We start from the raw sequence: 72,089 nt of genomic DNA, 5'->3' as shown, positions 1-72,089 counted from the left end.
AACCTGTCTTGGCTCTCATCTATGATTCTACATAAATCTCTTAACCTACCTAAGTCTCATTTTTTCTCAATGTAATATAGTTAACGCCTGTCTTTCCAGGGAAATGTTCTCAAAAATTGGTAAGAATCTAGTAATTACTTCTGCTCCCGCCCAACTTTTTAAAAAAGATTTTATTTATTTATTTGACAGAGAGAGAGAGAGATATCACAACTAGGCAGAGAGGCAAGCAGAGAGAGAGAGGGGGGAAGCAGGCTCCCTGCTGAGCAGAGAGCCCAATGCAGGGTTCCATCTCAGGACCCTGAGATCAAGACCTGAGCCGTAGGCAGAGCTTTAACCCAATGAAGCACCCAGGTGCCCCACTTCTTTACCCCTTGTTAATAAAGAACAGAAAACTAAATGCATTATCTAAGAAGAATACATTTCTAGGAAGGCATAATTAAATTGGAGTTGACAAGATTTCCAGAGGTATTTCATTACTCAGAGAAATAGGATGACAGTAGAAGGTAAATGGCTATTTAGATCATGTATGTTTATGACATATCAAGCCAGGTGATCAAACAAAAATTGGTGTCTGGGTGCAAGTTAGTCAACTCCTCTGTGCCTGTCCTTCAACTACTAAATGAGAAAGTGGAATATGAGTGTACTTTTCAGTGATTCAATTATTTGCTTATAGTTAATTTTAATAAAATATAATTCTCTTATGTGACTAAACAAGACTTTCCCTTCACTGACCTAATTGCATTTGGCATGGAGGAGGACAGAATGTAGAAGGGATGGAGATACAAGGGGAGAGATGAAATAAAATCTTTCAATAGTTTGTTTTTTTTAAGATTTATTTATTTCAGAGATAGAGAGAGAGCATACATAGATGCAGGCCAGAGGGAGAGAGAGAGAGAGAGAATCCTCAAGCCACTCCCTGCCCAGCAAGGAACCCCATGCAGGGCCTGATGGGGGGATGGGGGGTGGGGAGGGCTGGATACTGGGACACTGAGATCATTACCTGAAGTGAACCCAAGAGTTGGATGCCCAACTGATTCCAGTCACCCTGGAAATCTTTCATAATTTTTTACTGACTACAGCTTATTATGTGTTAGGGTACAATCTCAAAAAGGACATTATATTTTTCAAAGAAAAGGGAAAAGTTGAAGTCCTCTAAAAGTACTTAGATTTTTAAAAGTTTCGTATTTTATGGGAAGAGAAATAAATCATGAATAATATGCTATGCAGAAAACAGTTTATTTAAAAATAATATTAAACATGTTAAATTTTAGGTTTTCTCTAACATAGAAAAGACTGTAAACCAATGGTTCTCACAGCAAGATCTGCAGACAGCACCATCACCTGGGAAATTATTGGGCCTTATCCAGACTTACTGACTCAGAAACTCAGGTGAACCTATGAGTTTATATTTTAACAAGTCTTCCACAAGATTCGAACGCATGCTAAAATTTGGCAATCACAGCTATAGGCTTGAACAAAGGATTCTGTACTATGGCCTCAAGAATCCTTGCACTTTTCCTCTCTCTTGATACCTGGGCACTGCCAGGTAAACAGTAGCAAAGAAGCCTATGAAAACATAAGAGATCATATAAAGGAGAGCCCAGGTGTCCCACTGGAGGCCATCCAGACCAGCCTACAGTCATCAGCAGCTGGACACATAAGAGAGCCTGGCCAAAGTCAGGAGAGCTTTCTCCAGGACCCACAGCTCATGTGTGAGTAATGCCAGCAATTACTTAATTCCAATAAGAGTGGAAGAACTGCCCAGCTGAACCATAGACTCATAAGCAATAATAAGCGCTTATTGTTTTAAGCTGCTGAGTTTTTAAGTGCTTTGTTATGCAGCAGTCTGTGAACTGATACATCTTACCAAATGTGTAGAATACATACTTTTTCAGCCCTTCCTTGAGAACCTTTACAATGATAACATTTTAATGAGGTTAAGGCATCCTTTATTTGGGAGGTGATATTTGTAAAGATCATTTTAAAGATTGCCAAGTAATTTGTGTATACCGTTGCTAATTTGTACATGAACCCTGTGAAGTGGGTATTGTTATTAATCCCATCTTACAGATGAAGAAATTGAGAATAATACAGATTAAATATTCGCTCCGTGTCACGTTGTAAGTGGTGGCGTTGACAGTGGAACTCATGTATTTTCAGCATCAAAGACCCTATCTCTCCACTCTGGTACACTGTAGGAACTGGAAGGACTATAAATACCTTCCAGGCCAAACCTCTTATTTTGTAGGTTAAAAAAAAAAAAAACCTAAAGAAGTGCAATCATTTGGCTAAAGCGATTCACAATACAAACCTTTCAGTCTTTATGATGCCAAATATTCACCCCTGATTGCAAAAATGGAGACACTAAGCAACAACCTCAGAGTTGTTTTGACCTGGGCAGAGGCATCATTTTTAAATGAGCCTAACAGGCGATTCTGTAAGTAGGCCGTGCATTGTTTGAGAAAGGCTGAGTCAATTCGTCATGGAGCCAGGACTCAAATTCTGGTGTGATTCCCAGTAAGGTCAGCTTTAAACGACACCAGTGATTTTTGAGAGAGTAGGGAGAAGGATTCTGCCTGGTGATGCAGAATGGGCAGGAGGTGGTATATAACAGAATCACCTTACAGAGCTTTCTCAGACCACCCTGGTCAGATAAGTCCTCTCTTGCTCACTACAAGTGGGAAAACTTGCTATAGTAAACTACTGTTATTGGTGGGCTTATGTTATCCCCCAGGTGTATGGGGTTAACAATAACAATAAAGATTGAGAAGTTCCACTGTACTGGGTTACACTGCCTCAATTATTTTATCTGGTTAAATTTACCCTCATGCAATAAAATCTAATGAATAAAGGCTTCAGTGAGAATGGGAACCAGAAGTATTATATTTTGAACACAGTAAGTATATAATGGCAAGGTTGAGTCTGCTCATGTAGTTTTTTTTTTTTTTTTTTTAATTTATTTGACAGAGAGAAATCGCAACTAGGCAGAGAGGCAGGCAGAGAGAGAGGAGGAAGCAGGCTCCCTGCTGAGCAGAGAGCCCGATGCGGGGCTCGATCCCAGAACCCTGGGATCACAACTTGAGCCGAAGGCAGAGGCTTTAACCCACTGAGCCACCCAGGCGCCCCTGCTCATGTAGTTTTATACCATTCCCTAGTGGGGGCATGTAACTTCAACCCCACACTCAGGTGACACTAACCTCAGGGTAAGGGCAATACATAGATCTCTGAGGGGCTGAGACAATCTAAAGGTTTTACTACTTTGACAGTAATTTTCTAGTTCAGAAATATGCTTTGTTCTCCATTTTCTTTGTCAACGGGTATTATTAGATCCTTAAACAATTAACTGGCTGTCATGCCCTTTTTACAGGTCTTGTTCATCATCTGTCCTAGGGCTCACTTACCTGCCTTTCAACTTCTCTGAAATCATCATCTACCTGCCTGGCTATCTGTCCTTTTATTTGCTATAGCACTGACCTGCCAATTCTTTCTTTTTTTTTCCTTTCTTTTCTTTCTTTATTTTTTTTAAGTACTATAGGGTCAGTCACTGCAGCAGTGTCCCAGGTCTTAGAAATGAACTGCAGGAAAAAGAAGGTGAAATGTGAGTTATTTGCCCAGTCCTAGAAAGGCAGTGTAGTATAGGCATCCAGAGGTCAGTGAGTTTTTCACTTTACAGATTTATTATTTTTATTATTGAGAGCATGTGGGGGGAGAGGAAGCAGAGAGGGAGAGAACCTCAAGCAGACTCCCCACTGAATGGGGAGGAGTCTGACATGGGGCTCAATCTCTTGACCCTGAGATCATGACCTGAGCTCAAATCAAGAGATGGATGCTAACAAACTTTTCCATTTTTTAAAAAAAAAATTTATGGTTTCTATGGGGCAAAGTTACCCCAAAGGAGCAGTAAGATGCTGATATGGAGCAAGCTGCCCGAAACAGCTGCTTTATTTGCCTAAGGACAGTCCTATATCAATGGACATTCAGAATCATGGTCCAGGAAGAAAAGTTATGTGATATTTTTACCTTCTATTTACTGTGTTAATCATGTATTGCTCTTGTAACAAATTATCACTAACTTAGTACCTTATAACAACACAAAACTTTGCAGGTCACAAGTCTGAAGTGGGTCTCACTGGGCTAAAATCACCATGTTTGGAGGGGTGTGTTCCTTCTGGAGGCTTTAGAGAAAACCCTGTTTCCTTGGCTGATGACCCTTTTCCATCTCAAAGCCCACTATGATGAGTGGAGTCTGTCTCACATTATATCACTCTGGCACTCACTCTCCTGTCTCCCTCTTTCCCTTATAAGGACTGTTACGATTACACTGGGTTCACCTGGATAGTTCAGGACCCTCTCTCTATCTTGAGGTCACCTGGTTAACAACCTTAAGTCCATCTGTAACCTTAATTCCCCTTTGCCATATATTGACAAATCCTGGGGGTTAGGTCATAGATATCTTGGGTGGGGGAGCATTATTCTGACTACCAAAACTACATGGTGAAGAAAAAAGTTTCTCATGGCAAACAAGCATCTAATGTTGTCTATTCTCTAGGATTCATAAAGACAAAATACAAAAAAAAATTTTGCCAGGCTCTAAGGGAATTTATGTAATGTACTAAAACTTCTAAGGTGATTAAAAAGTAATTGTTATGCAGTAGGCTGTATGAATGTATCTTTTTATTTTTAAATTTTTTTTAAAGATTTTAAAATTATTTAACAGAGGCACAGTGAGAGAGGGAACACAAGCAGGGGGAGTGGGAGAGGGAGAAGCAGGCTCCCCACCAAGCAGGGAGCCCGATGTGGGGCTTAATCCCAGGACCCTGGGATCATGACCTGAGCCGAAGGCAGATGCTTAACAACTGAGCCACCCAGGTGCCCCTATTTTTTAATTTTTTAAAAAGATTTACTTATTTATTTGAGAGAGAGAGGGAGGGGGCACAGGGAGAGAGAGAATCTCAAGCAGACTCCTAAAGGGGTTCGATCTCATGTCCCTGAGATCATGAAGTGAGCTGAAACCAAGAGTTGAATGCTTAACCTACTGAACCATCCAGGCATCCCTGAATGTATCTTTTTTTTTTAATAAAGATTTTATTTATTTATTTATTTATTTATTTGACAGACAGAGATCACAAGTAAGCAGAGAGACAGGCAGAGAGAGAGGGGAAAGCAGGCTCCCTGCCGAGCAGAAAGCCCCATGTGGGTCATCATCCCAGGACCCTGGCATCATGACCTCAGCCGAAGGCAGAGGCTTTAACCCACTGAGCCATCCAGGCGCCCCTGAATGTATCTTTTTAAAAGTGTATCTAGTTCTATGGTTCATCTTCTGTAAGTATTGTTTTATTTTTATTTATTTATTTGGGGAGAGAGAGAGAGAGAGAGAGAGAGAAAATAAGTGGGGCTAAGGGCAGAGGGAAGAGCAGACTCCCTATGAGCAAGGAGCCCAACATGGGGATCCCAGGACCCTGGGATCATGACTTGAGCCCAAGGCAGACACTTAATTAATTGAGCCATCCAGACACCCCTTTAAGTATTGTTTTTAACCTGAAAGCATCACACCTATGTCTATAAGGAAAACATTTGTAAAAGCCAGCCTCCACCAAATAATGGAGATCAATTCAACTGAAATGGGTGCAGGTATAAGAAGAAGGAACAGAACAAACAATGGCTTTGTAAAAGTAGAAGCCTTTTTTTTTTTTTTTTTGCATTCTTATTATAATGTAATAATTACAGCCTCAAACCTTCATCATTTCCTTTGGCTCCAACCCTGGATCCCATCTATGCTGTTGATTTAGCAGCCAAGTCAGTGATTTAAGTGCAAGGACTTACTCTGCATGCTAAATTCTGTTTACAGAATCAAAAGATTTTCAAATGGAAGTGCTTATCTGGAATCTGGAGATGAGATCTATCCAAGTGCACAGAAAATCTTAAGTCTGAGAAGTAACTAAATTACAACACTGTTTTTATTGAGTTCAACATCAGTTTGTTAAAAAAAAAATAAACATTTCCCTCTTTTTATCTTTCTTGTTCATTTTTAAAAGAAAAATTACTTTATTGATTTTGTAAATACAACACTTGCTCATTTTAATGAGTTCAAGTCATGCAGAAAAGTAAAAAGAGGTTTTTAAAAAAATCACTGCAAATCCCTTTTTACCATTATTAACACATAATACTTGCTATTTTTTTTTTAAGATTTTATTTATTTATTTGACAGAGAGACAGAGATCACAAGTAGGCAGAGAGACAGGCAGAGGGAGAGGAAGGGAAGCAGGCTCCCTGCCGAGCAGAGAGCCCGATGTGGGACTCGATCCCAGAACCCTGAGATCACGACCTGAGCCGAAGGCAGCGGCCTAACCCGCTGAGCCACCCAGGCACCCCAATACTTGCTATTTTTGTAAGCAGAATGAATTAGAATGAAGCTGAAATGAATTAGAATGGATTGTTAAGCTTCAAATAAATATTGTATAGAGTACAGCGCATGTTCATTCTTAAGAGATTCCTGTAAGTTAGGAAGCGATTATCAAAAACACTAAAATGTTGAAAAGATAGCTTTAAAACCTGCACATTTCAACTGTAGATGGCATCAACTGTTTCCCTACTCTAAAAGATGAAGACATTAGCTTTTTTACCTTCTCCCACCTCTTGATCTTGTTATTTATATTATTATTATACATTGCCAAGGTTTATATATTTGCACTATATTCTTAAATGATTTAGGTATATTTTAGATTGTTTCAATGCTCACCCAGGACCTTTTTTTTTTTTAAGATTTTATTTATTTGACAGAGAGACAGTGAGAGAGGGAACACAAGCAGTGGGAGTGGGAGAGGAAGAAGCAGGCTTCCCACTGAGCAGGGAGCCCGATGCAGGACTCGATCCTGGGACCCTGGGATCATGACCTGGGCTGAAGGCAGACACTTTATCACTGAGCCACCCAGGATCTTTTACTCCTTTCCTCTTTATTTTTTAGTCTGCTTGTAAATAGCTGGGTTTTATTATCAAGTAATGCATGTTGTCTGGATTTTCTTTTTGGGGGGGGTTGTTTTGTTTTCATTTTGGTGAAGGGTGCATAGTGTTCTATTCCTCAGACATCTTTCGTGCTTGAAAACATCTGTTCTACCTTCTGCTGTTGTATACCAAGTGGACGTGTACTTTGTCTATTTTGGATGTTTATATTATTGTTTGATTCTATTTCTTTCCTTCAAAATTTATTATATATTTTCCAGTGGCTTCTATTAGTGAATGTTACTGTGAAATCGTGAGACCAGCATGAATATTTTTCTTTGACAGTAATTTGCTTTGCTTTTTGGGGTGTTAAAAGCATCTCATGCTTTAGTGAAGAGTTTTCCCAATCAAATTATCTTGGAATATATGTTACTTTTCAATCTGTAGATCAAATTGTTGCTTCATTTCAGATAAGTTTCTCCTTCATTAAATATATATATATATATATATATATTTGGGCACATTGCTGTGTTCTTCTGGGTTTTCTACCTGAGACATAGGAATGTCGCTTAGAATTTGTTAGCCCTCCACTTCGACGAGCTTCGTGCCAATTCCTTAATTTCTTCTTCTTTCATGCATTTACTATGATCATCTCAGGTCTTTTTTTCTTACTTTTGAAATGTTGTTATTATGGGGGTGCCTGGGTGGTGCAGTCAGTTGGGTGTCAGACTCTTGGATTTGTCTCAAGTTGTAACATCATGGTCATGAGGTTGAGCCAGGGGTTGGGCTCCACACTCAGCATGGAGTTTGCTTGAGATTCTCTCTCCCTCTCCCTCTGCCCCTCCTGCTTGTGCCCCTCTCTCTGAAATAAATCTTAAAAAAGAAAAAAAGAAATTTATTATTATTTAATAATTCTGGTTCAGTCTTCTATTTCCTTAGATTTGTAACCCCTCTTTTCTTTATTCTGCTGTTATTAAACTAATTTTTGGAATTTTTGTTTTTTTCTTCTTAAGCTATAAATAGCAAAGCATTTGCAGGGAATTAATTCATTTTCTTGCATTATGTTTCTTCTAGGCTTTGTTCAATACTGGTCTTTCATACACTCTTCCTGCCTTCCTAATTTGTTTGCATTATTGCCTTGCTATTTCTTTTCATGGTGTGTGTTCATGGAGATCTGTCCAGACCTGCATTTCTTTTCTTATAATTAAGGAATGTTTTGAAAACAATGCCATCCTAACTAAGATCAGTTTGTTTTCTCCTCTTATATAGAGTTTGGTGGCTAAGAATGTATTGTTCTAGATTTTCTCTCCCCTGGATCATGAAGGCAAAGGGGGACAACTCAAGATTCTATGAATATCTGGGCTCTGCTACTACTTTGCACACACACCTGTGAAAGGTCTTCTACCAGGGTTCATTATTTCTACTTGGAGGTGATGGGATATCTTATTCTCATTGAAGAGTATATACTTGGAATTTGGGGGTAATTCTGAGTGTAGATCTTAATTCTGATTGTAAACCTCACTTCTTTCAAAGAGAGAGCCCACACCATTGTTCACTTCCTTGTTTCATCTCCCCCTTGGCAATCATTTCTAACCACTCCCAAGTCAGAAGAAGAAAAAAACAGTTGTGTACTCCTAATGGTACCTTTCCTGTTGGACAAGATCCATTAGCACTGTATTCTGGTCTTTCCTTAATCAAAAGAGTGCCAAAGAAGATGGAGTGACTTCCCTGATGGGTAATGATATCTCTGATTTGGTGGATAAATCGGTCTAATTCTGGGTGTTGGCTGGCCATGCATTTTGCTCTTACCCTAAACTATGTGATCAACTTAGCCTCTTTGTATTATAAATATACATGTCGGGCACCTGGGTGGCTCAGTTGGTTAAGAGGCTGCCTTCAGCTCAGGTCATGATCCTGGAGTCTTGGGACTGACTCCCACATAGAGCTCCCTGCTTGGCAGGGAGTCTGCTTCTCCCTCTGACCCTCCCCCTTCTCATGTTCTCTTTCTTACTCTCTCTCTCTCTTTCTCAAATAAACAAAATGTTAAAAAATTCCTTTAAAAATAAATAAATATATATATTATATACATATAATATTATGTGTGTGTGTGTGTGTGTGTATATATATATTTCTTCCCTTCTGCCAATACCTTGTGTTTTCATTTTTTCCCCATTCATGCCAGAAAGACCTCCTCAGAGACCTCAACAGGTGAGGTGGGAGTGGGGCAGGTGAGAAGTTAATGTTGGCAGACTAATCATGCATGTTGTCTTCCAGAATCCTATACTTACTTCATTTGCCACTCCACTTTTTTTTAAATAATCTTGGGCTATGTCCCTTCCCTTGTATATGTGATTTGGGTTTTTTTTTGGCCTGGGTTTTACTATTACTATTCTGTAATTTATTTTCATTTGGTCATCTTTATGTACAAGTTTGAAGTCATTTTTTCCTTTTAATTAATTTATTTAATTATTTTTTCAAGTAGGCAATACACAGTACAAAATCCAAAAGACACAAATGTGCATATGGTGTAAAGTAAGTATCCTACCTATTCCTATCTCCCATCTGTATGGATCCTTTCCCCAGAGGAAATCACTGTTATCAATTTCTAGTGTAACTCTCCAGAAATGGCATTTGTGTATACTTTTAATTTTTTTGAAGCTTTTATTTATTTATTTGACACAGAGAGAGAGATCACAAGTAGGCAGAGAGGCAGGCAGAGAGAAAGGGGGAAGCAGCCTCCCTGCTGAGCAGAGAGCCCAACGCAGGGCTGGATCCCAGGACCCTGAGATCATGACCTGAGCCAAAAGAAGAGGCTTAACCCACCAAGCCACCCAGGTGCCCCTACTTTTTAATTTTTTAATAAAAATAGTAACATACAGCATATGCAACTTTATACTTTTAAAAAACCTTATATCTCGAAAGTAGTTCCATATAAAAAACATACAACTGCTGCATTATTTTAAATTGTGCATAATATTTAATTTTGTACCCATACACAATTATGTAACTCAGACTCAAGATGTAATAACAGGAAGCTTTTGTTTCCCCATCAGCTCCTTTAAAATTTATTTAGTAAGTGTAATCCTGTCTTCCCCGCCCCACCGCCAGATGGAAATATGGGGAGATTCCTAGGAAACTTTGCTTCCTCTTAGCAAACAGTAGTTTCCTTTGCCATAAATACAGACTGAATTCAGATATCCGAGTGCATTGTCTCAGAGATTATTCAAATCTTCTGGGAGGATGGGGAATGACAAGAAATTTAGTTTGATCCCTTTTAGGCTGTATTTATTCATGCTCCCCAGACGGGGCATATGTTTAACGTTGACGACCCCTGGTGGGTTTTTCAGTGGTTCTCTGCTGGGTCCCACAAAATATGAGATCCTTTTGACAATGGGGTAGGTACTTTTTCCTTCAGCAGGCCCTTCCTAGCCTGCCTCAACTTATATTTCTCTAGTAGTTCACCCTCCACAGTCATTCAATGACAGGTCCTCTCACATCTGCCAGTTTCTGGAAGCCCTCTAAGGCCAAACTAAAGATGGCCCTGGCCTGGCTCTTTCTCTTCTGTCCATAGCCTGTCAATAGGGAATCATATCTTTTCACCCTGACAATCTTAGGACTGTGGGTCACTCTTACCACAGAAGAACTTTCTTGGTTTTACCATCAAGTGGTTAGTTAACCTTTTATTTACCCTTTGAACTGCTTACTCCTGTGGGGTATCCTGCAGGGAACACATCTCAAGCTTTCTCACTGGCCCCGACAAAAGCTCCATTCTAGTACTCTGCTGAACTACAGTGGCTTGGAGGCAAAAAGAAAATGTGTACCCCTATATACCTAATCAAAATATCTTCCCACATTTTGGGGGCACCTGGATGGCTCAGTAGGTTAAAGCCTCTGCCTTCAGCTCGGGTCATGATCCCAGGGTCCTGGGATCGAGCCCCGCATCGGGCTCTCTGCTTAGCTGGGAGCCTGCTTCCTTCTCTCTCTCTCTCTGCCTGCCTCTCTGCCTACTTGTGATCTCTGTCAAATAAATAAATCTTTTAAAAAAAAAAATCTTCCCACATTTTGAACCAAGCGGAAGGAAGTTAAAAGCTTTTTCCCCTTGCCACCCACCCAAATGACTATTATACATAGAAAGCATCACTGCGGTCCAGTGTGTCTGCATATCTTTTGTCAATCCGTATAAACACGGGAAGGACACAATAGCTGTGCTGCCCAAAGGACTCTTCTGTTGCACAATAATGCAAAGTCATAAAGCAAAAACAGCCTACCTCAATTTAAAATTTTGTTATTTTGTTCAATGTGGATTGGTTTTGCATTAATTTTGATTTTAAAAAATCTAGTACTGAACAATTATTTATCTTGATAACTGTGTTTTTGGCATCCCCTTAAATTTTTTTTAATAATAGCTTTATTGAGATATAGTTCACATATTAGAGAATTTGTATATTTAAAGTATACAACTAGTTTTTAGTATATTTTCTGAGTTTTCAACCATGACTATTTTAGAACATTTTAGAACATTTTAATTACTCCCTTGGCGGGAAATTATCCCTCATTCCTCCTCCTAGAATCGAGCCCCACATGGGGCTCCCTGCTCAGTGTGAAGTCTGCTTCTCCCACTCCTACTCCTCCTGTGTGTGTTCCCTCTCTCACTGTCTCTCTCAGTCAGATAAATAAATTTAAAAATCTTTTAAAAAAATTACCTCAGTATGAGGTATGTAGGCTGGATCCAAGGTTGTGTTTTCCAGGTATTTATTTCCACACTATTTCCTGTATAATCCAATCTTTTTTTCTCATCTTTGATGTCTCCTTTATCATTTATTTATTTATTTTTTTAAAAGGCAAAGGAAACAGTTTCTCCCCTAGAAACTCCAGAAGGAGCCACCTTGACTGCTTTATTTTTAAGATTTTATTTTATTTATTTGACAGAGAGAGATCACAAGTAGGCAGAGAGGCAGGCAGAGAGAGAGGGGGAAGTAGGCTCCCTGCTGATCAGAGAGCCCGATGTGGGGCTCGATCCCAGGACCCCGAGACCATGACCTGAGCCGAAGGCAGAGGCTCAACCCACTGAGCCACCCAGGTGCCCCTCCTTTATCATTTATTAAATTTCCATATGTATTTGGATCTATTATTGTTTCATGATACACCCCCCCAAACACATATTCATTCTATAATCTTTTTTTTTAAATAGTTTATTTATTTGAGAGAGAGAGAGAGAACATGAGCTGGGGAAGAGGCAGAGGGAGAAGAAGGGTCCCTGCCAAACAAGGAGTTGGATGTGGGGCAATCCTAGGACCCCGGGATCATGACCTGAGCCAAAGGCAGCCACTTAACCAACTGAGTCACCCAGATGCCCTTATAGTCTTTTAATTAATATAGTTTTTTGATACCTGTCTTAATACCTAGGGCTCTTTACCTTGTACACCTTAATACTTGAAGTGAGTAGGATTCTTTAGTACCTTTATTTTTCAGACTTATCTAGCAGTTCTTGCTTGATTATTTTTCATATGAACTTTAGAAGCAGCATGTCAAGTTCCAAAAATATTATCCAACTATTCTTATTGGGAAAAATTAAAGCTTAAAAAATAAATTAAAGGATATTAAAGTATTTATGAACTTCAGTGTTACTAAGAACATGGTATGCCTTTCTATATATTTACCTCCTCTTTTGTATCCATTAGTGGCATTTTAATATTTTTCTCATATAGAGCTAATACTTTACTTGTTAATTTTATTCCTGGTGTTTTATCTTTTTTGTTATTTTTATTTGGATCTTTTTCTTTTTTAAAATATTTTATTTATTTATGTCAGAGAGAGAGGTAGAGGGAGAAGCAGGCTCCCTACTGAGCAGTGCAGAAAACCTGATGTGGGTAGGGCTCATGACCTGAGCTGAAGGCAGCCACTTAAGGGCTTGAGCCATTCAGGAGCCCCTATTTGGATCTTTTTCTTCATGATCTCTTCTAAGTTGTTGTTAGAATGTGTGTAGGTTATTGATTAAATGTCAATATTTTACCTAGTATTTGGAAGGGGTTTTTAGCTCATTCTCTTGGGTTTTCTAGGTACATGATTTTACTCGCCTAGTAATAATGATAATTCACTTTTTACACTTCAATTTTTAGATCTCTTACTCTTTCTGATATCTACTTGCATTGACTAATGCCTCTACGATTCCCCTCTGCATGTCATCATGATTTGCTCTCACTTCCTTCCTCTTCTTGAATGTCACCTTAACAGAGAAAATGTTCCTGACCACTCTATGTAAAATAGCAATGCCTCACCCATCATTACAATTTACCTCAATATCTCTCTTACTCTGCTTTGGTTTTTGCCCATGGCAGTTATCCCTATATGATATTTGTTTGCTTATTTATTGGTTTTCCCCTAATACTATAATAGTTATGTAGGCAGGGTATTTAGCTCTTCTGTATAAAGATTTGCCTCAGCTGCCTAGAATAGTCTCAAGCGCCAGTTGGCTTTAAATGAATGAATGAATGAATAATGGTGGTAAAGAATATCTTTAATTTATCTCTGAGTTACTGGGAATGCTTTGATGGTTTCCCCCATTAAGCCCAATGCTGTGTAACTGGTATTTGAAGTTTATATAAAATCTGTCTTGTTTATTTATTTTTAAAAGATTTGAATCTTTTACTCTACTTCCAACATGGGGCTTGAACTTACAACCCCAGGATCAAGAGTCTCATGCTTTACTGACTGAGTCAGATGGACCCCCAAATCTGTCTCATTTTACTTAATACAAGAATTTTTAAAAATTGAACTTAAAAAATTTTTTTAGTTCGCTGGTTTAATTATTTTTTTGGGAGGGGCAGTTAGGTCCAAGTGGATGGAACAGTATTAACCTTTGAGCCTCAAAAATTGTATGACTGAAATTTAGTGTTTGGCTTTGTGTCTTGTCAACATTCATTGCTTTTTTTCCCCAATACTTTTTTGTTTTGTTCCACTTGGAATGTAACACCTTCACAGAAAAGTACACAAAATACAAATGGGTAGCTCAATGACTTTACACCAAGTAAAACCCCTGAAAGCACTGTCTATGTAAAAAAATGGAACATTGCCCAAACTCAAGAAGTATGGATTATACTCCTCTCTCAATCCCCTGCTCTGACTTGTAGCACTATAATTTAGTTGCATATTTTTTTCTTTATATGAATGAAATCACACAATGAGTATTCTTTTGCCTATATTCTTTTGTTCAACATTATAAAATTCATTCATGTTGTTATTTATACACGCAGTCCATCCATTTTTACTGTTACATTATGGTATTTTATTGTGGGAATACACTACTACTTCGAGAATTCCTTTTCTGTTTTTTTAAGATTTTATTTATTTATTTATTTATTTGAGAGGCAGTTGGCAGACGCAGAGGAAGAGGGACAGGCAGACTCTCCACTGAGCATGGAGCCCAACATGGATCTTTTCTTTTCTTTTTTAAATTCTATTTATTTATTTGACAGAGATCACAAGTAGGCAGAGAGAGAGGAAGAGAAGCAGGCTTCTCGCTGAGCGGAGAAAGCCCAATACGGGGCTCGATCCCAGGACCCTGGGATCATGACCCAAGCCAAAGGCAGAGGCTTTAACCCACTGAGCCACCCAGGCGCCCCCCATCATGGATCTTGATTTTATAACCCAAAGATCACAACCTGAGCTGAAATGAAAAGCCCCCCCGCCTTAACCAACTGAGCTGCCCTGGCGCACCACTACTTCTAGAATGCCTAATCCCCTGTCCCCCAACCCCAGACAGGGACAATTGTAAAATGCTGTTTGCTCCTTTTTTCCTTCCCCTATTGAGAGTGTTCTGGCTCCTTTTCCATAACTAAACACAATTATTACCTCTTACTTTCCTTCTCTTCTTGACTTTCCATGGTTTCTATTTTTCCTTAGTCCTTCTGCTCTTAATCACATCTTTGTTCCATTTTTTCTCCCTCCAGGAGCCCACTCTCATTTCCCCCCCTTCCCTGACCATCTAATGCAGAATATTATGATAAAGAAGAAAATACAGCAATAAGCTAAAACACTATACAAATGAACTATGAATTTTAATGTTTTAAATTTGTTGAAAATAAACTGTTCAGAGAACTACCTTAGATTTGGAATGATACTTCTTTTTCTATGAATTTATGTTTAAGAGACAAGGGTTAGTTCTTTTTAGCTTAATTCCTCAAAGTTCTGATATTTTAAAAAATTATTTCTGATGATGTAACATAATTAAAGCAATTTAGAAAATAAATGCATTTCATGTAAATATAATTAGATATTTAAATACATGATTCACATAAATTAAATTATTCCCTTAGCAAGGTAGCTCACATTATCTGTTCATTGAAACTTAAACTAAAAATAAGTAACGTAAAAAATACTTTTATTTCTGTATGACTGGCATTTACTTAAAATAGTTTCTTAAATTTTGTGACTCGTTTTGGTATTGCTATCTTTTTTTTTTTCAGTTTTTTTTTTTTTTAATAGACAGAGATCACAAGTAGGCAGAGAGGCAGGCAGAGAGAGAGAGAGAGGAGGAGGAGGAGGAAGCAAGCTCTCCACTGACCAAAGAGCCCGATGTGGGGCTAGATCCTAGGACCCTGGGATCATGACCTGGGCCGAAGGCAGAGGCTTTAACCCACTAAGCCACCCAGGCACCTCAGTATTGCTATCTTTTAACAGCAAGAATAATCCAAAGTGTTCATCTAAATTTAAATATTAAGGTTATATTATCCATAACTAATATCTTTATTGACCTCTTGATTCAACTAAGTATTACTCACTTTTGCTTTAAAAATGAGAGTTCTGGGGGTGGCTGGCTGGCTCAGTTGTTTAAGCCTCCAACTCTTGATTTCAGGGCTCAGGTCATGATCTCAGGGTAAGGAGATCAAGTCCCATATTGGGCTCTGTGCCGAAGACAGAGCCTGCTTAAAATTATCTCTCTCCCTCTCTCTCTCTGCCTCCTATCTCCACAGGCTCTCATGCACAAGCACGCACATTCTCTTTCTTTCTCTCTCTTTTAAAAAAACAAAACAAAACAAAACAAAAAACTGAGAGTGGATAAATCACAAGAACCCTTTCTTGAGACCGCTAGAGAGCTGAAAATTTTTAAAGGGCTTCCACTTAAATATACTCATTAAAAACATGTATTTGTGTGTATTCCCTCCTAAAATGACATTAAATCCACAGTCAAGGAGCTAGAGCTATATAATTAAAAGGACAAATAGAATGAGAAGAGAGGCAACATCTATTAATGTTGCAATTGTTATTCTGACAAATTATTTTCAATTCAGTTACCTAACTTAGTGAGACTGGGCAGCAAGCACTATTTTTAGAAGAACTTCAGCAACTGGAACTACTTGGAAAATGGAATCGGTTTCCTCATAAAATAGATTTTCTCATCTTTTTTTGGGAGTTAAGCAGAGTAAGGCTCTCCAATTATAGTAATGCTATATGAAGATACTAAAGCATTTGATGGGTTTGTGTGTTTGTGTGTATATGTAATGGACAGTGTATTGGAGCTGGGGATGATGGTGCAGGAGACCAGATGATTCCTATAGATTTTTACCCAATAGAGTATCTGTCATTCAAATATTATACAATTCCTTCCTTATTTATAAACCTATGATATCTCTATATCATTATTTAAAAATCTGAACTGTCAGGATGTCTTGGTGGCTCAGTCGTTAAGCATCTGCTTTCGGCTCAGGTCATGATCCCAGGGTTCTGGGATCGAGTCTCACATCGGGCTCCCTGCTCAGCGGACAGCTTGCTTCGCCCTCTCCCTCTGCTCCTTCCCCTGCCTGTGTTCCCTCTCCTGCTGTCGCTGTCAAATAAATAAATAAATAAATAAATAAATAAATAAATAAAATCTTAAAGAACAAAACAAAACAAAGACCCTGAACTGTCAACTTATGTTAATAGCAATGAAAAACTTGAATTTAACAAAATAAATTTTGAGTATTACAAATTTTTACTTTTTACTTTACCTCTTGGAGAAACATCACGATTTGGTGATTGTTTCAAATAAAGAAAATAAATCATTTATTTGCAAATAACTTGTATAAATACTTGAATTGTGTTGGAGTTAGTCAGTGCCAAAATTATTTATCTGCAAATCCTGGAGCTTTAGTTTTAGAGAAAAACAGGAGGCATAAAGTAAGAGGAAAAAAAAATAGAAGTCATTATTTTAAAAAGTTATAAAGTTGGCTGAAGTGATTTTCTGTCTAGAGTCCCATGGACTTAATTTGAATCCTGAATTTGTCTTTTTCTAGCTGTATTACTGGTTAACACAATGTTTATCCCTTTGGAGCCTCAGTTTCTCCACCTATAAAATGGGGAAGTATAAGGGGGGAAATAGCAACTAGCATAGGGCTTTTGTGAGCATTTAATGTGATTAAGCATGTGAAGAATTTAGCACATGGCCTTGCAAATGCTTAATAATCATTAGCTATTAATGATAGAATGATGTTAACAGTATAGACTGCTACCCCCATGCATTATGGATATAACCTAAGATAACTTCTATAACACACCTAGTCAGCCTTAGATCTCAGAACAATGTCCTGGAAAATCTCAGCTGGTAGATGTTCCGTGGGTTTCTATGAAAGAATATGGATAACAATCAACTTCTCATTCATCTTGGAAAAATACCACATAGAGAGTCAACATATACAGATAACAATCACTATTTTGACATTGTCCTAGAGAGGGTAGATAGGAGGCAGCATCTGTGCTAGAAAATCTGGCCTTCTATATTCATTTGGTTATGTAAGTAGCTTGTTAGGATATATCACTGTGTCGGGCTTAGCTGGCATAATGAGATGCAGAAGTATTTTAAATGTATAAGCCTGGTATTCCTGTGTGACGAAATGCATTGTTTACTAATGACATTAAGTGTAGGGTAGCTCATTTAAAAAAATTGTTCTATTGTATAAAATGAGCCTGCTTTAAAAATAAGAGCATGTATTTTATTTAATCCGAAAATTAATGCTCCTGAAGAAAATGCAAACCCATTTTAATGGTTACCATGCAATTCTAATAAAAGTATCTGGCAAAAATGATCAGCAATTACTTACTGTTAAGCCTATTTTACTTGTACTGAAGGGAGAGAGATTTTTTTAAATTTTAATTTAAGGAATATATAATAGTAGGACTCCAGAATCATAATGTTCACAGAGAGTAATGGTTTATTAAGCACAATTCATATACCCTGTGACTGGGTGTGAATTCTTTTGAGCTTTAACATAAAAAAAGCAACAAGCAGTGCTAGTTTGCTTAAAAAGAAACTGACTTCTGTTGTAACTGGCTGCTAAAAAACATTTTTCCAAGTTAGGTTAAAAAAAATAAAAAATTAGGAATAACCTAGCAAATGGCTACAAAATGAAAAATAAATCAATCAATACTTAGAATTGTTAATTTCCAGCCTTGCCTCAGACATCAAGTTTTCTGATTATATATAATGTAAAAAGCATATTCAGGAAGGAAAACAAAGAAAAGGGGGAAATCAATTATTTTTTCATGTACCATGAGAATACCTTTTTGGGCTTGCAAAGCTTAACTAATAACACACTCAGAAAGAGCACTCTTCATAGTGGGTATAAAAATGGCCTAATTTGAAAGACAAAGTGTTGGCCATGCATACCCAGTAGGTTCTATTCAGCAAACTCTTGAGGTTTCATGTTGACATAATGAAATATTGTACTATTCCTTGTAGGCTAAATTTTTTCTTTACTTCCTTAAATCAATAGCCTAATAACATTTTGTCCAACTCTGACTGCATCTAAATTTGAAGTTGCTTTGCCGAAAATTGTACTCATACTGCTCTCAAGGTGCTCACCCTTTCTTTTTACTTCCCTTTCAAATATACATTAATAAGAATCACTTAAACATAGCTATTTTCTTTGTATATTAGGGAAGATGTCCATCTTTCTTAGTGTTACCAATTGGTTTAATTTCTTCAGGCTCTTTAATAAAATAAACGTTGATGTCCAATGTGATTATTCTTGCATTAGCTAGCTAATTTCTCTGGGGTGGATGACAATTTAATTCAACAAAAAGCTGTTATGTGTATAGGGAAGGGCATTTTGGGCAGAATCTGGATTAGTTTTCACACAAGATTCAATGTACGATAAATGTATAAACCAAATTCTCTTGAATCTGTATTGTGGAAGGGTTCATGAATTTTTAATTCTCAGGTCCCCACCAATGATATAGTGTTTTGTAGATTACATTTAATTTTTAATATAAAAATTTTCAAACAGACACAAAAGTAGAAAGAAAAGTAAAATGAATCTCTGTGTAAGAATCATCCAAATTCAACAGTTATCAAGACTACCATGATGGATGGCTTCATAATTTTTACTTTGCAGGAGTATTTTATATAAACATTTTCTGAAGAATAACAAACTACAGAAAAGTACACAAACCATACGAACATAACCCTATGAGCATCTGTTTTATGAAGCAGAAAACAGAACCCTAACAGTGTTCTTATGCCCCTGTCTAGTCACTACTCCCAACTTCAAGGGAAACCAGTATTAAGACTTCTATCATCATAGATTAGTTTTGCCAATTTTTGGAATTTTATGTAAATGAAATCAGATAGTATAGACTCTTGTGTCTGTCTTTATGTGCTCAATATTATGTTTATAACATTCACCCATGGTGTAGCAGCCTGTTGGAATTTGTCTATTCTTATCATTGTGTGGTATTGAGTTGTATGGATAGGCCATTATTTACCCCTTTTACTGTTGAACATTTGGATTGTTTCCAGTCTTTGGCATTAAAAATAGTGTTACCATTAACATTTTTTAATGTGCCTTTTGCTGAATATATGCATGCATTTCTTTTATGCATACATGTGCTGAAGTATTATAAGCAAATTTCAGAAATTGTCATTTTTACCTTTACATATTTTAGCATACTTTATATATTTAGCATACTCTGAAAAGTATGGACATTTCCTCACATAATCATGATTGCTTGTTATCATCTGATGCCTTGTCTTTTACTAATTAAAATGCATTTCCAGTACATTTTAAAATGAGAAAACCCTTTTTTCAGGATAGTTTTGGAAGATTATGAGCTGAAAATATTGAAGTTGAAATATACCAAAGTTGATGGTAGTTTTCTTTCATTTTGATGGACAGATCAAATAACCAACAAGCATTTACTAAACTCCTTTTTGCTGGATCATCTAACTCCTGTTTGGCAGTATTCTCACCCATATACTAACTTACTGACTAGAGTTTAAAGGGAGAAAATAATTCCTTTTGATAAATTGTTAGCAATGGAATTGCTTATGTAAGTATCATAAAGTAATAATTCAACTCACAAAATGGACTGTGGAGCACACTTTAAAGAATACTTACTTAAATGACTTTTTCTAAACACAGTAAATGTTACTTCCACAGGATTTCTTTCTTTCTTTTTTTTTTTAATACTTTATTTATTTGACAGACAGAGATCACAAGTAGGCAGAGAGGCAGGCAGAGAGAGAGGGGGGAGCAGGCGGAGCAGAGAGCCTTATGCGGGGCTCGATCCCAGGACTCTGGGATCATGACCTGAGCCGAAGGCAGAGGCTTTAACCCACTGAGCCACCCAGGCGCTCCACTTCCACAGGATTTCTAAGAGATGTTTAGAATAATTAGAATAGTAAGCAATAAATTATATATATAATAATTTTATATATTATATTATAGAAAATACATTATATAAACATATTTAAGAAAAGACACCATTATATATTAATTAAAATTTATTATATTAATATACAATTATTATAGTTAAAATAATCAGTACTTAGTGAAGACATTCTTTCTTTCTTCCTTTCTTTTTCTTTCTTTTCTTTCTTTTGAAAGAAACAGAGAGAGATCATGAGTGGGATGGAGGAGCAGAGGGAGAGGGACAAGCAGACTCTTAGTTGAGCGTGGAATCCGATGTAGGGTTTGATCCTAGGACCGAGATCATGACCTGAGACCAAGGCAGATGTTTCACTGACTGAGCCACCCAGGCACCCATCAAAGAGGTATTTTTTTTTTTTTTAAGGCTTTATTTATTAATTTGACACAGAGAGAGAGAGAGAGAGATCACAAGTAGGCAGAGAGAGAGGGGGAAGCAGGCTCCCCACTGAGTAGAGAACCTGATGTGGGACTCGATCCCAGGACCTGAGATCATGACCTGAGCCGAAGGCAGTGACTTAACCCACTGAGCCACCCAGGTGCCTCTCAAAGAGGTAGCTTAATAAACATTTCCTACATCTGATTTCATTATTTTATGAACATAATGTCATGGAAAGAGGTGATCTTTTTCACTTGTGATACATGATAATGAATAAATAATTTGGAATACCTTTATTTATATAATCTTGGTTCACGTTTTCAGGTTGGACCACTCCTATTTTATAGATTAATTTTTTTGCTCTGATTTTCCTTATTATTTTATCACTCCAAACATTAAAACTTGTTTCAAAACTTGCCTCAAATTCTGATTTTCCAATGCATTAGCTGTGTGATCCTCATTAAGTAATGACCTCTGAGGCCCAATTTTCTTGTCTAAATCATATGGTGATAATTACTACCTCTTTGTGTTTCACATTTATCTAATAAAAATTGTAATATTTATCATGAATATTTTTCTAGAAACTCACACCATATATAAATATTTTTATATTATATGCTATTTCAATAGTTAAAAGTTCTAAAATCAAAAGAATGGAATAAACACAATAGAAACTATTTAGGCTTTCTGCTTTTTTTTTTTTAAGATTTTATTTGTTTATTTGACACAGAGAGAGAGGTCACAAGTCGGAAGAGCAGCAGGCAGAGATAGAGGGGGAAGCGGGCGCCCTGCTGAGCAGAGAGCCTGATGCAGGGCTCGATCCCAGGACCCTAAGACCATGACCTGAGTCAAAGGCAGAGGCTTAACCCACTGAGCCACCCAGGCACCCCCTGCTTTTGTTTTGAATTTTGTTTCTCTTTGACTTTTGGTCAAAGCAAGTAAAAGCAACAATAGCAGACAACAGCTATGATTTACTGAGCCTTACCATCTACCAAGTATTGTGTTTATTATTTCACATAAAATGTATGTAATCTTTTTTTTTTTTTAAGATTTTATTTATTTATTTGACAGAGATCACAAGTAGGCAGAGAGGCAGGCAGAGAGAGAGGGGGAAGCAGGCTCCCTGATGAGCAGAGAGCCCAATGTGGGGCTTGATCCCAGGACCCTGAGACCATGACCTGAGCTGAAGGCAGAGGCTTAACCCACTGAGCCACCCAGGCACCCCCTGCTTTTGTTTTGAATTTTGTTTCCCTTTGACTTTTGGTCAAAGCAAGTAAAAGCAACAATAGCAGACAACAGCTATGATTTACTGAGCCTTACCATCTACCAAGTATTGTGTTTATTATTTCACATAAAATGTATGTAATCTTCACAACAATGCTGTAAGATAGTTTAATACCAATAACAATACTTTATACCTGTTTTGCAAATGAAGAGATTGAAATTCAGAGAAGTTAAATAAGGTTTTCATTGCCACAGAGCTGGTAAGTAGTAGAGACAGAATTCTAATTCATTTTTCTTTTCTTCGGCTGGGTCAAGATTTCCTTTATACAATGGAAACTCACTTTATTCTGCAATGGCATCTGTACAAATAGAATTGTGAGCACTATGATGTAGTTATGTTAACTTTCAGTAAATTTTCAAAGAAATGTCAGCAAATAATGCTATTTTACCAATCTCATGGAGTGTCAGGTTGGAAAAAATAAAATATTAATATCCTTTCCTTTAATATTTGTAAATAGAGCCTTAAACAATTGAATTTTCATATTATATACAAAATTAGCATATTTTAGGAACTCATTTTTACAAGTTGATAACTTTTGTTATAAGTACAAAACTTTTTAAATAATTAAATCTTACCTAGCATTTACTCATCTACTGTGATGTGTTAAGACATTAACTGGATGCACAGAAGGCACTTAGCACCTTGACTAACTGGCAGGCCACGTTTTTTGGTGGGACTAACAATGCACAGGATCTGAGCATTCATTTTTTATTTATTTATTTATTTATTATTTTTTATTTAAATTCAATTTAGTTAAAATACAGTATATTATTAGTTTCAGGGGTAGAATGGAGTGATTTATCAGTTGCATCTAACACCCAGTGCTCATCACATCAAGTGTCCTTCTTAAAAAGTATCATTAAAAGTTCTGTTGCGGGGCGCCTGGGTGGCTCAGTGTGTTAAGTTTCTGCCTTCGGCTCAGGTCATGATCTCAGGGTCATGATCTCAAGATCCTGGGATCGAGCCCCGCATTGGGCTCTCTGCTCAGCGGGGAGCCTGCTTCCCTTCCTCTCTCTCTGCCTGCCTCTCTGCCTACCTGTGATCTCTGTCTGTCAAATAAATAAATAAAAAATCTTTAAAAAAAAAAAGTTCTGTTGCAAAATATTTTCTTCTGTAACAAGGAGCCATGTAATGTGGCTATTGAGAAGTCACATTTCTAGTAATTTATCTACCTCCTCATCAGTCTAATGTCAAATTATATTTCATCCTTCCCACTGTCTTAGAAGTCTTCAACATAAAGAATTTCTGGGGGGATGCCTAGGTGGCTCCCTCAGTTAAATGACCAGCTCTTTATTTTGGCTTCGGTCATGATCTCAGGGTCGTAGGAGGGAGCCTTGAGTGTGTGTGTTGTGGGGGGCAGTCCTTGCACTGAGCCGAGAGTCTGCTTGTCTCTCTTTCCCTCTGCCTCCTCCCTACTCGCGTTCATGTGCTTGCACGTACTCTCTCTCTAAAAATGAATAAATCTTTTTTTAAAAAAATTTTTTTAAAAATGATTTTATTTCTCTATTTGACAGAGAGAGACATGGCGAGAGAGTTGATACAAGCAGGGGGAGAGGGAGAAGCAGGCCTCCTGTCAAGCAGGGAGCCCAACATGGGGCTCTATCCCAGGGCCCTGGGATCATGACCTGAGCTGAAGGCAGAGGCCCAACGACTGAGCCACTCAGCTCCCCTAAAAAAGGAATTTTTGATGGAACAATTCATAATGCCTAAAAACATTTGCCTTGTATAGTTATAGCCCTAGTCTCTTTTCTGATTAAAGACAGAGGTGATTAGTAAACTAAAGGTCAGTTTTTTCCCACGTGTTAAGTAAAATATTAGCACCCTAGACTTAGTAAGTGATTACCTTGGGGAAAATCAGATATATTTTCTAATCCTGCTTATGTTCTTTCTTGTCATAGTTAAGGTTTTGTTTTTTGTTTTTTTTTAGATTTTATTTATTTATTTGAGAGAGAGTGAGAGCTAGAGAAAGAGAGCACACACACAGAGGGAGAGGGAATGAGAGAGCCCCATGTGGAATTCAACCCCAGGAACCTGGGATCAGGACTGGAGCTGAAGGCAAACACTCAACCAACTGAGTCACCCAGGTGCCCAAGGGTTAATGTTTTTAAAGGTCCCAGGAGGTTAGTGTGTGTGTGTGTGTGTGTGTGTGTGTGTGTGTGTGTGTGTGTGACTATTTCAGTTTGTAGGGAGGTAAGGAGTAAAGCGGAGGGGTAAGAGGTGCTGAGGGAAAGTAGGAAGAAGAAAAGAGAACACATCAAAGAGAAACTTTAAGATTAAGGTTGCTAATATAGAGGGGTATTACTTCAGGGATAATAGTTTCCCATTGTTAGAAGTTTTTGAAGAGATGCTGGAAGCTGTTTGGCCAGTATGTAATGTAGGGGGGTTGGATATTTGGATCTAATATCAGGTCCACTTGTACATCAAAGATTCTAGAAATCCATAATTCTAAATGATAGGAAACTGGTTAGAGCTCCTTGGATGGCAATTATGAATCAGATCAAGTTCAAAGGGGGAGAGGTTTTTGTTTTTCTACTTGCATGGCTACAAGAACAATTTCAAACACATGATAACAAGAGTGCTTTGTCTTACAAGATGAAAGTTTGACTCCACTTTTCGCTCTCTATTACCAACAGTAATTCATTTAAATTTTATTTCAAGCTCCTCTTCTGTCAGAAGCTTTGTCTTTGGTATGCTTGCATTCTGATATACCCAATGTAAGTCATTCAAACTGGTGAGCATCTCATTTGGCAAAAAGAATGCAGTTGTTTTTTTCATAAACAGCAGTTTGGAAAACTGGGTAGAGAACAAACTGTTCACTTAGCATTGCAGTTACTTTGTTCTTTTTCTCTGTGATATGCTCTAATTTTATTACCACAAACAAATGAAAGGCGTAGGGATGGGAAGTAGAGTACAGGCCATATTCTGAACTGGCTTTCAATTGTGACTTGTTCTGATTCCATTTGTACATTCAAAAATGGCTATTTTGAAATTAAATTTGCTTGGCATATCTAAGCTATCATTTGCTTTTGTTTCGGGGAGCTATCTTCATTCTGTGGGATGATAGGATTCAGGTCTAGCTGGTCACTCTATCATTTCAGTGGGTGAAGCTTGTCCTCACTGAGATTGTATTATGTTTAGGAATTCACTTTCTCTTTAGCCTTGGGATGAATATTGTTATTCACTTCGATTCTTCCTCAAGTGTTATCTGTGTGTGACTTGCATCAGCATCACTTGGGATGATTATTAGATTCTCGCACAAATTTACAGAATAAAAATCATAGGGATCTGAATTTTGAACACATTTCTAAACAAACAGGTTATTCCTATTTAACCGAACATTCAAAAATCATGATCATCTGAGTTATTCTGTATTGTCTCTCCCCTTTCAGTAGCTTCTCAAAGAGAAGTGTACCATTCTTATACCAGTTTTGGTCCCCTCTCTGAGTTCTGAGTCTTTCTCGAACTGAGGCAAATCCCCTTGTTGATCCATGAATTTTTCCCCTCGTAACCAGATGTAGAATCCAAACATCTCAAAAGAATACTGTGGTGGTTAAATTTTATATGTTGATTTGGCTAGGCTATGGTGCCCAGTTGTTTGGTTAAATGTTTGTCTAGATGTTGCTCTGAAGGTATTTTGTAGATGTAATTAATGTCTTTAATCATTGAGTTTAAGTGGCTTGCTCTTTTTTTTTTTTTTTAAAGATTTTATTTATTTATTTGACCCGCAGAGATCACAAGCCGGCGAAGAGGCAGGCAGAGAGAGAAGGGGAAGCAGGCTCCCAGCTGAGCAGAGAGCTGGACATGGGGCTTGATCTCAGGACCCTGGGATCATGACCTGAGCCGAAGGCAGAGACTGTAACCCATTGAGCCACCTAGGCATGCCAGTAGCTTGCTCTTGATAAGCATGGAACATGGAAAAAAGAGAAAGGGAGAGGGAGGGTGGGGGTTTAAGAAAGTCGGGGCAAACCTGGGACTGTATTACAATACTAAGAGGGCAGAAAGGCATTTAAAAATAGTTCTGATTTAATATTCCACAGGAAATTAGGGTACTTGGTGGCTGAGTCAGTTAAGTGTCTGTCTTCTGCCAGGTCATGATCTCAGGGTTCCAGGATGGAGCCCCATGTCTGGCTCCCTGCTCAGCAGGGAGTCTGCTTCTCTCTCTCTCTCTCTCCCTCTCCTCTCCATTTGTGTTCTCTCTCACTCGCTCTACTCTCTCTTAAATAAGTAAATTTTTAAAAATCTTACAAAAATAATATTCCTGGTACCTGGGTGACTTAGTTGATTAAGCAACTGCCTTCGGCTCAGGTCATGATCGTGGAGTCCCTGGATCAAGTCCCACATTGGGCTCCCTGCTCAGTGGGGAGTCTACTTCTCCTCTGACCCTCTCTTTTTTCATGTGCGTATGCTCTCTCTCTTTCTCTCTCTCTCTCAAATAAATAGATAAATAAATAAATCTTTAAAAAATATTCTACAGAAAATTGTTTGAATTGCTGTTATAAGCCTATTTTCCTTCCTCCTCTCAAAGTTAATAAAGTCTACTAAAGGGGCGCCTGGGTGGCTCAGTGGGTTAAGCCACTGCCTTCGGCTCAGGTCATGATCTCGGGGTCCTGGGATCGAGTCCCACATCGGGCTCTCTGCTCAGCAGGGAGCCTGCTTCCCTCTCTCTCTCTCTCTCTGCCTGCCTCTCTATCTACTTGTGATCTCTCTCTGTCAAATAAAAAAAAAAATAAAGTCTACTAAACTCATGAATCCTCCATTTTATTTGTGTGTACAATGGAGACGGGGTAGAGTTTCATATCCAGATTAAAGTTGCACATTATGGAGATAGTATATACAGCAGCAAGAACCAAGGTGGTCAAAGATTCTATGAACCTGAGCCCCTCACCAATTTGTTGGAATTTTTATATTTTGTAAATCAGATCAAGACAAGTTTGCTCAGGTAAAAAGCATGGGAAATCCCCAACTGATACTGGATTAAATTAGTAATTTTTTCCTTTCATATTTTTTGGAAAAATGGAAGATTTTCACAATAGTGCTCCACATTGCTCATTCTTTGAAGGGTGTCATATGTAGGCAAAGACTAACACTGTCATGTCAGTTACTTTTTTTTTTTTTAAGAGTTTTATTTATTTATATGACAGGCAGAGATCACAAGTAGGCAGAGAAGCAGGCAGAGAGAAAGGAGGAAGCAGGCTCCCCACTGAGCAGGGAGCCTGATGCCCCGATATCATGACCCAAGCCAAAGGCAGAGGCTTTAACCCACTGAGCCATCCAGGTACCTAGTGAAAAAGTAATTTCAATCTTTACTTGAACCTGTAGAATAAAAAAGGGGATCAAATTTATATTCCCAACTATGCTGTCTAAAATACACCTTACTCATCCTGTAATTTTTTTTGATGGATCTTACTTAGGATTTCCCCCAAATTCCCCCAGATATCCAGGTTTTTTAATCCCTTTGTCCCCTCTCCCAGTTCTTTGTTACATGAATAGATGTAGGCTTTGGGGCTAAGGACTCTCCTCCCCCCCCTTCCCATTCTCATTCTTACATTTTTGCATCACAAAAGAACAGGTTCACCCATCAGGAAGTAGGAAAGAAGAGAATATAAATGGGCAATGATAAATTTGTCTTTAGTAGGGAGAAAGACAGAAAAAGAGAAAAATAACATTAGAAACATTTTTTTCCCCTACTATATCCAGGAAATCTCAAAGAAAAAAAAGAAGACCCTGTTGAATCCAATCATCTATGTCTCTTTTCTTGAGAGGGACTGATCATCATCCATTAACACATGTTAATGTTTAATTAATTTTTGATAATGTAAGTTCATACTGAATGTATAATGTGAGCTACATTTTACATTTTTTACACATTTCCATAATGACAAACTAGAGTCATTGGCATGCTAGGAAGTAAAACACAAGAAAAGGCAATTTTAGGCTAATCTTCCTAATAAACATATCATACATGGGATTATGTTAGCTCATAAAATTATTTAGAGATTATAACCTGTATTCCTATTTCTTGGAAGACCTGAATATTACTGTAACATTTATTCTGTGAGTGTTTGAAAGGCTTCATTCGTGATATCATTTAGGCTCAGAATTTTCAATGTGGCAAGATTTTTTATTTGGATTCAATTTCTTCAATAGTAAATAACTACCTAGATAATTCTATTTCTGTTTAAATAAGTTTTATAAGTTATATATTTCTAGAAATATTTCATTTTTGTCTAAATTTTCAAATGTTTTGGCATGAAGTTGTTCATAATATACTTATATTTTTGATGTCTGCTGTGTCTCTGATAATTTCCTTAGTTATGTATCTTAACATTAGCACTTGCTACTAGCTTATTGTCCCTATCTATATAATTCTTGAATAGGACAGAATTCCATTTCTTTCATATCACTTTCTGCAAAATGTCCACTGCTTTTTACCATGAGAATAGCATGGTGGATTAAATAAAGATGAACACAAATTCACTGAAATCCCACCTATCAAGAGTGGGGTCTAGTTCCCTTTGCTTTGAATCTGGGCTGGTCAATGACTACATTAACAAAAAGTATATAAGATATGAGGCCATTCTGGGCCTTGCTTTTAAGAGGAATTCAGTTTCTACCTTCCCTTCTTGGAACCCTGAGCCACTGTACAAAAAAATCTGACTCCTCAGTAGAAGACATCAAATGGAGAGGCTCCAAGGCTGTGAGAGATGCAGAAGGTTCCCATTGAGCCCAGCCTTCTAGCCATCCGCACCAAGGTGCTAAGGAACTAAGTGAGGCCATATAAAACTTACCAACCAGCCTAGAAGCTCATTGAATATTGCTGAATAATTCTTGGTGGTGGAGAAGAGGTTGCCAGCCAAACCCTGCCTGAATTTCTGACCCACTAAATTGTGAGAGATAATAAAATGGTTACTGTTTAGGCACTAAGTTTTGGGGGTAGTTTGTTTCACAGTAATAGATAACCAGACAACAGAAGACATTTTGCTTTATGTGTCGTGATTCTATGGTCATTTTTATTCTGCATTCTCTGATATGTGCTACATCTTTGAGAGAAATTTTATAGACTGTCCTAGATCTGCAGTGACATTCTGGTTTGAATAAAAACTGGTTTGAATAAAGTAGTAAAACTGTATCCACCTTTATGGTAAAATAATTGAGAAATATAAATTAACTAGTTAGGGAGGAAATATATTGATAAAATAATTGCTCTCAATAAAATCATGCAGGTAGAAAACAATTAAGATGTGTTTATGGGGTAATACACCAGTTTTCTAGAATAGAAAATTTTTGAAATGAAGTTCTAGGGGAGAAAAATTAAAATTCTAGGTGAAGACTAAACTTACAATGTGCCACTTTGCACTATGCACTATGCATTACATAGAACTCTAAGTTCTGTGATAGTTTTGGAAAAATAGGAAAGAAAAGAGTTCCATGAAAAAATATGTCTGAAAAAAATAAAACTCACTGAAGTGTCAATTAATAAATATTTATTAAAGCAATGAAAACTGTGCTATTGTTTAATAGTTTTATACTCTTGAGGACTTGGACTATCCTTCAATATGCTTATGCAATCGTAAATACTTAAGAGGCACAGAGGGTGAAAGACTAGGCAGGGTTCCTAAGTATTTGACCACATAACAATCCTCTTGATTATTCATCAAGGAATTACTTGCATTCCACAGAACACCTTTTGGGAAATGTTCCTTTGAATCTGTTGGATTTTTTTTTTAAGATTCTATTTATTTATTTGTTAAAGAGACAGAGAAAGAGAGAGAAAACACAAGCAGGGTGAACTGTAGGCAGAGGGAGAAGCTGGCTCACCATGAGCAAGGAGCCCACTGTGGGACTTGATCCCAGACCCCTGGGATCATGACCTGAGCTGAAGGCTGACTCTTAACTGACTGAGCCATCCAGGTGTCTCTAAATCTGTTGGATTCTGATATAGGCTACAAAAGTGACTAAATTCTGGTTCCAGTAATAGCCAAGGATCTGGTATTGGAATAATCATCCTGTCTGTAACAATTGTAAACTTTGGATTAAGTTTAAAAATTTTTAAAAAGAAAAGGGAAGGCATGAGGTTTCACCAAAAGCAGGAAAATATACTGAAAGCAACTAAAATCTCTCCTAAATCTCTCCTTGAAAGAAGAGAACTGCACTCAGTGAGATTCCACATTTACATAGACTTTTCCAAGAGCACACTTCTAGACTAGGCAGTGCAGGATGCTTGAGTAAAGAGACACCGAACTATCGGCTCGTGGTGTCACAGTGGGATTTTGGGGCCCTCCAAGTAGCTCAAAATTGGAAGAGTACTCCATAGTGTGGGGTCTATATGCAATCTAAGTCTATATATAATCTCTCCTCCAATCTTTGGTTAATCCCCTAACTGGGCATGCACGAGGAAGATCTAAGCAGCCAGGTGGATATCAAGCCTGAAAAGCTAAGTAGATGAGCAGAGATTTCAGTTGCTGCTCACCACAAAAAAAGAATTTGGAATTTGAGTCCCATCAAGTTAACTTTTATGCTAGAACAAAATCAAATATCTTCTCAAATGAAGATGACAAAATTCTGTGTCCACAATGTGTCATCCATGTCTCGTATATGTTTGTTCTAGCCATGCAAAAAACTGGAAAATATGGCCTATAGTCCAGGAAAAAAAGAAGACAACCCTGAGATAGCACAAGTGTTTTAATTACAAGTCTAATCTACATTTCAGAAAGTAATTCATCCAATATCTATAGACAAATAAGAATAAAGTAAAAGTGCTGAAATGGTAACATTTAGGGAATCTGGTAAAGGGTTTTGGAGAATTCTTCGTATTTTTATTGTTTTTTCTCTTACTCTTTTTTTTTTTTCAAGATTTCATTTATTTATTTGAGAGACAACACTTCAGAGAGAGAGATCATGCATGAGCAGGGTGGAGGGGCAGAGGGAGAAGCAGACTTCCTGATGAGCAGGGAGCCCAATCGGGGACTCGATTCCAGGACTCCAGGATCACAATGGCACATGCCCAACCAACTGGGCCACCCAGGTGCCTGTACTTTCTGTTACTCTTAAATTATGTCCTTTCTCAAAAATTTAAAAAAAAAAATGTGATATGCCATTAGAGACAGGTAGAGCTAAGGACATGATTAAAGTAGATGAGTGTGTACTATGAAAAAAAAATAAAGAGAATATTGAATGTCAGTGAGAGTTCCACAAAAGGGCCAATCTTACACACTGTGAGAGGGAGTAGAAGGTGAGGGAAACCCTCTGAAACATCTGGTGATTTTATTAAAGACTGACAATGGGCATCCCATTTTATTCAGTAATTTCCGTTCTGGAAATCTCTCCTAAAAAAAAAAACAAATATAAAATGTGGAAACAATTTTTTATACAAAATATGTCCAATCCAGCATTATTTACAAGACTAAAAAATATAAGGAGTCTAAACATCTTTTAAAAATTAGATGGTCACATATATTACAGTAAAGCCTTATGGGTGGATATTATACAATAATAAATATAATGATGAGGATGGTGGCTGACATATGCTGACATACAATTTCTGTGTATCATGAGTTCTACTAAATCTTTTCTATGCTTTATCTCCTGTAATTGTCACAGTGTCCTTCAAATTGACGTTCATGAATAGTTTATATTACCATAAGAAACATTATATGATGTTAAATGTACAATCCAGGATACACAGTTTTACACAGTCTAATTAGAAACAACTTAAAGTATAATTCTATGGAATAAAGTCCATAAGAAAAGTTATCAAAAGGGTAGTAAGAATTGTCTTTAGATGTTGGGATAATAAATGTTCTTTGTTCCTTTTATTTTGCTCTATTTTACAAATTGTAGGTAATAGTTATGTGTTAATTTTGTAATAAAATGTAAGATAAAATAAGACAAAAAGTTATCATAAAAATTATTTCAGCAGAAGTCTATATATAGCTTTCATCTGAAATACCATAAAGGGGAAAATATTGTCGAAAGTGTCAGAAGGTTAATTAAGAAATGTGTATGTGATGTTCATATTTAATCCAAATTGATTTCTTAAGACAAGAGTTATTAGATATTTTTATGACAAGACCAACATACATTATAAGATCTGTCAGAGAATATTTAATGCATACAGTAAGCTTAAAGTTAAATAGTAGGTTTTCTCTGATTGTGTCTCCACTGTATTATAGACATTATAAGCATATAATTCAAAAAACTTGTTTCTGATAAAACAAAAGTAAATCTGAATCATATAAATTATATATAATATCTTATATAATTGGGAATTGTATAAATGCAGTTTAAAAATTATATCTCAGGATTTTCAAAGAAGAATACACTATTTTTTGGACTTATAAGTTAGTAGTTTATATTTTAAAGAAATAATAAAAAAATCTATAGGATGCTTAACTGATTGAGTCATCCAAGTGCCCCAAAAGTGTTCTTCTATTAATAGTTATGTAATCCTAATTTCCATAATAACTAACCAAAATTTTAATTTTGTAAGGAGGAGCCTACTACTATAAATAAGCTTTTATTCTTGGAATTCTGTTAATACTGTCACTGAACAAATTCCATTTTAGGTAGCTACGTCAAATATTTGCATTTTAAAGATGAGCTCAAATGTAACTTTAGGCATTAAATTGATGTTTTATGGTGGTCACAGTGATGAGTCATAGTTTCTGAATAGACTTAACTTCATACTTTCATTTTGGCAAACAAGTGGTTCTAAGTTCACCCTTATGTGAATAGACTCCCATTCTATTGAAGTGCAATGAGAGTACTGAATTAAAAACTCTAATTTACATATGTCATTGTTTTATACATATTGAATATATACCAAAACCCCGTTAAGGCTGGATGACTTACAAATTCTTCTGACGTACACATTGCTATAATACACATGAATCTATCACAAGCCCTTGCCGTTCTTCCCTGCCCAATCCACTCTTAGTGAAAGGGTTGTGTTAAAGTGGCTACTGTTTCCTAAATGAGATAGTTATATTACAGAAGAATTAAATGGTTGTTGTTCAATTCTCTATTAAGAATAAGGACTTGAGGCCATAATCGAAGTGAATTAATGCTGTTATTACTGTGGAGCTTGTATTATGTCTTATTATATCTGAGTGAAGAGAGTGAGGGGAGTGGGAAGCAATGCCTTTCATGAAATCATAAAAGTATAACATTACAATATATAAAAAAGGAGTAGGCTGAAGGGCAAAAAAAAAAAAAAAAAAGGAAGATTCATCCACTTACACTATTTACTAAAGCTGACAATTTGTAAGGGTATTGGCATCAGTATGTGCAATTACTTCTCTATTTCCACTGAACAGTGAAACTGTTCTTCCTCTAGGAAAGCTTAGAGCAAGGTGTTTCGGGGGAAGAAAGAGGGTGGGGGAAAAAGACAAAGGAGCTTATCCTGAATCTATTAGCTATAATGAACAGGTACTAAGAAGCAGACACTGCCCGGAACATCTAAATGAGATATTCGTATTTACATAAGCAGTTCCTCAGGCACTCTTAGCTAAGTTCATGGGAAGAAAGTCTTCCAAATGCCATTCACACCACCAGGGATAATTGCAGGACTAGAAGCATCCATGCCATTGCCGGGGAACCATGGAATGGGGTTTTAATTTTCAGTTTGACTCACATGCTGTTGTCATATCATAGAGACTACAGTTGCAGTTTTTACAGCATGGTTTTTCTTGGCCTATTTTAGAATCACAGAAAGAGTAAGCTTGCAAATCTTTTAATAAGGCAATTACATTCAGACAAAGATTAGATCTCAGTGGCACAATAGATTTTTGCTATATTATTCAGTATCTTTTTGATATTCCACTGTCACTAGACAAAGCTGTGAATAGTAATGTGACAAGTCTATTCAGAAGACAACAATGAGGGTTTCCTTAATTGTGTTCACTTGTATGCCATACAAACCCTCACTTAATTTTTTTTTCCTGTTTTGAAAAAGCAGAAAGAAAATATCATTTAGAGTCACAAAACCCACTGTTGAATCTATCTTTGAAATCTACATTTTATATTTGTAAAATGAAAATGTTGAGATAGTCAATCATTTAATTTTTATTTGGTAAAAATATCTTATGATTCAAAATGTCAGTCTTAATATAGGAATGAATTACTGGATATCAAGAAGAACAAAAATCCATGAGAATCTAAAGAATTGTTTAAAACATGTACTTTGGAGGATGGGATAGGGATTTGGAAAATCTTCCTGTGGGTTTCTGATGGTTGCTAAGAAGAAGAAACTTAAGACAAATATTTGCTTTATGTATTTTCTTCAAGGCTTAACCTACGTCCCTACACTTACAATTCTTTCAAAAACTTATGATGGAAGTGTAAGAGAGACACTCATTTTTGGAATATCAAATTTAACATTAATATATTAGTTTCCTTGGGAGAAGGAACTTTTGTTCATATATGATCTAGCATTTTGTTAATTTTTTAAATTAATATCTTAGTTTCACTTAATCTTTTTGTACCTGTTTTCTCAGAAGTAAAACAAAGGAAATACTTCACATGACGATAGAATAGAAAACTGATGAGAAATTGTCTGTAATTGTTAAAGCACTACACAAAGGCTACACAATATTAGAAAAGATTTAGAAGATCCAGGAATGTTCCATAATCATAAATTTGAGAGCTTCACATACGCAATCATGGAAAGAATTAGAAATGTGCCTAAGACTGGACACCAGTGATTACCCTCAGAGAGGTTTCCAAGTGAAAATAAATCAATGGTTTTAATAATATCTTATAATATCTTAGAAAATAATTGCTAAATGATATGAAATAGACCCTTATTAATTCATCAAAATATTCTGAGCAACATTTACCATTTTTATATACTTAAAAAACCATTTGGTATTATTATTGGGAGTGATGGATAGAGTTAGAGCTTTCTGCTTACTGAAAAGCACTACAAGGCATTTTGTTGTTTTTGCATAAAAATTAAAGAGAATACTTAGAGTCGATGTAATAAGTGAGAACTGAATAAACTTTTTCTAGTTAACTGAAATGTTTTCACAAGCACTAGTTGTAATGATTAGACAAACTGGGAGCTATTATACTTTGATATTGCTACATAAACCTTTGTTTCTGTGTGTTTACCAACAACTTGTCATTGGGATGAAATTGGCCAACAGAGATTTGGCCCTAATACTCTATTTGTATCTGATGCTTCCAAGAAATATAAAGAAAATAGTAAAAGTACGTCATGATTAATATATTGAGCAAATTAATATCCACAGTCCTGCTACAAAGTCCAAGGACTTATTGTTAAGGTTTTTAAGTTAATTTTCTCCTTCAGCAATGCAATTTAAGTCATCAAAACCAGTCCCTCACAAGGCATAAGTTTATCTTGCTGGTGTCCTTTAATACAGATTTGTCATGTACATTAAAATCCCACACAAAATCTTGGATATTTACTATAGAAAATCTTAAATGTAATTTTTCAGCATTATACTCTACCTCTACGGATTTTAATGAATGAATAAATTCTCTATTGACTTTGGCTCAAATGGCAAGGCTGCGTGACCCAGGGAATAACCAAATGTTGGCAGAACAAAAGTGAAAAATCAATAGCAATTGATTACTTAAACTCAGAATTTCAAGGTACTCAGGCAGGATTTATTCTAAGCCAAGCCCCAGTAGGAGCACTCTTTGAATCTATCTGATTTGTAAACTGTCTCCAATACTTCATCCTACCCAGTTAATTTGCAATCAGAATTGCTATTTGAAATGTAGACAACTGATCCGTTGACGAATCTTACATAGTTCCTGCAATTTTTTTTTTTTTTTTTTGCTCATGTATATATTAGTGTCCACCTACTTCACACTATTTTTTTTTTTAATGTTATTTTATTTCAGGGACTGCTAGAAAAGCCCCAGGACTTAGTACTCCTGTGGTGTTGTCCTATTGAGTGATGGAGGAGGGGAGTTACCATTTGATCTCAGCCAAACGAGGCTGGGACATCATTCAATTGAGAGCCAAGAGGGACTCAATTGGAAAGCACCACACCATACTTTTTGTATATTGCACCTGCCTCTTGGGGGTCATGCTAAAAGTGGCAGTACTTTTCAGAAAGAGAAAAGCTGGCAGATGTTGGAGGTGATTAAAGGGATGATTAAAAATTGGCACATTCTCTCCATGTAAGTGTGTCTGTGTTTATTCTACTACACTTAGAACTTGGCAGATCTTGGAGATATAGTTAGATGGGGAAAACTCTGGCAGGAACGCTATTACTTACAAAGAGTTTCTCTTCCAAGATATTGGGATCAAATACTAAGCTATTCAATTTGCCAATAAAATATGTAATGTCATAAATTTAATTTTTGTATCAACTGAGCAGAATACAATGAAATCATTTTCAAAAAATAGTTGGTGAGGGGCACCTGGGTAGCTCAGTGGGTTAAGCTGCTGCCTTCGGTCGTGATCTCAGGGTCCTGGGATCGAGTCCCGCATCGGGCTCTCTGCTCAGCAGGGGCCTGCTTCCCTCTCTCTCTCTGCCTGCCTCTCTATCTACTTGTGATCTCTCTCTGTCAAATAAAAAAAAAAAAAAAGTTGGTGAATATTACAAACACTAAATTCTTAAAATTAGAGATGTTGAATTCTGTGATACCATTAAGCAATGTGTTTATGAAAATTTAGGGTTTCACACGGACAACTTGATTTTGTGTATAAAATAATTTAAAATTGAAATTGTCCACATAAAATATCTGGGCTTCTTGTAATCATGATTACACATTTTCTTTTTCCCTAGAGAAATCTGTTATTAATACTGTCTTGAATCACTTATTTGATTTTAACAATAAAGTTAACCATATTTTATGTATTCAGTATAATCATTTTAGAAACTTTCAGTCCATTTACCCATGAAACACTTTGTTTAGGCAGTTGTTAACCAAGTTGTGTGGTCCTTCCAAGAACATCTTACAAACAAAATAGCTTTAAACTCTTTATCAGAATGATTAATCAATAGCTAGTGTTAGTTTTTTAATGATTATTGTTGAGTATAGGGATATTTAAGAGTCTCATGCTCTACCGACTGAGCTAGCCGGGCTTCCCTTGAGTATAGGGATATTTAAAGTGTTAGCAGACTCTATGTGAACCTATGAATTGCTAACAAGTAAATTAGAAGTTGATTACTCACTTTATAAATAGCTCATGGAGGCAAGAATATCATAAATATGGACTGATATTACAGAGCAGGAAGTGATCTTAGAATTCTACCTTCCTCCCTATTTTGAATCCTTTATTGAACTTTCTTGATGAATGGTCATTTAATCTCTTTGTTACCAGTCACATTTTCTACCATCCCCAACCTTAAAACTCAGTGGATTTCTTTTTGTTGTCTATACATTTCGGTGCCTCTGACCATGCTGTTTCTCCTATTTGGACTTCTTTCCATCATGCAACTTCCAAAATGTTACTTGTCTGGCAATATGAAATGTGACCTTCTCTGTGAAAAACCTTCCCCAGTTCTGCCAAGGGAGCTAGAAACATCTTTTGTTCCCTACTGCTACTATGCCATTTACCACACTGTATTACTATTGTAATGTGTGTGTGTGCGTGCGCACACACGCGCGCACACACATACACACACACACAACTATCACTGTACTACTCTTCAGGCCAGGAACAGTTAAATTCATCTATATATTTTTAGAACGTAGAAAACTCTCAATAAATGTTTTCTGAATGAATATGTGAGTGAATGAATAATTTTAACTGAATCAGAAAAGGCAGCCATAAAACTACATAAGCAAGAATTGAAAATTAAAAATTTGAGCTGATAAGTCAAAAATAAATATTGACATGTGTGAGCTGTTGCTAAAACAACCAGAATCCTCTAAATTTCTCTTTATTTTACTTTTTTTTTTAAGGTAGATATTGGTCAATGGTACTCCCAATTCACTGAATGAGGTCAACCTAGAAGCAAGTATAATGAAGCTACAAGTTTTCACTTTGCTCTGGAAGCATCACAAAGTGGTCAGGAAACAGATGTTAATCTGCCTATGTCCTGTAGCATGCTGTTGAAATTCATGTCTTTTTTCATGTTTGAGCCTATCAGCAAATGATAAAATGTTTAAAATAACAAAAATTGAATTTGGGGTAAGCATCCATTGTTTGGCATCATTGTTCCTTTTTTTTTTTTTTAAGATTTTATTTATTTATCAGAGAGCAAGTGAGCGAGTGCACACGCACACAAGCAGGGCAAACGGGAGAGGGAGAAGCAGGCTCCTTGCTGAGCAGGGAGCCCAATGTGGGCTCTGTCCCAGTATACCCAGGGATCATGACCTGAGCTAAAGGCAGACACTTAACAAACTGAGGAACACAGGCACCCAATTTTTGTCCCATTTTTAAAAAAAGATTTTATTTTTTTATTTGAGAGAGAGTGAGAGAGAGAGAGTATGAGTGGGGGGAGAAGGGCAGAGGGAGAGGGACAAGCAGACTCCCCACTGAATGTGGAGCCCAAAACAGGGCTTGATCCCAGGACCCTGAGATCATGACCTGAGCCAAAGTCAGACACTTAACTGATGGAGCCACCCAGGTGTCCCTATTGTCCCATTGTGATAATAGGCATAAGACTTTGCTAAAGTCAATAAATGATTCTTCTTCCCCAACATGACTCTATAAACAGGGCTAAGGTTAACAAATTTCTAAATTTCTTTCATTGTGAAGCTATTGGAATCTGTTCATTTTGTAGCTGTCATTTATTTTTTAATTTTTTAATTCTTCTTAGAAAGGTGGGGGTGGGGCAAAGGGAGAGAGAGAGAATCTTAAGCAGGCTCCACACCCAGTGGGGTGTGCCAGCTCAGGGTCAATCTCACAACCCTGAGATCATGACCTGAGCGGAAATCAAGAGTCGGAGGCTCAGCTGACTGAGTCACCCATTTGTCCCTGTGGCTGTCATTTTAAAATAAGTGTAAGTGCACATAGAAGCACAAAAGACGGCTTAGGATGATTTACATATTCAAGTAATGGATACTACGAAAATAAAAATTATTAATCTGAGTTATATTTACACTTCTGTTACTCTTTATTTCCATTCTTAGAGGGGATTCTCTTAAAGTTATTATAGCTGTTATAGCTTTTCATGCATTTTTATCTTTGAGCATTATGTTTATAAGTAATGTTCTAACTTTGTTAATATTTTCACAGAATGCAGTTCTTGTTTATTTTCACAGAATGCAGCTTCTCAAGTAATGTTTCAAAATATAGCATTACCCATTCAAGCATTTCAAACAGGCCAGTGATAAACTTGTTGTTATTTAGTTTCTCTTTAGACAGCACTCATTTATAGATCAAGTTCTGTTCTTAGATATCTAAGTATACATTCATATATTATATTGTATATTTACATACATTCAAATAATAAATTCTTTCAGGTACATTAAAGTAGAAATTACTATGTAATGAATCTCTGGGTTATGATTGAAAGGAAAAAGTAACTAAACTAAGAGAAAGCATCTGTGGGAGTTGTTTTTTTTTTTAAATAATCTCTATCTCAAGAGAATAAGAATAATACTGTCTTCATCACTAAAATGTAAAAATTTTAAAAATATTTAATATTTTAAAAATAATTTAAAAATTATTATGGGCATAATAATTCAATGTAATTTAGAATTCTAAGGCATGAAAGAATAGCTAACAAGACAATGAAACCAAATTTTAATAAACTATAAATCATCCAATAGGAAGTAATATAGTGAAAAAGAGTTTCTGGGAATATCTGAAAATCACTCACATACACAAATATATGAAGTTTCATAGGAGACACTGAACTAGTACAAGTTGAATAAAAATTTTAAAACCCTGAAAAACTGGGTATGTCTAAGAATTATATCAAAGTGGCATGACTTGAAGGGATTAGGATCAGAAAGTCAAAACAATAAGGTACCTGAAACTAATAATTGACAAGATGTCAAAATGTGGGGTAATTAACCTTTAGAGATATCTTCCAACTCAACCAATAGTTTTTGTTCAATACTATAGAATTTCTGTGCCCCCCTCCCCCGATGTCTGTCTTATTATGAATTCATCTAACACAACTCCGTGGAACTCAAAAGTTCTTTTAACTCTTCAAAGTAAAGTCAACAAGTTTAAAAATAAGATGGATTATAGAGGTGTTCTTTTCTGGAAGCGGGAGGGTTCTAGTGCTTATAATCTTATTTTCATAGCTGCTTTAGTGCTGTGTCTACTTTCTTTTAAAAGAATATGTGCAGTGAGATAAATTTTCCACTAAAAGTTTTTACTAAAATAAGGGCGCCTGGGTGGCTGAGTGGGTTAAGCCTCTGCCTTCGGCTCGGGTCATGATCCCAGAGTCCTGGGATCGAGCCCTGCATCGGGCTCTCTGCTCAGCAGGGAGCCTGCTTCCTCCTCTCTCTCTGCCTGCCTCTCTGCCTGTGATCTCTGTCTGTCAAATAAATAAATAAATAAAATCTTTAAAAAAAAAAAGTTTTTACTAAAATAAAAAGAGAAAAAATATTACATGGAAGTTATACTTTATATGTATATTCTTCATTTTTTCAATAATTATTTATTAAATATCTACTTCTGCCTGACACTGTTCGTGGCTTTGGGGATACAGCACAGACTTAAAACAAGCAGCAGTTTTTCTCATGGTTCTTCCTGTAGTAGTCTCATGTGGGAAGACAGACAATAATCAAAGAAATAAATCTATAATGTATCAGAGTATGAAGTGTTATGAAGAAAAAGCATCATAGTACAGACATGCTATCTTAAGATGGTCAGAATAAACCTCACTGATGGGGTGAAATTTAAGCTATGATTATTTTATTTGAGTCCTACAACAACCAAAGCAAGATAGAGATGTCTTATTAGCATTCTTAATCTTGTGGCAACTGAAGGCTAGAGAGGCAAAGTGTGTTGTTTACCTGTCTAGTAAAATGAGGTGTTAACACTGAATCCAAGTCAAATATTGTTACTTCAGTAACAAATGTTGTTGGCACTTATTAGGCAAGTGACCTTGCAAAAGTTACTTATCTTCACTAAGACTCAGTTACCTAATAATTAAAATGGGCATAATAATAGCTGTGATCTCATAGAGTTGTGAGAATTATAAAATAATATATAAGTCTTTTTTTTCTCTTTTTAAAAAATTTTAATTCAATTAACATATAGTATATCATTAGTTTCAGCGGTAGAGTTCAGTGAATCATTAGTCATATAATACCCAGTGCTCATTTTATCACACGCCCTCCTTAATGTCCATCACCCAGTTACCCTATCCTGTATTAACACTAAGTTTGGCACATGCACCTAACAATCCTTGACTCTAGATCTGGGGTCAGCAAATCATGGTCCTCAGGCCAAATCCTATCTACTGCCTATTTTTGTAAGGCATATGAACTAAGAATGATTTTTACATTTTATTTACTTTTATTTTATTTTTGGGGGGATTACATTTTAAATGGTTGAAAAATATCAAAAGAGCATTATATGAAGTTCAAATTTTATTGCTTATGGATAAAGTTTTATTGGAACACAGCCATTCTCATTCGTTTCTATTTTATCTGTGGCTGCTTCATGCTGCAACAGCAGAGTTGAGGAGTTATAACAGAGATCAGATGGCTTGTACAGATGAAAATTTACCATCTGGCCTTCTATAGAAAAACTTGCTGACTGCTGCTCCAAATAAAAGTGCTCAGCTTTATGGCCCAACCTACATTTCAACTTTTAGATTCTAGGAACCCCTATCACATCTGATTGTTAGGGCTCCAGACTAGGAGTCATTTCACATTCTTCTTTTTTGCTAACCTTCCTACTTCCAACCTCTTAACAAATTTTGTCAGGTTCATGACCAAATAATGTCACGAATCCAGTCATTCCTCTCTTTTACCATTACCACTTGAGAGGCTGAATATACAAACAGACAATAGTCAGACCACAGAACTCTGACCTACAACCTAAAGCAACCTGCTTGGGAACTAACCCCCTTACCCACTATAAACAGCCCAAGAAAACAGCCTGCTACAAGTTAGTCTTGCAGGAAGTCAGATTGCTATCTCTAGAAGCAATTCAAGAAGATAAGCAATAACTTCTGTAACAATGAGCTTCAAATGGCCAGGACTTTATTGACAACTGACAGCTTCCCTAATTTTTGTTTCTAATTTCATTGTAGGACTAACCAGGAATGCCAAATACACACCAATCACACAGGATGACTTGTTTCTCCTTAGCCTTCCTGTAGCTTCCCCATGCCAACAACTTCCAATCAAAGCACACCTAGGCCTCCCCCACCCTCTGCAAGTAAAGCTTTCCCAACCTTCTGTCTGTCTTTGAGTCTCTACCAGAATGGAAGTGATGATGGCTGACTCCCTTGTGATAGCAATGAGTGAGTAGCCTTTACTCACTTGGTTAGTTTCAGAAGAATATAGAAGCCACACCTATAGAAACTAGTAAAGGGGCTTTTCTGTCCTTGTCCTTTGGCTTTCTCTCTTGCCTCCTTACACTTTGCACCTAGCAGCCAAATGGTCCTTTTGAATAATTAAATCTGATCATCTCAAGCCTGAGTTTAAAACCCTGTCATTGTACTTAGAATAAAATCCAGATACCTATCCAAGCCTAAATGTCTTCTAGAGTGCTTCCCACCTACTTTCAAAAAAATTTCATCTCTTGATTTTCTCCCCTTTCTTCACTTTGCCTTAGGTATACTGTCTTGGTTATGTTCTTTCAACCCATAAAAGCTCTGTTGTGCCTCAAGTCCTTTGCATTTATCCCCTAGCAGACGACCCACTGAGCACAGAGCCTTATGCTGGGCTAGATCCCAGGACCCTGAGATCACGACCTGAGCTAAAACCAAGAGTCAGATGCTGAACCTACTGAGCTATACAAGTGTCCTTTGATGACTTTTATAAAGCTTACACCATATAACCATGAGCTAGGTCAGAAAATAAAATTATCGTTTCAGAAAGCTCTGTTCTCCAGGTAGTCAATCATACCTTCAAATACTGACAAACCACGTCTTTTAAAAATACATCTTTTTTTCACTCCTACTGTATTAAGGTCTCCAGAAATGTTAAAAGCAAGGACCTCCTTGTCTTTTTCCTGTTTCAAATATGGAATGCCTTTGATCTTTTATTGTTTAATGTGAGGCTTGCTTTAGATTCTTGGTAGATTCTCCCTAATAAAGTAACAGACTTATTTCTATTCCATGTTTATGAAGATTTGAAAAGACATACACAGGAATTAAATTTTTTTTTTTTTAAGATTTTGTTTATTTATTTGACTGACAGAGATCACAAGTAGGCACAGAGGCAGGCAGAGAGAGAGGAAGGGAAGCAGGCTCCCCGCTGAGCAGAGAGCCCAACGCGGAGCTCGATCCCAGGACCCCGGGATCATGACCTGAGCCAAAGGCAGAGGCCTTAACCCACTGAGCCACCCAGGCGCCCCAGGAATTAAATTTTTGTGAGGCAACAGGCAGATGTCCACAGCTGATGTTGTTCAGGCTGGTGTGCTTGAACATTAGGCTAGTTGGGGTAAGGATGTTCTACTTTAGTAGGAGAAAAGTCACTGAAAATCAGCTTCCACTCCCTTGCCACCCCACCTTCACAAGAGGAATTGCAGCATCCTACTGCCCCAAAGTCTCTTGTAAGACAGATAGCTGAACTTCCCAGGTAATTCCTATAAACTGCTTTCTCTCTAAACCCAGAGAATCTGATGATAAGTAGCCCGAGTGTTCTCTCCACCCACAAGGTTGACTCTCATGCTTGAATTTTAAGGAAGGGATGAGGATGTGGAGGTGGTACAGGGGAGGGGGTTAAGGTGTCTCTGCTAGGATAGCCTATAGATCCTCTGGGTCAGTAGTAACGTGGCTTGGTGGGCCTCTCTGTGACAAGTTAGCAGGATTAGGGATGTCCTTCCATGCCACCTCTTCTCTTGCTAACCACTGGAATAACTGTTTCCCCTTTTTCCCTAAAAGTGAATTCCTTAACCCATGTTGTGTGACATTGTGGAATTCATCCTGAACTCTGTGGGTACAGATGGTGACTCAGACTGGAACCACCAGGTGGGGAAATTATATAAAATGTTTCAGCATTTATCAAGATTGTCATTTTTTAAAGACAATCTGTTAATGATTTGAATTATATTAATAGATATTTTAATGTAGAACTTTTCTTTCTTGTGAAAAACCCTAATGTGGTAGAATCCTAGGCCTGATTTGCCAATATTTGTTTTTCATAAAAATTTCTACTAATGAGTATGAGGTAGCTGTAGTTTCTTTGTAAACAATTATGGTTTTGATACAATGTTGGATAAGTTTTTCATCTTTATTCCTATGCTCTGAATACATTTAAATAACATAGGTCTTACCTATTCTTTCTACATTTGGTATAATTGACCAGTATATTTGGGGGAAGGGTAGGTATTGACTCTGCTTTCAATATATTTTTTCATTATTGTTTAAGTTTCTTAACTCTTTTAAAATTCAAATTTGGTAGCTTAAGCCTTTCTGGGAAATTTTCTGTGACTGTCCATTGCATCTAATCCCCCCTAATGCCAACCTATTGGAATCAATCTCTATGCTGTTGGCTTTATTTTTAAAAGTATCTCCCAATGTCCCTTTTCTTTATCCCAATTTTATTTATTGGTATCTTTTTTACAAAAGATTTTCTAAAGTTTGGTTTCTAAATAACTCATTTTTCTTTCTGCTTTTTTTTCTATTCTAACTCATTAATGATTCTATTACCTTTATAAATTTATAAATTATACCTATTTGATTTGGTATATATATACCTAATGATTCTATTACCTTTATAAATTTATAAATTATAAAAAAACCTTTATAAATTACCTATTACCTTTATAAATTTTGATATTTATAAATATCAACTGCTTCTTAAAAGCTGATTTTGTTATTGTAATTTGGCTCCCAGTATTAAATAATTAGTTCATTTATTTTCAATTCTTTCTGACAGATAATAGATGCATTTAAGTCTATGATTTTTTTTGCTAAGTGCTTCTTTGCTTGTTACATAGATTTTGTCAGTAATTTCTTAATAGTTTCTAAGTTCATTTTTTATTTCCTTTTTAATGTAAGTAATTTAGGTGGTTATTTTTAAATTTCAAGAACACAGATTTTATTTTAGCTGTTTTTTTATCTTACATATTAAGCAACTTGTTTTTTGATTCATAATATATTTCTCCTTTTCACTCAAGTCAGTATATTCAATAAGTTCTGTCTCATTTTCCTAAAAGTTGCATTGCATTATGTTTTATGGATTTATCACAATTTATTTAACCATTACCTTATAGGTGGAAATGTAGGTTTTTTAGAATTTTTGCTCTGGCAAAGAGTACTACAAAAACATCCTGTATCTCTGTGCATATGTACAAATATTTCTTCAGGAGAGCATCCTAGAATTGGAATCAGAGCCAAAACTTACATTTTAAGTTAGATAGATATCATACAGTTAGACAAAAACTTTATTAATAAACACACACAATAATGCTATTTTCCTTCATCCTCACCATCAGTAGGGTGTGTGTGTGTGTGTGTGTGTGCATATATATATATATTTGGTGCCAATATGATTTTAGTAAGAATAATGGTCCCCAAAGATGCCCATGTTCTGGTTCTGACAACCTGGCAAGTTGTAGTTTGCAAATGTGATTAAGGTTATGGGCCTTGAAATGGGGAGATTATCTTCATTATCCCATCTGTGTGTGCCCAATATAACTAACTGCACGATATCTTGAAAGCGGAAAGGAAAGTGGGGAGGGAGTCAGAGAAATACAACATGAGGAGGACTTGACTGTAGCTGGCTTTAAAGGTGGAAGTAGGAAACCATGAGCTGGGGAATGTGGTAGCTTCTAGAAGCTGGGGAAGACCTTCAGTAGCTAGCAAGAAAACCAGGACCTTAGTCCTATAACCACAAAGATGTGTATTCTGCAAACAACCTGAATAAACAGAAAACATAATTCCATAGAGCTTCTAGATAAGAAGGTTGCACACCACTACCTTGATTTTAACCTGTTAAGATTCATGTTAGACTTCTGATTTACAGAACGGTAAGAAAATAAATTTATGTTATTTTAAGCTACTAAGTTGTGATAATTTGTTATAGCAGAAATAAAAATGAGGGACACCTGGGTGGCTCAGTCAGTTAAGCGGCTGCCTTTGGCTCAGGACTCGATCCCAGGGTCCTGGGATTGAGTCCCATATTGGGCTCTTTGCTCAGCAGGAACCTGCTTCTCCCTCTGTCTGCTTTGCCTGCCACTCCCCGCTGCTTGTGTGCTCTTTCTCTGACAAACAAATAAATAAAATCTTAAAAAAAAAAAAAAAGAAATAAAAAATGTATATACTAATGCTTGGATTTTCCTTCCAACATTAGAAGGTCGAACTTTTTTTATTTACAGTGTTAGTGAATAATGCTTAGGAAATGTGGTCTAGGGACACCTGGGTGGCTCAGTTGGTGAAGTGTCTGCCTTTAGATCAGGTCATGATTCCCTGGGCTCCTTGCTCAGTGGGGAGACTGCTTCTCCCTCTGCCTGCTACTCCCCCTGCTTGTGTGCTCTCTCTTTCTCTGACAAATAAATAAAATCTTAAAAAAAAAAAAAAAAGGAAATGTGGTCTAAGGTCTTATTTTTAAATTCTGTTGATATTTCTTTTGAGGACTAGTACGCTAGTATTGTGTCTCTTGATTGGGCCCTGACGGATACCCAAGTTTATATAAATGTTTCATTTTTATCTGAAAATAATGCATACTTACTGTTTGCCTGGAAGCTGTTTAACTGCCTGAGCCACCCCCAGTTTCTTTTTTCTTTGTCTTTGTAATGCAACTACAGATGCATTACAACTTTCAAGTTGTGACTTACTTTTGATCCTATTTGGAATACATTTTGTTTCTTGTTTTTGTGGGTTATCATTTATCAGTTCTAGAAAATTCTGTCATTGTTTAGTTCCTGTCTCCTGTTTTTTTGTTCTTTCTTGGGAATTTGACTTGTACCATGTTAGACCTTCTCATTTTATCCTCTGGGTCTCTTGATTCCATTTTAATATTTTCTATTCTCTTCATCCTCTGTGTTGTCATTGAATGTGTTTATCAAGGTCTAATATACTGCTTTATCCATTGATACAATAATTTCAACAATTTTATTTTACATTTCCAAAATTCTGTTTGCTTAATTTAAAACCTTGTCACTCTGGATAGTCTCTTGCATGCTCATTTTGGTATTTCCATTAAAAAAAATAAATAAAAAACCCACCATCTTATGCAAGTTCTTTCATATTGTATACCTGATAATTTTAATACATGAAGTTCGTGGGTATTTATATTTATGTTTATTATTAAGTATGAGTTTCGTTTATAGAAACTTGTTTCCTTCGGTGTTTACATTTCCTAGACTGAAGCCTCATTCATGTATGATCTGAATTTGTGGAAATCTTAAGGGTCAAAATTGATGATGGTTTCCCCTAGAACATACTTACTATTGCTTCTTCTGGAGACTAGTCACTAGAGGGTACTAGTGACTTTAAACCAGGAATGTGGTCACCTTGGTTTATTTGGGAATCAAGGCTTAGTGCTGGAAACTCATCCCAGGCACTCTTTCTATTCCTATTTTTCTAGAACTTATTGTTTCTTGTTCAGTTACAGCTTTCTTTTTCTTTTTTCCTTAGTTTCCTGAAAGAGCAACAAAATATTTAAAAAAAGTTTACCCTGGATCTAAATGTTTTGTAGTGAGAAGTCCTTCAATAGCTGTTGCATCATATTCCCTAAAATAGAAACTAGCCTCTTGAATTTCTAAGAGTTTGCATTTTATATTTTGAACCTTTATAATTAAGTACACTAATATTCTATTATTCAGCCATTTTACTACATATTTGTTTTAACAAATGCAGTTTGCAAGTTTCAATTATCCTTTTTTATTGTTGCTTATCACTTATTTTCTTTTACTTTTTAAATACAGAGGCAATATTCTCAAAACTTTCTGAGAATATTTTTAAAATGTAATTTTAAAATTTTATACTTTTTCCTGTATTAATTCTTATCTTTGGTAATTAGTTCTATATCTGAGTTCTAGTCCTCTTATTTTTTCTTTCATTTTATTGTCCTCTTATTTGTTGGTAATTTTGACTGTCCATTTCTACTTATAGGTTAGGGCCTATAAAATCTAATTAGCAGTTATCATTATAGTCTCTCGTCTGAGGATCTTCAGTCTTAGGGCAGTGATTACATGTTTCTGTAACAGGCATTAGAGCTCTTAGGGTTTTGTGGAAATAGAAATTGGTCTTATGACTGGGAGACATTTTTGTTGGATGGATTTTTCTTTTTTATGAGGAGACTCTCTGTCCTTGTGATGGCTGTAAGTTACCTGGGCCAATGTCTTATTTCACTTGTCTTAGGACTTACTCTGTTTTCTTCCTGGCATAGAACTAGGTAATGAGAGGTACCTGGTGGCTCAGTCGGTTAAGCGTCTGCTCACGTCATGATCCTAGGGTCCTAGGATTGAGTCCTGCAACAGGCTCCCTGCTCAGCGGGGAGCCTGTTTCTCCCTCTGTCTGCCGTTCCCCTGCTTGTGCTCTCTTGGGCTCTCTCCCTCTGATAAATAAGTAAATAAAATCTTTTAAAAAACAACCAGGTAATGAATTAATCTGCCTCCTTTCCAAGGTCCATATTTTCTCTCAGCTCTCACTGTGATCATGAAATTGTTTTGGATTTTTAAGGAAAACCTCACATGTTGGGGTTTACTCTTTCATATGATTTGTGGTTCCTTTTGAGGTTTACGGTTTCTTAGCTCTGCTGGATTTTGTCCAACAATCACACACACACACTAGCCCTGGCCCAAATGTGGAGTTTGGGAAGAACCGCCTTAAACCAGGCAGGGAGAATGAACTGCGCATGTGCGGGCCACAAATCTCTAGCCTTTCCACAGCAGTGTCTGCCCGGAGCAGCCACGGGGCTTCCGGTGTAAAACCCTGGGGCTCCGCATCTGATGTCTACTAAAATCCCAGGCCGCAGCAACCTGAACTCGCCATTCCGTTCCGAAATCAGAAAATAAGGTGTGTCAGGCCGGCAGAAGACCTGAATGGGAGCCCACCTGCTGTCTGCTTAGTCTGCCTCTTTCTCCTCTTCCTGCAGATGTGAGCACACTTCGGTCCAAAGACCACTTGCCTCTACCTCTGTGCAAACCGCAGACCATGTCACCCTCACCGGCCTAGGGCCTCTGACAGCTAAAGGAGCTGGGCGCCCCAGCTCTGGGATCGCCCGGGCATGCGCAAATCTAGGGCTAGAGGGCATAGGCCGCACGCCGCCCCCAGGCCTGAGAGGAAGGCTCCGTGGTCTCTCCGGTTCACCGGCGCCGACCTCTCACTGACACTCGCCAGCCTTCCAACACTACACCTTCATGCCCGAAATACAGCAGAGTAGACATTCTCCCAACTAGACCTAGGCGGCTATCCCAGGGAATGAAATGAAATCCCACTGAAGCCTTCTGAGCACAAATTGAACTCAAGAGAAAAAACAGCCGTTACTTCCTGAACCCAAGCTCTACGAACGAGCACACGGTCTACAGCGGGTCCTCAGGCACCTTGGGCACCCCATCGGGACACTGCTCTGGAGAAAGAGCAAGATGCTCAGTCAACTTAGTGCACTTCGTGGCAGTAGGGGGAATAAAAGAAGCACTCGTGCTCTTAGGAAATATACAAAAAACTCTTGGTACTCACGCTCATCCTTAGGGCTAGCTGTTTCTCAGGGCCGCTGTGAGGAGTCTGCCGTTTATCCCAGGAGACCATCTCTATCCACCAGCATTTGCCTTGGAGAGCAGCCTCAGGGCATTACTGTTTCTGGGCCAGCCCTCCTACCAGCACCCTGTGAGCGGGGTGCTGGCTGTTAACCCAAGCCCCGCCCCCTTCGCGCCCAGATCAGGAAGTATTCTCTCTTTTGCACTCTGTGTAGGAAGTTCAGCGACCAGGCTGGGGCCAAGTCACTGTCGGTGGAGTCTGGGGTTTCCCAGGAAGGCGAACAGGGTGCAGTTGGAGCCCACAGGGTGTGGTATGTGACTTCGAGTGTGTAGGGGGAGTAGGGGCAGGTCCTGGCAGAGGGGCAGGGAAAGGAGAGGCTGACAAGTGCTGAGTGTCAAGGGTGGCTCAGAAAACGACAGAATCTGGCTGGAGGGGAGGCAGCCACAACCACACTTTCCAGAGGAAGCCTCTTGGGAGAATCTAGGGTAATCTACAAGGCAGTAGGGAAGTCATGGGATGAGAAACACCTGGCACCTCAATGCCAAAAGCTCCTCCTTCCAGAAGCATCCATAAGGCGTTTAGCTCACACCATATATCATGCAATCCCCAATTCTTTGGACTCCTTGACACCCTCTGTTAGTCACAGTGCAAAGACATTTCATTCCAGCAGCCTGGCCAGGTGCGGGGAACATGCTCTGGCCCAAATGGTGTGCACCAGAGTGAACTGCATGAAGATGGACTCTGAAACTGAAAGAAGGCTTTCTTGGAGTCGGAAGGGCCCAGGGACAGGCTGGCTTCTGGTTTGGAACCCTGGGGTTCTAGTGTGACTTCTGGCAAGGTCCAAGGCCTCAGCAACCAGAATGCATTTTATACTTAAAAAATGGTAACATTTTGGAAATATCATTCATATAGCATACCACTCACTCATTTAAACTACAATTCAGTGATTTTAATATACTCAAAAAGTTGTGGAATAATTATCACTATCTAACTCCAGAAGAGTTTTCATATTTTATCACCTCAAAAAGAAACCCCATGTATTGGCAATCACTTAGCATTCCTCCCTTCCCTCAGCCTCTGGTAAAAACTAATTTACTTTCTGTTTTGATGGATTAACCCATTTTAAAATTTTCATGTAAAAGGAAACCTACAGTATATAGTCTTTTATGTCTGGCTTCTTATGCTTGCTATAATATTTTCAAGACTCTTATGTGTTCTGTCATGGTATCAGTACTTCATTCCTTTTATGGTTGAATAATATTCAGTTACCTGGGTATACCATGTTTGTTTATCCATTCATCAATTGATGGATATTTGAATTGTTTCAACCTTTTGACTATCTTTTTTTTTTTTTAAGATTTTATTTATTTATTTGACAGACAGAGATCACAAGTAGGCAGAGAGGCAGGCAGAGAGAGGGGAGGAAGCAGGCTCCCTGCTGAGCAGAGAGCCTGATGCGGGCTCGATCCCAGGACGCTGAGATCATGACCTGAGCCAAAGGCAGAGGCTTTAACCCACTGAGCCACCCAGGCACCCCTCAACCTTTTGACTATCTTGAATAGTGCTGCTATAAATATTCTTATACAAGTTATTGTGTGGACATATATCTGTTTTAAATTCTCCTGGTGACATACCTAGGAGAGGAATTGTTCATTCATATGGATAACTCTATGTTTAATTTTTTTTTAAAGATTTTATTTATTTATTTATTTGACAGAGAAGGAGGGAACACAAGCAGGGGGATTAGAAGAGGAAGAAGCAGGCTTACCCCCCAACAGGGAGCTCGATGTGGGACTCAGTCTCAGGACCCTCGGATAATAACCTGAGCCAAAGGTAGACGCTTAACGAATGAGCCCCCCAGGCGCCCTCTACGTTTAATTTTTGAGGAACCACCCAACTGTTTTACAAAGTGGCTGTACAGTTATGCATTCCTACCAGGTGTGCATGGCTTCCAGTTTCAACACATGCTTGACATTGCTTGATATTATACATCTTTCTGATTATAGCCATTCTGGTGGATACGAAGCAGTGCCTCATTGTGGTTATAATTTACATTTATCTGATAACCGATTTTATTGAATATCTTTTCATGTGCCTGTTGGACATTTATATATCTCCTTTGAAGAAATGTCTATCTAGATCCTTGTCTGTTTTTAAATTGGGTATTTGTCTTTTTATCATAGAGTTGTGTTTTTTATATATTCAAGATAGAAATCCCCTGTTACATGATTTGCAAATATTTCTCCCATTCTATGGGTTGTCTTTTCACCTTTTTGACATGTTCTTTTGAGCAAAACATTTTTAATATTCATGAAGTCTACTTATCTATTTTTCTTTGGTTTCTTATGGTTTTGATATCATATCTAAGAAACCATTTTCTGATTCAGGATCACAAAGATTTACCCCTAAGCATTTTTTCTAAGAGTTTTATCGTTTTAGTTCTTAAATTTAAGTCTTTTATCTATATTGAGTTAATTTTTGCATGTAATGTGAGGTTGGGATGTTTTTCTAATAATTTTCTTTAGCTCTTTGGATATGGTTAAAAATTCTTTTAACATAATTTTAATAGCCAGTTTCAATTCTGTGTCTAATAAGTTCATCATATGGGCTTTCCAGAGACAGTTTCTATTGATTGCTTTTCCCCAATGTGTATCAGCCATATTTCCCTGTGTCTTTGAGTGTCTTGTGCTTTTTTCTTGAAAAGTGGACATTTAAAATAATGTAATGTGGTAATTTGGGATATTAGATTCTTCCTACCTTCAAGGTTTCTTGTTGTTGCTATTTGTTGCCCTTTGTTTGTTTGTTTGTTTGTGACTTTCCTGGACTAATTATGTAAAGTTTGTATTCTTCGTTGTATCTGACCAGTGATAACTCCACTTGGTTAGCCTAGTGGTCAGCTCATGACTGGACAGAGATATCCTTAAATGCTTTATATGGATGTATCTTCCAGCCTTTGCTGAGATCATGTCTTGAGTGTTCAAGCATGTCTTGAATGCTCCTATAGGCAGCTTATAGCTCTGCCTTAGGTTTAACTTTCTGCTTATGCAGAGCCTCAAGGTCAGCCAGAGGTAAGAGATTAATATTAGGTCTTCCTGGATATGCACACCACCCTGCACATGCATGTGGCCTTCTAGATTCCAATAATATGTCAGTTTTTCAAAGCCCCCTTTGAACATTTCATTCCTCAGTTTTTCATTTTAAACTTTTTTGGTCATCCTCTTATTATCCCTAGCTAATAATACTGCCTCAGGAAACTACTACATTAAACAATTGCCACATTAATTGACATTAAACATTGTTGATTATTTTCAACAAATGCCCTGGGGATAGGTCAATTTGCACAGAGTGCCCTCTGCATCAGGTTAAATAAAGACAAATCTGGAGAATGGTACTTTTCAGGTTGCTATTAAACAGGTCAAATAATAACATTTTCTGGGCTTTCGAGACTAAGTTCCAAACTCATTTTGTCCTCTCCAGTGTTGCTAGGCTCAAGGGTTTCATGGTTACCATCATTGTGAACTTTTGGTTTTCAAGGCTATTGCAAGCCTGGGAACAGGAAATGTGTTGAGGGCAAATTAAAATGCCACAAATTTTGCTTTTCTTACCAAGTTTCAGCTGTTTTTCCTGAATAAACACTCACTGGACTATTGCAAATCTTAATTTCAGAGTTCTGAAAAAGTTGATTTTCATCATTTTTGCTAGTTTTCTTTCTCATTGCTTTTATAGAGATGCAGATTTTCAGAGTTTCTAACTGCCATTCTGGAAGTGTTCTGATGTGTTGAATGTGGATCTCTTTCCTAATTTGGTGTTTTTGTTATACTCTTAAGTTTGAAAACAATTTAAAATACAGAGTAATACAGAGATTGCCATAAAGAAATGTAAAAGATGGGGCACCTGGGTGGCTCAGTGGGTTAAAGGCTCTGCCTTCGGCTCGGGTCATGATCCCAGGGTCCGGGGATCGAGCCCTGCATCGGGCTCTCTGCTCGCAAGGAGCCTGCTTCCCTTCCTATCTCTCTGCCTGTGTCTCTGCCTACCTGTGATCTCTGTCTGTCAGATAAATAAATAAAATCTTAAAAAAAAAAAAGAAATGTAAAAGACAACAATATACCTAGCTCTCATAATCTTTTTATAACTGTCGTACTTTTTTGGAATTTATCAATAATACAAAATTGCCATGATTTGATTATTTGACTGTTTTCTGTCCTATAAAGTGTTCTACCTTAAGAAGCACTCAAAGTAATTGACAATCTCGATTCATGGCTAGGAGTGCAGGCTTTGATTTATGAAAAACATGGGTTTAATCTTCTTTTTCTTGTAAGTGTATGACTTTAGAAATATTGTTAATGTCTCTGACTTTCAGTCATTTCATTTATAAAATAGAAATCATAATATGTACCTCATAGAGTTATGTTGAAGATTGAATGACACAATGTATATAAAGCTTTATCCTCAATAAATGGCACCTATTACTATTTAAAATTGAAACTGGTGGTTTAGATATAATTTCATTTGGGGAAATTAGCAGGTGGGATGGTTTATTCATTGTCGGAAATGTAACATCCTCCCACCTCTCTCATTTGGTTACTTTGAAATTTTCCATAGTAATTTTTCTGCTGTGATTTTTTGGGTATCATTTATTTATATATTTCAGCTCCAAAGCATAGCAGAGAGTCTTTCCTCTGAGAGCGTGATCTGCTTCCTTCTTGGGGCCAGGAAATCTAGTAGAAGTACTTTTCGTACTGACTGAGCAATAGTTTGAGTAGTCCCTAGGCTTAACATTTCAGTTACCACAACAATTTTAAGTATATACCTACCATGTTAATAATAAACACTGATGGTTCATGGAGTGTTCTCTGTCTTAACTAGTTAAGTATATATAACCTGTTCTAGATAGCAATATCATCCAAGTGTCAAAATATTACTTGCTTTTGTGTTTTCCAATATCAGATAATGCAGTTATAACCCAGTAGTAGGTACTAAATATATCTATAATAAAATGAAAAAGAAATTACTTTTATAATTTTCAGTACTACTTGTACAAATAATAAATAACAAAAGTTAATTTAAATTCTTTAGTACTCACACAAAGAACAAATTTAAATTAAGTCAGTGTATATGCAAACATTTATTTCAATAGTTTTCTCAAATAGAACAAAAACATATTCTATATAATCTTGCTTTTGGGGCTCACAATAAATAATTGTCCAGGTATTCTGGTTAGCTATAATTGTCCAAGTACTTTGCTAAGCTAAATTCTAGGTACCTGATGTAAAATTACAATTTTTGTTACTAAGCACAACTTTGAGTTGCCCGCTTATGAAGTTTATTGAACATAGGATACACAGGGGCTATCCGTTGCTTTAGAAAGTGTGAATTTTGTCAGTCAAAATGTGATTGTTCTTCCCAACCATCAGGGCATCTCCTTAGTCTAGTCCTGTACTTCTCACTGGGTTTTGGTGATGATCATCTATGCTATCCATGTGTGTGACTTGCTCACTGAGTTCAATGACCATTTTCATAGATTATCAATTTCTCTGTGTTCTTTGTTGACTTCCCATGTCTAGTCAGTTACTTCCCATGTCCAGGAAATAGTTATTTTCTCACATGTTACAGGTGATTTGAAGAGTTTTTTGAAATGCAGCATGGTACATTTTTCTCCCCAAGGCTGAAAAAGGTAGAATGTGAAGCCAGAATATGTGTAGCAAAAAAGGTAATTGAAACAGTACTGAATTCAAACTTCACAGACCACTGTGTTCCCACAGTCATCTGTATCATTTGGCTGTCCTTTTCTTTATGGGTAAAATGGGTCTAGAATTATTTGGTAAGTGGCATCTGTAGTACTTTCTTTTGGATCCAGAGATTTTGTCCCCAAGTAAAAATTAGAGGAAAGCTAGTATTTATAGAGCGTCTGTAATGTTCCAGATACAGTGATGAGAAATTCTTCACACCTTACTTAAACTCTACTCAGTTCTGATGAATAGTCATTGCTATTTCTTTCCTTTTTTTTTCTTTTAATATGAGGAAATTTTTGCTTAAAGAAATGAAATAATTTTACTAGTTATACCAACTAGTAGAAATAGGGCCATTAAATTAACCTAGGTCTACCAATACATAATTCTATGCCATTTTCAGTATACTTTTCCACGAGTCATGTGAAGAGTCATGCTCAGATTAAGAAGGTAAACTAACATTTTTATGAAATTAAAAATATTATATATTATTATTATATTTTTAGGATAGTCTAGGTGGTTCAAGAATGGCAGCAGTGGTATCTTTCCTAGATGTTGATAGGTAAGGCAATAAAAATCCAGCGATGTTACTTTCTCTCATCCTTTTTTCCCCAAGCTCCCCCAATTTGTGAACTTAATTTAACATTTCAGTTGATTATAAAACAAAACAAAGAACCTAAGTATATATCCTATTTCTTCCATACAGAATGGCTGTGTGCCCAAACATAAAGAATCTGTTGAACATCTGACTTAATAAGAGTCATTTATTTCTTCACAGGGGCGCTGATGATTTTCATTATTTTATATTTTATTTCCCATATAGATCCAGAGTTCTACTTGGAGTAACTCTTCAATGAGTAGAGCACATTTGTTATCCTCTGTGTTTAATAATTTCTGTGGCCCATTCCGATCCACCCTCCACTCTTCTATCTCTTGTACTATGTGCTGGGAGGCTGACCTTTATGAAGTGCATCAACATAATCTCCTGCTTTCTGGCTTCCTGTTGGGGTTTCCCAGTTGCAGTCACCATCAGGAGATTGGACAGCTAGAGAATAAGACTGCGGTATTTTTTCTTCCTGATTTGTTTCCTGCCATATCGCCATAAGGTTTCTGGAATCCCTCCACAAAAGACCACTGCTCCTGTAGCTATAGTTACTCTATTTAGGTTTGAACAACTTCCCCCTCTCCATTTTTCTTCAGACCTCGAAGTAATAACACCTATGGCTTGCTGGTTTCCCTTATGCCTGCCTACAGCTTTGTAAATAGACCCTTTATTATCACCTTTGAGTGTGAAATCTCTTTCCTTCTGGGAGTCTGACTGAACCATAGCTAAATACTGAGCAATGCACTCTAGACAGAACAGTGATTCTTAACTTAAGGAGGAGACACTACTAACAAGCAGAGAAAAAAATTACATCAGAACATATGCAATGAAATCTATGAATACAAATTAATACTGTCAAGTGGTCCAATGCGAGCATGGAAAAGAGAAACTGGGATTAGTGAGATTCGTTGAATCTTTAAAAGCGTAAGTTTGGTAGGGTAAAGCTAAGTATTTTTAAAAATTGCCCTTGGTGTAAATCTTAAACAATTTTGTTCTCAAAGTCAGTGGTTTCAAGACATGACCTGATGAAAATGACAGAATTAGATCATTTTTGGTATAAACACAAAGCAGATTTCAGAATATGATAAATGAAAGCTACTCTATCCTGAAGACATTGAATGGTATAGTTCTCATGGAATGCCTTCATGGAATTTGACTTTTACATGATGTGCTCTTTTGGAAGTTGACCACTGGGTGATACAGTCTTAGAGAAAATTGACCTTTGGATGGTACAATTCCGTGGGAATTTTTTCTTGGGTGATACAGTCCTTATCTAATTTGATCTGTACAGTCATTGGATGAATGTTTAATAGGATATGTACTATAACATTCAGTAAAGTCATAACCCATATCTGATAAAGGATTTGAACCAGAATTTATAAATAAATTTATAAAAATTTATTTATTTATTTATTTTTTTAAAGATTGTATTTGTTTATTTGACAGAGATCACAAGCAGGCAGACAGGCAGGCTGGGGCAGTTGGGGGGGAGCAGGCTCCCCGCTGAGCAGAGAGCTGGATGTGGGGCTTGATCCCAGAACCCTGAGATTGTGACCTGAGCCACAGGCAGAGGCTTAACCCACTGAGCCTCCCAGGCGCCCCTATAAATAACTTTTGTAGTAATAAGAAGACAAACAATCCAATTTTAAAAATGGGCAGAAGTTTTAAAGAGACATTTCACCAATTACACATAAGAAAAAATGCTCAACATCATTAGTTAGTAGGGAAATACAAGTTAAAATCATATTGTGATACCACTATAGACCCATTATTACAACAAAAATTAAAAAGAATGACAATAACAAGTGATAATAGGGTTGTGGTACAACTGGAGATCCTCCTACATTGCTGATTGGAATACAAAATAATATAACCACTATGGAAAATAGTTCTGACAGTTTTTTTAATAATGAAAAACATGCATCATATGGTTTAGCAATCCCACTTCTAGGTATTTAACAGCAACAACAACAAAAATACAAGCAAGTCCACACAAAGGCCTGTGTGTACTCAGATGTTCATAGAAGATTTGTTCATTATAACTTTGAAGTGCAAATTAGCCTAATGTCCATCGAGTGATGAATATATAAATTAATAGTGTTATATTCGTATAATGGACTGCTATTTAGAAATAAAAAGGAATGAATTACATATACCTGGGACCTCATGGATGAATCTCAAAAGTATTGTGCTATGTGAATAAAGTCAGAGAGAAATGACCTCATAATATAGGATTCCATTTATATGATACGCTAGAAAAAGCGGACCTCTAAGGCAGAAAACAAGTAAGTGGTTGCTTGGAGTTGGGAACCATGGGGGTCATCAAACCCAAAGGGAAATAAACGAACTTTTCTAGATGATGGAAATAGTCTGATTATTGATTATGGTGGTGTTTACATGACTGTGTACATTTGTCAAAACTCCTCAAACTACATTTAAAAAGAGTGAGTTTTGGGGTACCTAATGGTTTAGTTGCTTAAGCATCTGCCTTCAGCTCAGGTCATGAACCCAGGGTTCTGGGATAGAGCCCCACATTGGGCTCCCTGCTCAGCAGGGAGTCTGCTTCTCCCTCTCTTCCAGGCTCATGCTCTCTATTGCTATCTTTGTCTCTCTCTTTCAAATAAATAAATAAATAAAGTCTTTAAAAAAAATAAAAAGAGTGAGTTTTATTGAATATAATTATATCTCAATAAAGGTGACTTTAAGAAATAAAAGAATTTAGCAAAAGCTACTTCTTTTTTTTTTTTTTAAGATTTTATTTATTTGACAGAGGGAGAGAACACAAGCAAGGGGAGCAGCAGGCAGAGGGAGAGGGGAGGTAGGCTCCCTACCGAGCAGAAAGCCTGACATGGGGCTCGATCTGAGGACCCTGAGATCATGACCTGAGCAGAAGGCAGAGGCTTAACCCACTGAGCCACCCAGGTGCCACCAAAAGCTACTTCTTGATAACAGATGGATATTCAATTACTCTCTGAAGTTGTTAATAGTTTATTTTGATATTGGTCATATTTCAATGTGATTCACCTTATTTAGAATTTCCAGCTCTAAAAGATATAGGATTATTTATACTTCTGAATTGGGTGTTTTGGAAAAGTAGAATAAGCTAATAGAATGTATTTCTTCTGCTAAAGAATCTTCCTTATTTGCTCTTGTGCAACAGAAATACTTGTGCATATTATGAATGGTGGATAAGGATGAAGTAGCTGGGAAATTCTGAGAGAGAAAAGACTAGAGTCAAGGGTCCTTGAAGATGATGATTTCTAATTAAGGAAAACAAGCAATTTAAAAAGCTACCTCCAACAAAAACTGGTTTTGTGTAAATCTAAACCAATCAAACTAAGATGTTCCTTTGAGTTACCTGGAAGAGCTCGGAAGTAACTCCAAAAGGAGCTCCTTAGTTATATCTCAGTAAAGCAGAGAGTAAAAAGAAAGCTATTGAAATGATGCATATTCATGTCCATTTGTTTTTATTGTTTATTATGCCCACTTCAGTGGATGGAGGAAAATGGTTTCATAAAGTAAGTTCTCCAGATTTCTCAGTATTCAATTAGTTTCCAGAGCTTTAGTTGAACTACTTTTTTTCCTGTAAGATTTTCCTATTGGCAATCTCTGTGTTCAAAAGATGTCCTGTGGTGTTATTGCTATTTTTAATTTTTTTTTTTTGTTTTCTCAGATGCCTGCAACCCTTTCTGAGACAACAAACATGTTTTTATGTTTGTGTATGATTGAGAGAATTAACAATCTGTATTTTGCTGTAATCATGCCCTCACTTAAACTAGTTCAAAGTGCATTTTAAAGTCTATGATAGCTATAGGCAGTCCTGTGAAGAACATGTAACTATTACCTACTGAGTCTGGTTCTGCACTTAGACCAAACATCTCTAAAAAATAATTTATCCAATTTTTGTTTTGGTTATTTCCACCAATCAAAAACAGCTATTAATCAGTAAGCTTTTGACATTATCTGTCACCATCAATTAAATGACATAAAGAAAAACTGAATTTCATATCTCTGAGAAGTGGGTGTATTAAATGCCAGAGATTTTTTGGATGATTCATTTAAATTAAAATGGTTGAAATCCTGCTGACAGAATCCAAAAGGAACTTGGCAGTGTGTTCCTAGTACAGACTTGAACAGATAGGATCTTTGCAGATTTTATTAAAGGGTGTTTCCCTCCCTTTCTGCTTTCTCCAGGCAATGAAACAATTGTTAAAGGAGATAATGGAAATTGATCCTTAAATATGTTTGCAGAATAAAATTAAAATAAGTTAAATTAATGATATTCCTGGCTTTTGGAAGAATTTGAATATTTTAATTCATTACTTACTTATTAGGCACTTACACACACATTTTACCTTTCCTTAAAGTGTTTACAATTTAATAGGGAAAATAAAAAATATGTGTACATCTAACATAAAGCAGAAAATAAATTCAATGAAAGAGGCATGTATAAATTTCTTATTCGGATCACAAGGAATCATAAATTCTTAGGGTAAAAGATCATGGAAGGCTTTCTGGAAGAGTGTGGCATTTAGATAATGCTCGACAAATGATAGTGGTGGGATAGGGAAAAGCATTCAAGTTAGAGGGAATAGATTGGCTGAAACATAGGAAAATGTTGTATGTGTATAGAAAACTGGGAGTACAGCAATTTGGCTTGAAGCAGAGTAGTAAAACAGAAACGAAGTGGGACTCTCAGGATGTATTGAGATTCTGGATGCATGACAGGCTAAGGAATTTGGATTTTATTCCACAGGCAGTTGAGAGATTAGTTAGTACTAATGTAGCCATTGGAGAATTCAGTGTTTCTCAGAGAAGTTATTTAACAGAATTTTTTTTTTCTATTTTCTCCTCTCTCTCCCCTCTGATATGCTATCTAATGTGTCAAAAGTAAACTTTCTAATATTTCCAAGCTACATGTAATAGCAACTCAAATCAAATCAATATAATAATTTGCTGAACTTACATTATGTGAAAGACACATTGTGGCACTGGTGAGACTTTGCTTCTCAGAACTTTCTCCCAAAAATCCCAAAAGACGATCGTGAAACTTTTATTCTCAGGGCTCTGGGAAAGAGACACAAACAAACCACTGGCACATTTCTTTTTTTTTTGAGAGACAGTGTGAGCACAACTTGCGGGGAAAGGCAGAGGTTGAAGGAGAAGCAGACTCCCCACTGAGTAGGGAGCCCGACGCTGGGATGGATCCCAGGCCCCAGGGATCATGACCCGAGCCTAAGGCAGCAGTTTAACCAACCAAACCACCCAGGTATCATGGCACATTTCTTTTAAGATGTATTTCTGTTTTAAAAATTTTACATGTGATTTTTTTCATTGGATTTTAAAAATATAGATACATTTTAAAATTCTTACTAGTTTCAAAGGTAAGGATTATTTATCTGATCCCCCAAAAGGTCTTTGAGTAAAATTGGCAAGGAAGATGAACAATATGACATGGCCTTGTGTACATGCTAGAGACTGTGTGTCCTTTTTTTTTTTTTTTTTTTAAGATTTTACTTATTTATTTGAGAGAGAAAGCAAACAGTCTGGAAGGTGGAGGGGCAGAGAGAGAAGGAGAAGCAGACCCCATCAGGGAGCACTTTGTTGGGCTTGATCCCAAGACCCTGATATCATGACTTGAGCCGAAGCCAGATGCTTAATTGACTGAGCCACCCAGGCATCCCCTTTCTGGGTTTATTTTACCTAATTTGGGCACATAGGATGAAAAATGTCTATGCCTTTAAAAACTTTGCAAATATATTGAGGAGATGAAGCAAAAGGATTTTGGAGAAAGCTGTACTGTTTTATGTTTTCAGTATTTAACTTTTGTTGGAATTTCAATTCAGACATTGAAGATATATCGTTTGGCAGTGATTAAGTGAAAACTAGCCAGATAGAAAATAAAATAAGCACATAGGATTCTAGAGGAGAGAAGGTATTATTCAGCATTTATGTTTGATCTCACAGCACTAAGATAGGACTATACTTTCCATTTTAAAAGAAAATTGATTTTATTAATATTCTTGAATACAAAATCTTAAAAATGAGAATATTATCTTAAGAGGCTTTAAATTGGTCATGCGACTAAAAATATATTAATCAGATTAGTGATAAAAATTTTAAAATTTAGTTTGTAAATACAAACATAGTTTCACTACATTCTTTTTTTAGTAGATCTTTGATTTTTGACCTTTATGTCATTCATTTCTTCCTTTACATTTTCCTAAAATTCATATAGAATTTTTTTTAACATTTATGACAAATGGAACTTGTACTTAACTTTTAGTTTAGTTCAAACAACTTACTCCAGTGATTCCCAAACCTATATTTAAAGAAGGGAGCTTTGTTTTTAGTCAGTCATTATAAATAATGATATAAATCTATAATTTTACATATACACATATATATTCTCAGAATTTTCCAAATATTCAGAAGTGTATCTAATAAAAATGTTAACAATGGTTATCTTTATATATATATTATGAGTATATATATTATACATGCACCATATTTTATATATTTATACATAAGTATGTATATAAGATACATGTAATTAATATATTTTTGTTTGATTTCTGATTTTTTATTAGCAAAATAATTGTAATAACAGAAGCAATAAAGATATTTAAAGTAATACTTAAAATAACACTCTGTTGGACTTTGGTATTAGCGTGTTTACTTGCAGAGATTTTGGTTTTGTTTAATCTTTTCTTTGAAGTGGTGATTCTAGGTTGAACTTCTCTTTGTGTTTTTTCCCTTCAACTCCCTTCTCACAGACATTGATGTATACATCATTTTGGGTTTCAGGGTGGGAGAACTATCAACTCTGATAGTATAACCAACAAAACTCTGTTCAAAGGGGGTTTGCTATTAGTGTCTTCCTTTTGTTCGTTTCATTCATATTTTCAAGAACCGGTTGCATCAGGACATATATGTAAGAGAAATGCAACCACAATACTAGGGCTAATGTATGCTACTACATCTCAGTGGACAAAGTTCTAGTGTTTACAGCAAGTCTCTTTCTCCACTCAAACCTCTTTCCTTCTGTCCATCACTTAATGTTGATAGGTTATCTTAGATGACCTAAGACTTACAGATGCACTTTATGTCTCTAAATATTTTCTTCCTGTTTCTTCTCCCATCTCTTAAGATTCAATTCTCTGCCTCTGGAATCCTAGTAAAATTCCAAACTTGTTAATCTACATTTTCTTAGAGGGTAGTATATCCATTCTTATGGATGAATCTCATGTTGGGTGGAGGAAGATCAATCATAAGCAATCATAAACATATGTCCTCCATTCTCTCCAGAAGGGATTCTAGAATTCCCATTGGGTATCAGTGTTGATTTTTTGGCATCTTCATCACCCAGGAACATACAATCTACCTTGACTGCCTGTGAGTTACAAAAATAAAAATCTTTTTTTTTTCATTTCTTACATATAAATTTTTTTGAATATGTTCTCTTCAATTATCTCCCTCTCTCCTGTATGACTCTTAATCCAACTCAATTGAAATACAAAGTTTCACATCCTGTCCATCTTTAAGTATCAATTTGAAAATAAAATAAAATAATTGAGCAATCACAAAGTGTAAGAGGAGCAGTGTTACAGTCAAATAGATCTGGGTTTGAGTTCCCTCTCTGCTCTTTCACTGTGTGACTATGATAAGATCCTATGACCTCTCTATACCAGCTACAGTTAGGGCTGAGATAGTACATGTAGAATACCTGATATACCATGTGGTAGTATCATTGGAATTTATGGATGTGAAAATATTTTAAGATTTACAAGGCATTTTACAAATGAAAAATTAGGGTTCTTATTCTTCTGAAAACTTTTCATGTTGCTGCTCCTCAGATTCATATGGCTGAAGCTTTCACTTTGCCCATGGACCCATTATGTCTAATATCCTTTCCTTTGGTTTATTTTTGGGACTAGTTACTGGTTTCTCCTCCTCCTTTCTCCCCATCTCTGTGCTTCGGTGGAGCTCCTTGTCTGAATTACTGATTGAGCACTTAGCATATGCTTTCATGCATTGATGTATGTATTTTAAACTTTTGTGTCTCCCACCAGCACCAGCACAGTGCTTTGCTCACTATGATTTGCTCTTCTGTACATGCTGACATGGGGATTTAATGGAAAATATGTGGCAAATAGGCTTTGCCTCAGCTATACTGGCTTTTGGTGAAGGGATCTAGAATAAGCTTTAGAGTTAGATGTGGTTTGAATTCTGGTTTTGTCACTGACCAGCTCAAAGATTTGCTTGATCTCACTCTCTTTTTTAACTCTCTGGAGCACAAAAATTGGATTATGGTTGGAAAAATTAATAAAGATCTGCCTCAGGACAGAGCACTTTTCTTAAATATGTTAATCTGGATTTCTTTCTCTAGCCTCTCCCCTACATTAGTAGATCTTTCTTTTTATAATATATTTTAATTGTCTCTCATGGTAGCACAACCCTTGTCACTTGCTTTACTTCTTTCTACCCACTCATATGTCAGAGCCTCATATAATTTAAAAATAGAGATGTTTCTGCTGTTTATTTTTATGCTTGGTGTTTTGGGGCAAGTGGGTGGGAATACTGACTCCTAACTTGTCACATTTCGGAGGGAGTCTTAGGAAATGTATAAAAATTGTAATACAGTACAGACACACATTTTTGTCTGCCTATAGTGGCCACTCTTGTTTGCCTACCCAGCATTCATTATCATCCTACCTTTCTCATAAGCGTAACCTCAAATTTCCTGCCATGTTGTCCAGGTGCTTAAAGGCAAAGAGGACCACACACTGACTCCAAGGAATAGCTCCTGGTTGGCCTAAGGCCATCAATCTTACCTTTTTTTCACGGTCACGGCTCAGGAATTAGGCCTACACCAGATAGCCTAAGGCAGCATCTCATTCTGTAGGGCACAGGAAAGTCTATAAAATGTAAGGGGCCCGGGGTCGTTTGGAGGTTCAAAGTACAAAGTTTTCTGACCCAGAAGAGGTCAGAGAGATCTCTCTTCCTTTAGATTTCAGGTTGTGTAAATACGAAAATGGGAATTGCCACAGCCATTTTTCTGGCATGAAGGAGGTATGTTGAACATGAAACCAATTCGCTGGAAGGAAGAGTGAAGGAGAGAACTCAGAGAAATAGAATTTAAATACTAGATTAAGGCTCTCCTGAAGTCCAGCCTACTTCTAGACTTGCGCTTATGGGAGTCAACCTTATTGTGTAAGTTTGTTTGAGTAAGGTTTTGCATTTCATGGATCTGAAAGCATCTTAAAGTGATATACCATTTACAAATCAATGTTTTCCCTCAGGACGAAAATGTGATCTAGACTACTGCCATCCAATAGAGCTTTCTGCAATGGCAGAAATGTTCTATATAAGTGCTGCCCAATGAGGTAGCCACTGTCCATATTCACATGTGGCTATGGAACAACTGAAATGTGGCTGGTACAGCTCAGGAACTGAATTTCTTATTTTATTTATTTTAAATTAATTTGAATTTAAATAGCCTCCTGTGGCTAGGGGCTACCTAGCTAGCACAGATCTAGACCAATCAACCTTCAGATGGTCGAGACCACTCTGCAGAATCCTCCTAAGCTTCTGTCTTCATATGATCGTTAATAACTATTCTGAATTTTATTTCGAATTTTATTATATAATTCTCAAACAAAACAAAGCTCGGATTTGATTACACTAAAATGTCAATGGTGTGTATGTGTGTGTGTGCATGCATGTGTGTATGTGTTTATGGAAAATTTTCTATTTGCTCAGATTTATATTTTACATAATGGGGACTATAAGAAGAATAAGCATGTGCCTATTCCTCACCACACAGCTTGAGACCAACCCATACAAAAACAATTCTGAACAGTAGAGAACAGTATGTGATTGTGTATCTATGTCTGTGAGTGCTGAAAGACCTAGAAGGAGAAAGATCGACATGGCTCTTTCACTAACTCTAATCAACATGGCTTCCTAAAGAGGAGAGCAGTACCATGTAGTGACAACTTTCTGCTAAGGGAATGCTATTTCAAGATTTGTATCATCTTTTCGATTCCCTAATCGAGAGGACTCAGGAAGCATTTTTACATTTTATTGCCTTCTTACCAGGAGAGAAACAGATTAACAAGTGTATGCCTTTTCTGAATTAAATACCTTTGTTGTATAAGTGCTAGGTAAAATTTTGATGATGGGTGTTACTGCATTTTGATTTACTCCCTTCTTCTGAATGGCTCTCTCTTTTCCCTTCAGTTTTTCTCCTTCTCTCTTTCTCTCCCAACCACACTTTTCAGACATACTTGTAGAGTATTGTGTCTTTTTCCATTAAAAGGATTCCTAACTTGCATATGGTCGTCATAGCATGAAGGGAACACAATTCTTGGTTGAATTTTTTATTCTCCAGGTCTCTGCCAATTACTGTCAAAAGCAGTGGTGACTTTTTGTGAGGTGGATGCTTGTTCATTAGAAAGTGGCCTGAAACAATGAATTCCCTTCACATAAACCATTGAACTATCATGAGATGGTAACGACTTTCTGTCACTCGCAACCTAGGTCTAATCCAAACTCCTGACCCAGAGGTGTAAAGGCTTTGTAGCTCATTAGTGATTCCCCTGGAGCCATCAGTGCCAAGTCTGTAGTCACATGGAGCCTGAAGTGAAGAAGTATTGTGCACCTTTTAGCATTAGTGGTATTTTAATGGCAAACATGATAGGATTTACCAAGCTAAAATGCTTAAAATGAAAAAAAAAAAGTAAACATTCTCAATATATTCTATGTGAGGCTAAGGTGATCATGTTAATATAATTTTAAAAAATTAGCGTAATTGCATTATGTTGAAACGGTTTCATGAAATCCTAGTGAGGGCGGTAGTCCAATTCGGTATGGCAGAAATGGATTTTCTTATTTATGCTGGTATATAAAATGTCATTTTGTAAACTAGAAAGTAGGTTGAGAGGAAAGCCATAGTTCTTAATGCTGGACTAAAGATAGTTTTGCTCATGTGATCAGGACAACTGAGCTTCCATTACCTTCTTCTGAGTTACTTTTTAAAAATTATATTTGAATTTAGGGACACCTGGGTGGCTCAGTCCATTCTTGATTGGGTTTAGGTCATGATCTTGGTGAGACTGAGCCCCGATTCCACGCTCAATGGGGAGTCTCCTGGAGATGCTGTCTCTCCCTCTCCTCTACCCTTTTCCCCCGTGCCTCATGGGCCAGCGGGCATGATCTCTCTCTCACTCTCTCTCAAATAAATAAATAAATAAATATTTTAAAAAGTTCATATTTGTATTTAAATGACAATAAGAAGCACAATCTTTAAATCTAGTTTAAATTAGTTTAAATGGTCTAAGAATGCTCTTTCAGCTAAGTGGATCTGATCAAGATTTCAGGTTACAAAGTTTTGCAGCTTCAGTGAAAATAATTTTATTAGTTTTTTTTTTCTTTCTTTTAATTTTTAAACTTGAAACAAGATTCTATAAAACAGTAGGTAGGTTATTCAGACTGACTGTGGTTTGTGTCAGTTTTGAGGGGTATCAAACCAAGGTATTATCAATTTCATGCTTCCAAATATGTCTATTAATTATGGTCCTATATACTTTTGAAATATATATTTCTTTGTGAAATGATTTGCTTTAATTTAACAGAAAGCAGACCAATTGAGTAAAATATATATTTAACCCAAACATTATATAATATACATAATAGAAGCACTGATAATTTTATATGGAGTTAATGATTTTATTACAGCACCGCATTTTAAGTTTTTATTTGTTGAAAATATTTCATCAGAAAAATTAGCTTGATGGCAAAATGTGATTGAATGTGGATCATTTCTTATCTTCTTAGTTCATTTTTATTTGAAAATTAGTTATTTAGGCTCTAGTGATTTATATGTTAACAATTACTCAATTTTAATTGAATTCCATGACAGAAAGAATATGCTCAAACAAATTAATATAATATAAATTTATGTGTAATAGTCAAGAAATAGCTCATGTTGACATGCAATTGTTGCAGCACTTTAAAATTCTTATTAACTTCTGAAGATAAATCTTTCTGAAAGTGGCAGACATCTTAACAGTGATCTTCAGTTATCACATCTCCATCATAGCTAGCTAGCACTTTGTAAGTTGATACTCTCTTTGCTAGCCGACCAAAGTCAATATATACTCCAATTATAGCTGGATGAACCTGACAGCTTGTATCTTCTTTCTGAAGGTTGTCTGCCTTGTTGAGTAGCCTGTACAGACAAGCTGCCAGATCTTCATTAATACCTGGGTTGCTTTTTTATTGTTTAGAGGAAGTGGTGTTTGGTAGATCATACAAAGTGTTGCATGCTTTATTGTCTAGGGTAACTTTGAAATTTTTTTATTTTGAGTTGTACTTATTTTCCTCTAGAATTCTGGAAATTTAGCCAATAGCCAAATATTTTTAATTTGTAGTATGTTTTACCATTTTTTTTACTGGGTCTGAGTCTCTGAAGCAAAGCGTTGTACTTATATTACTCACTTACTTTCAAAAGCACATTGAATGTTTTTACCCTTATGGTAATACTCAAAGTTAAATTAAAAAGATGACACTGTTATCATCATTTAACCAATAAGCAGCTGAAATGCAATATTCAGAAGTTAATGATTTGCTGTTAATTAACCGCTTGGTTATTGGTATAATTTTTCTTGTTAATATATTGCTATTAAAATGACTATGGAATTATCCTTGTAATGAAAACCAGCCCCTATTCAGAGATTAGATGACTAATTTTGCCCATAGTGTAACTTAAGTGTCTTGTCCTCTTTAGGAAACCATTTTGGAGTTAGTGAAAAATGTCTTCTCAATCTTACTCCTAAATTTTGTAGCATTTACAGAGATACATACACAATAACATATTGCTCTTTTTGGGAATTGTTTTTGTATGTGTTTGTCTCAAACTATTTGACAAGGATTAGGCCTGGTTTATTCTTATAGCCACCATTACGTGAAATTCAAATCTGAGCAAAGAGAAAACTTTCAACATACACACATATTTTAGCATAATTAAATCTGGGCTTTATTTTGTTGCAGAATAATATAATAAAATTCAAAATAAAATTCAGAGTAGTTAGGGGCGCCTGGGTGGCTCAGTGGTTTAAGCCTCTGCCTTCGGCTCAGGTCATGGTCTCAGGGTCCTGGGATTGAGCCCCACATCGGGCTCTCTGCTCAGTGGGGAGCCTGTTTCTCCCTCTCTCTGCCTGCCTCTCTGCCTACTTGTGACCTCTCTCTCTGTCAAATAAAAAAAAAATTCAGAGTAGTTATTAGTGATCATATGGAGACGGAAGCCTAGGAGGATCTTGCAGAGTAGTCTCAACCATGTGAAGGTTGATTGGTTTAGATCCCTGCTAGCTAGGTAGCTCCTGGCCACATGAGGCTATTTAAATTCAAATTAATTGAAACTAAATAAAATGAGAAATTCAGTTCCTGATCTGTACCATTTCAGTGGTTCAATAGCCACATGTGGACATGGACAGTGTCTACATCATTGGGCAGCACTTAAATAGAACATTTCTACCATTGCAGAAAGCTTTGTTGGATGGTGGTGGTCTGGACCACAATAAAAATTAAAAGAAATAAAAAAAATTTTAAAAATTTAAAAGAAATAATTAGGAAGTAATACTGAACCCTAAGGAAAAAGAAAAAAAAAAACAAAAATCAAATACATTAGAGTTATAAGCTTATTCTAAGGCATGAGCCATAAATCTTCCCTTACTGTATTTAATCTATCCATTACTGTATCAATATGTATGTAATCAATACATTACTGTATTTAATCTATCCATTTTACTTTCCTACAATTTAAGGAAGAATTTAGATTTTGAAGAGTTAAAAGAGCTACTTGAAGAATTTAGATTTTTAAGAGTTAAAAGGAATTGATGGCTTTTTAAACTTTTTTTTTTTTTGCAAAGAAGAAGATATTAGTAATTTGGTGGGTTTTTTAAATACCTTAAATTCTAGTTTATAGGAACAGGCATAAATACTAATTATGAGGTTCTGGGATCCTTCAGTGCCCCCCCCCCCCTTTTTAAATCAGCAATTGTACATGCTGGCACAAGCACAAAACCCATAACACTGTTTAGAAGATGAAGACATACAAATACTTCTTTAATATCTCAGAAGGGAAATCCACTAGCACATCAGAATAATGTTAGAACAAAGAGAGGATGTTCATATCGTGTAATTTGTTAGCTTGAAATATTGTCCTGTACATTGTTCTTTTAATGATGACCAAACTAAAGAAAAAGTTTAGGGATTTTGGCAGATGGGAATGGGGCCACTATATGCTGCAACTGTTGACAGGTTTAATTTCATTTTGAGCCATTATCACAGGGAATATGTGGAAGCTATCTTAGTAATCTGCCATTTTCTCAGCTTATTCATAACAGTCAAAGGAAAGATCATATCTCTATGTTTATAGTGAAAATCTTTGGAAGGCAGAAAGCAAGTCTTTTATTAAATTTTTGTCCAGTAGTTCATCTGTCAGGTCTAGAAATGGCTAGTTATTGTTACTGTATACCCAAGATCATCTATGACTGATATGAAAGGAAAAATTTAAAATAATTCAGCAAGCACTGGGTCTATGTTGTTCTTGCCTGTCAATTTTTATAATTAAACAACAGTTCCTTGTTTTATTTCCTATGTAATTTTTTCAATGCAAGTCAGATCTATTTAAAATGCAATGCATGGGGGCACTTGGGTGGCTCAGTTGGTTAAAGCCTCTGCCTTTCGGCTCAGGTCATGATCCCAGGGTCCTGGGATCCAGCCCTGCATCTGACTCTCTGCTCAGCAGGGAGCCTGCTTCTCCCACTCCCCACACCCGCACCTGCCTCTCTGCCTACTTATGATCTCTCTCTGTCAAATAAATAAATAAAATCTTAAAAAAAATAAAATGCAGTTCTTGGAGGGGCGGGTGGGGGTAAGGGAGCAGAAAGATTTTACAAAGAGTTAAAGGTTGATATTGCTGTATAAATATTAGCAACCATATTTATAGGAGTATGGACAAAAGAATTCTTTAACTTTCTCCTAGAGAATTCTATCCTATGCTATGTACAATAAATTCATGTTTGTCTTAAAAAGTTAATTTTCCATAAAAAAAACAAAGCGAGCTAAGGGAAACTGAATATATTATTTCCCTTGTTCTAGGTGCCTGATAACTTTAAACCAGTCCTAGAATGAGTATTTTCTCCTATGAATAAAGGCTAATGGTATTCCAAACTATCTTGGAAGTGGAATCCTTTTTCCTAGGTGCCAGTGCGAATGTTTAAACTTCCCGTGGGTGAGGACACACGAATAAAGAATAAGAACAGGAGAACCTGGGGCGCCTGGGTGGCTCAGTGGGTTGGGGCCTCTGCCTTTGGCTCGGGTCGTGGTCCTGGGGTCCTGGGATCGGGCCCCGCGTTGGGCTCTCTGCTTGGTGGGGAGCCTGCTTCCTCCTCTTTCTGCCTGCCTCTCTGCCTGCTTATGATCTCTGTCTAATAAATAAATAAATCTTAAAAAAAAAGAGAACAGGAAAACCGTAAAGAATCCAAGGGGCATGAGCATGGATTAAAAGTGCAGAGTAGGGGCGCCTGGGTGGCTCAGTGGTTTAAGCCTCTGCCTTCGGCTCAGGTCATGATCTCAAGGTCCTGGGAGGGATTGAGTCCCGCATCGGGCTCTCTGCTCAGCAGGGAACCTGCTTCCCTCTCACTCTCTCTGCCTGCCTCTCTGCCTACTTGTGATCTCTCTCTGTCAAATAAATAAAT

The sequence above is a fragment of the Meles meles genome, chromosome 11, assembly GCF_922984935.1.
Source record: "Meles meles chromosome 11, mMelMel3.1 paternal haplotype, whole genome shotgun sequence".
NCBI classification, from domain to species: Eukaryota; Metazoa; Chordata; class Mammalia; order Carnivora; family Mustelidae; genus Meles; species Meles meles.
The sequence above is the reverse complement of the archived record's forward strand: the minus strand, read 5'-3'. Positions refer to the sequence as shown.